This window comes from Thermobia domestica, chromosome 2, assembly GCF_964235325.1.
Source record: "Thermobia domestica chromosome 2, izTheDome1.hap1.1, whole genome shotgun sequence".
NCBI lineage: Eukaryota > Metazoa > Arthropoda > Insecta > Zygentoma > Lepismatidae > Thermobia > Thermobia domestica.
The window spans coordinates 144,856,772-144,928,860 of record NC_137455.1 but is presented as its reverse complement, the minus strand read 5'-3'; the positions used below and the strand labels follow the sequence as shown (position 1 = coordinate 144,928,860).

Sequence of the window (72,089 nt, the reverse complement as noted above, 5' to 3'; positions counted from 1 at the left end):
TAAGATCTACTTTAATTTTTTAAAACATTTACTTTTACTCGAAATAAATTATGAGCTTAAATATTATGGGATAAATGCACAGTAGAATCGTCAGAAGTAATAATTTTATGCGTAATGTCAAACTCGTGTTCAATATTAAACATGCCAATGCATATTTAACTGGAAACAAATCTTCTTTATACTAACTTAGCTACATATCAGTATCATTGCATTCATATTTGCTTCTGGAATGAAAAGTTTATTTTGCTTGTTTGTTTTTGTGCGTGTCTACACAAACTATTTCCACAGTAAAAGTTAAACTTGTGTTTCACATCAGTGACACATATCATGTAGAAAAATGCAATGTAAACTGTAAATTAGCACTTTTAAATGGTTACGGTTGCGCTACTTAGAACTATTATTACCTTGCCATTTACAGGTCTGAAGTTATTTTATTTAAAGTGAGGAACATATGTTGCGAAAATAAGTTCAAATGGAACTTGGAAGCTATTCTATAGTTAATATTTTCAGGGGAAAAGTGATAAGACTTGTATAAATATCCGGATGTAAATGTATTGCTATAGGCTATCCATAGAAGTAGTCTGTAAGTAAAGGATAAGATATAGAACGGATGGGACCCAGGTTTATCTCCCATCCCTCATCATTATCATCATCCATTACCATCCTCATCTCTCTTGCGTGGGGGCTCTAGTTCGACCCAAGGGTAGGTGAGTTTGTTCAGAACAACATTGTTTTTGTGGGTTTTATACGTCTGCTTCTGAAAATATAAAACCTAAACTAAAAGACAAAGATTGTCGGCTTAGAATTTATAGTCTTTCCGAGAAGCTCTAAGTGGTGTAGGTAGATATGTAGAAGTGGCATCAATTGTAAAAGAGACATTTGTTATTAGAAGAGACATTTGTTATTAGATGAGGTTATTGTGTGTTGGACATCAGTTGTCAAAAGGTGTTGGTTTAAGATACATTAGACGTCAGTTAGATAGCATAGTTGGGTGACATTTGTTGTCGAATGCTGCGAAAGTAATGTGGTGCTGCAAACGCTTGGTGTTCTTTGTTTAGTTATTACAAGAACTAAATGCGGGAAAGGAAAAAAATCTAAAAAGTGCAAGAAGGTGATGACATTAAGAAAAGATACAATTAAGTGCTTGCATTGGAACAAACATTGCAAAAAGGTGGGATCAAAGCATAATTAGGAGTGTTTGTTTTCTTTGTATTCTTTGCATGTTTTCTTTTGAAACAAGCTACAGTAACTTGGATATATTATTATTATTATTATTATTATTATTATTATTATTATTAATAATAATAATAATAATAATAATAATAATAATAATAATAATAATAATAAAAAGATGCAACAGCTAAACTTCCTAGCTCTAGACAGTAGTTGTAAGCAGAGATAAAGTGGGTCAGTGGGTAGTGGGTCAAGTGGGTCAGGTCGGTGAAGATTTCTGAGTGGGTCGGGGTCAACAGGATATGACCCACTACGACCCACCACCCACCGTGACCCACTGACCACTACGATTCATCGATCCACTTTGCTCAGTGTATTTAATACAGTATCTTCTGATCTTCTGAACAGAGATGAATTTGTCTACATTTATTTTAATGTCCCCGTTTGTCATGCTTTTTTATTTGTTTCTATTTACAGTACTTACTTGAGATGAGTTTATCTAAGTGAAAAAAGAACTTCGTGCACTTTTGGACATTAATGATTCTAATAATAGGAACAGGAATTTCTACTTGGCTTTCGAGACACAGTCGAATTTTACACTTTTTTCTTTACGTTTCCCTGCTTTACCTTATTTGAGACTTTCAAATTTCATCCTATTTCCCACAGAAAATTATCGGTAATTCAACAGAGAAATAATTATATGTAATAATTAAATTGAAACTCATCGTAATATGGCCCATCACAAACACTTTCCCATTTTATATCGTAAAAGTCAGATTCAATGATGGTGCTTCAGCGATTCACCGTAGCAATCTAAAGTCCGATTAGTGATAATTTCACAGCTTTGTCTTATTACAAATGTAAACTCTTTAGTCTGTGGTGAGGAGTTCCTGGATAATTTGTCAGAGTTGATGATGATGGATTTTGGTAGGTCAGAGTGGGTCATGGTGGGGGGATCAGAATGGTCGTAGTGGTTCAGACTTGGTCACAGTGAGTTTTGGGTCAGAGTAGGTCACAGTGGGTAGTGGGTCAGTGGGTCATGGGTCAAGTTTTCATTGACCCACGCCATCTCTGGTTGTAAGACCCAAAATTGTAGCTTATCAAAAATCACTGTTCACAATTTCTCAGTTTTTCTATATACTATACATGAAGGACATGATGGGACTAGGGATGGCCGGATCCGAAGATCCGTATCTGATTGGGTCCGGATCCTTTGGATCCGGACCAGCCATCCTGACTGAGGACTTTACAGGGTTGTTCCTCAGTTATACTGGGCAAATGTTAGGTTAGTACCTTGATCTAAGGCTCTGGAGACCTTCCTTTCATTCCTTTTCCAATATTTTCATCTGTTGATTAGTACCGTGATCTGCTGTGTAAAATGGCCTCTGAGGATGTATCTAATAGCTTATAGTAAATAAACAATAACGACATAATATATCTTCACGAAACGTGTGGGTTAATTTAACTACAGCCTTACAGTCCCAATATAGTTAAAGTTTTAATATCAATTTCCTGACTTTTATATACTATTTTCATATTGTTTCAACTTTCAATTTTCTCATGTATGTTCCCACCCAGAATTGAACTTGAGATCACATGAACAACAGCGAATATGTTAAATATTTTTGAACACTTTAATATACAAAACACAAAACGCTTCAATGATACGATGGATGGATATGTTTTGGTTACGTCCTGCAATGTATGATTAAAGAAGCCAGGAGGGTGAAATAAAAATAACAGAAATCTCTTTTATATTTACTCCTTCAACAAACTCCCGACCTCAGAAGGGCAAGCCATAAGTTAGGTAAGAAAGTCATACAACGAACACAACCATATCGCTCTCCTGAAATTCTCGTGTGTATGTTTAAAAATCTACTGCTGTTCCACGCCAACCAGTCTATATTTTTTTGTTGTATATACCTTCGAAGTGAAAGATATTCATTATTACATTTGTTGGTGGTTGTACTCGTGAGTCAGAAACTACTATTAATAAAGAGTTTGTTTTGTCTACTATCCCTGCGATTAGAAGGGCCTTTATCTAAAAGATATTTCATTTGTATATGAGAAAAGAAGAAAGTTTATTTTCTAAGAATAAAATATTTTCAATGTGAAACTAACATTAAGTTTCGAAGAGGAGCTAAACAGAAGAATTTGTTACCATTTATATCAGTTTTCAGACAATTCACTATACTCTGAAATGGGAAGAAATCAAACTGGGAAACATTTTACTAAAGAGACTTCGACAGAAAGTGCAACATGTAAATATTGCAAGGTTAAAATAAAATAAAGAACAAAGGTAACACAAACGTGTTATGGAAACATTTAAAAGCACAGCAACCTACTATATCAGTGAATCCTAAAAAAAAGTTTTAACGAATTTTAGATATTCAATTTTATCATCACAATTTCAGATGTAGGTTTGGATACGAATCAAGATCTGAGATCCGAATTTCGGATCCAGATCCGAGATCCGGATCCAGGTCCGAGATCCGGATCCGAGATCCGGATCTGAGATTCTGATCCGAGATCCGGATCTGAGATTCTGATCCGATATCCGGATCTGAGATTCGGATCCGAGATCCGGATCTAGGTCCGGATCCGGCAAGATCCGGATCCGGATCTCACTGGATCCGGGATATCCGGATCCGAAAATTTTTGGCCATCCCTAGATGGGACATGAATTAAATATGATTTGCTTCATTTCCCACTACAGTTCACAAGTTGTGTCATTGAAATTTTAGGAGAGGGAGTGAAAATGAACATTTGAACCAATTAATATTACGTAGAAATGTATAGTTTATACAAGAACAACAGGCTGTTGCTTGAAGGGCGGGGGAATAATTATAATAGAACATAAAACCACTAAAAAAATAAATAAAAGTAGATACCAGTTTAGATGGAATACATATCAGGAATATTTTGGACAAGTTGTTTCATGGACTTTAGATGGGGCATGGGTACCTCTGGTTTTTACATAAGCTCCTTGCATTCTATAAAAAGATTCACACTAATTTTAGTACAAGTTTGTAGGTTGTTTGCAAAAATTATTTTTCCACATAGAAGTTTTAGTTTAATTTTACGTAAGATATAGTGCTAGTTGTGCAGTTTGGAATCCAAACTCAAGATTCTGCATCTCAGCAGAATTAGGGTTGCCATTCTCATTCAGTTTTACTTACTGATTTTATTTGTAATTACTATACATACAACTGAACTTCTAATAGAATTTGGACAAATTTCTCTCTCACTTGGCAACAGAGAGACCAAAAGTTCGTTTCTCCAAACGGTAGAAGGCAAGAATATTACAAAAAAATTTTGAAGGTTGAAAAACTGGAAGTTTTCTATATTACTGTAACGATCTTATTGTTTTGCCAATTTCTATTTTCAATGATGCAATGCAATATAATGACACATATACAGGAAGAAATAACTTGTTCATACGTGATAATGCCAAAGATTACATACTATATTCAGTATACAGCCCATACACACACAAACACCTCGAGGTAGCTCATTATCTGGGAATTGCGGTTGTTAAAAAAGAATAAAAGGAGGAAAGTTCTCTATGGACACTTTCTACGTGGTCCACTGCGTGTTGCTGTTACGATTAATATTCGAGAAAGTGTATGTGGAAGGAGAATACCTTAAGGAGATCATAAATGATTGCAGGAGATGTCGGCATATGAGGAAACTCACAAAAGAAGAAATATTGGGAGAATACTTACACGTGTTGTGTTTCTTGTTTCTTTTTTATGGAGTTACTGAACTATTGTGGTCTTTACATTCCTTGCATATTGAATGTAATAAGGGGAAAGAAATGTAAATATCGCATGTATTATGTTACTTGTAGATAGAAGGATTTTCTGCTTCAGTCATACATTTTATTGTGATTTTTGAGATTCTCTTGTCCATATGCATGTTGTAACTGTTGATCTACAAAACTCTTATCCGAAATATAGATAAAGCAGAGCCGGAAGTAGTTACATTACGAAAGAAAGACGACAGTTTGCAAGCATGAATGAACTCTGAAGAAAATGGGCTCTACTATAATTTATGTTACGAAATAAAATGCCTGAACTGCTTTCTTTATCTCCTCTTTCTGTCTCGCATAGAAGACTTATTATAATATGGAAACTTCAGATGACCAGTTTCACTTTAACCGACAGTGACCTTAGGTCAGTTTCCAGAATGTACTTTCCGGAAGTGCTTGATAGCGCTGTTATATATTTTGTTAACGGACGCAATACCAAAGTTAATTGAATTTTTTAGTATGTAGTCATGGAATGTCAAGAATAAAGACTAAATAGACTGGCAATATTTTCGAACCAATGTTTGAATTTCTTACCAGTGAAAGTCCAGAACTTAACATCGAAGAATTATTAAATGGGAATTGTTCAACTGGCAATGCTTGGTCAGTGCATTGGGCCTCATCATCATTGTTTCTGATATTCTAGACTGGAGTTCGGTACTTCTTAATTCAATCTAACTTCCCAATTGCTTCACGATGATACAACACTCAAAATTTTTGTGTTCTTACTGAAGTCGAACATTAGAGGAAGTGTATCGCTAAACATTCAATACATGTATGCTATAATTGAATGTTAGGGAATACATATATTCCTTGTGATTGAAATCCAACAAAACAAAATTCCACCATAACGTCCGTAAATAAATGATTGGGTCTCTGAGTTTTAAGTTCCTTGTTTATGCGCTCTAGCCTACAGAAGACGGATGATTAATGGAAATGAATTAAGAACTGAGGGAATGTTAATGAGAGAGGGAATCACGGGAGATCCCAGAGAAAGCTCATGGGCAGGATGTTGTCCAACAAAAACTAATATGGCTTGGAATCGAACCACGGATAACTCGAGTATAAACTATTAGATTTTGATGCAATGTGACATAGTTTTCAGTGTTCAAATAGGCCTAGGATAAGGTAGTACAACAGAAAAAATTAACCCCAAATTAGGATTTTCACCTATACATAAATGCGATAAAACAATTCTCCAACACAATCTCTTTAACAATCATTCATTTTTGATATAATACTATACGTTTTGTTTAAGGTTTCCCGATACTTAAAATTGAAATATGTTTCAACATCAGTGAAATTTTCAGCGCCATTCGACACCTTTCAAGAAATAAAGGCTCTCATCCTAATTGCATTCCAACAGAAGTCTAATAAAGAATTCACACTGAACTTTATCCGCAATAGCAAACAAATGTTAAACAAATAAAGGGCCTTTGTTTCTCATCAAGGAACATCATACGATGACGACAAGAACAAGGATAGACTGCTGGCGTTCCTTTCACTCATGCATATTGTACTTTGAGCATAGGGATATAACTAGATAAAATTCCACTTACAGTGTGTTCAAAAATCTTGGCCATCTACCTGTCCTGAAAAATCTTAATCATACCAAATTGACATTTGTTTGTTTCTCTTAAGGAGAAGACTATAAAAAAAAGGTTGGCGGTCAATACGTTTTGAGTAAGATTGCTTCAGTAGTTTTGTATCCAAGTGTTACGAGTACGACCATCTGTCAATAACTTGCGATAAATGTAAATTCTTCTTGCAAGCCTCTGAACATTGACGTTTGGATACGAACAGGCCAATAAACTTACACACAATCTAACAATACGAGTAGTGTCCGAAAAACTAATTTCCCCCATGTAATTAACTGCATTAAACATAGTATCACATTTAGTTGCACCTGTAAAAAAACAAAATTGACTGTATACTACTAAATGCTTGTATTATCGAAAAATATAAAACATGGACCGCGCCATCTAAAGCCTAGTAACTGACGTCAAGCGTGGTTGTTTAGTGAGTGCTTGGTGATCAAAATATCTAAAATTGTCGTTCTTGTAAGTCATAACTACGGACGGAAGTTCATGAAATACAAAATATAGATATATATGACCTACAAGATACCCTTAAAACATGGGAAAATGACCTAAAAATTGAAAAATTGCCTAAACAATTGTAAAAATTACGATTAAATTTGTAACTAACTTTAAAAAAGTACAACAAACATACCAAATGATGGGCATCGTATCCGTGATACTATAAAAGTAAGGTAGCTTCTTCAGTAGAAGTATGTAAGTTTGATTTAAACTGAAAATAACCAAATAAAATATAAATGTAAGTGTAAATATTATATATTTATAGTTCGTTAAATATGAATATAAATATTCTATATTTAATGAAATAGGCACAGCAAATTATTCAGCGTAAAATGCACTTATTTCCTTGGCCTACTATGTAGCATGGTATGTTTCCATGTCCTGCGCGTTACTATAAACATAAAGGAGCAATGCCTTCAAGAAAATCGTGTAATTATTGTATAAAATTAACAAATTTTATATGAAAAATTGGAAAGTGAAAATCAAGAACACATTCGGAGAGGGGGACTTCCTAAGCATGGTGCCTCTCTCCGCTCGAATACAGACTGTCGGATAAGTAACAAATTTAAACATCAGAAATGATTTTTTAAATATTACACACAGAAATTAATTTTGGAAATATTTAATTAAAATAAAAATTCCAACTTTTTCCTCTTACCTTACATATGGTTTCAGTACGTCACCATTGTCTTGACAGCATAGAAACAAAGACTAATATCTGTAATTCAGACTGTCTTTTGCTTGTAAATTGTCATCTTATGAGAAAATATATTTACCTCAGTGCAAAGTCTCGAACATATTGTCATTTTTAAGAAAAATGACAAAAAAATAATGAAAAATTACCGAAAGAGGTAAATTGACGAAAAAATCACCAAAATTTAGAAAAAAATAGAAAGTAACCTAAAATCGGAAAAAGTTACCTAAAAGCTGAAAATTTGAAACATTTATGCAAAAATATGCAATTTAAAATTACCATTATTTGTTTCAAAGTGAAGTGTATTATGTGTATTTGCTCGGCATTGTGTCCGCATACCAGAAAAAATAATTAATGCCATAATTAATACCCAAAACATTAAAGAATGGATTGTTGGAGTCAGGTCTACAGTCTGTCGTTCTCTCGCACTATTACCCCTGCCACCTGTTCATCTCTGAGTACGTCTTCGAGACGGAGAAGAGATATTCAGCAATGAGAGCGTTTGTATCTCGTGTGCAATAACGGCTATATGTGTGTTCGTAAAGATTCAGTTGAACGCAAAAGCAAGCGTATTTTCGGACTCACCCTACAAAACCTACACCTGGCACTCTGTTGGGGGGAACAGTAAGCTTCATTTCCCACTCACCACTAGTTTTGATTCAGAAATTATCTTTTCCTGTCCTATACTCGTGATATCGCAAATCCTATCTACAGACCTTGTCTGGATATTATGTAGGACCACATCTTCCATCCGCATAACGCGAGTCTACATCCTGCCAGAGCATCCAAGCGTGCACTCTTTGGCATACATTCTACCTTGGTTTGCTCGGTCTCTGAAGCTAAGCCCTATTGAATACATCTGGGTCATGCTGGTCAACGCCTGGCCACCAGTCGGACTCTTGCAACGAGCATCTCTAGCTACGAAAAAATCTACAGCAAGCGAGGTATACTTAGCCGAGCATACATTCGCAGCATCTGTAACGCCGGCCATCTGCCTGAAATGCTGCTTTTGTGGCAGCTCCAGTTGGTTCTATTAGGGATAGGGTTTGAGCTATTAGGGATAAAATATTTTTTGAATACCCTATAACACATGTTCAAGAAGTCTCATGATCACCATATTGGGTTCACTACCTTCTGTCGTTATTTTCTTCTTGTGCGCCAATTCCGGGAGATCCATGAATTTCTATTGAATGTTCTTACATGCATTTTTACAAGTATAATAAATGAAAAACGAACTAGTAGTAAATGTTTTATAAGACTTCATTTACATTGAGGAAAATCTACATGTCTACAACTATACCATGACAATCTCCGCTTTGAGATTATTGAACTATTAAAGGATACAACTGAAGAACTTATTACCTGATTCACATTGTAGGAAGAAGGGCCCTAAGTTTCAAAATTACGACTTTTTTGTATTTTGTCTCAAAATCAAACCAGAAGTTTAGGGAGAAAAGTAAACTTCTGTGGGGGTTTGTTTAATGAGTTTCCTTCGGAAATGTGTAAAGGAGGTAAACGAAAGTGTTTGATCAACTATTTGCTATCAACGAGCAAGTGGGAACATTGTAGTTCATTGTTATAATGCTAATTTTTGCTACAAGGAGTTCCAGGTTCGATCCCCACACATATAAACATACAATGCACAATACCTTATCCTTGAATATTGTTTCGGATTTTATCATTTTCCTCTGTTTCTCAATCTAGTATTATCACTTATTAGAATCTCGCAGTGGGGCTTATAAGATTGTACTGTTAGTAAGTCCGTCCGGTACTCCACACGAGATCTCTTGAAAGCGATTTTTTAAAATGATGTTCCTTGCATTAGACAGCTTGAGTGATTATCTTGGACGAGATTGTTAATGAAGTCAATCAGCTAACATCTTGAGTAATGATGTCTTTAACGATGGCTATCCAAATCCCGTTTTAAATCATTTCCTAGCTTCTATGCAACCTGCACAGTGACAAAGAAATGTTGGTTGCCTATGATAAAAGGATATGTAGAAATGTGCCTGCCTATCCATATCCGATACATGAAATCACACGATTCTCTTCACTGTGTTTAGCAGAGTTTATTTAAACTCTATTATACTGCATTAGTCTACACTTCTTAATCGGGGATATTGAACTAAATATTTGTCATTACACAACCAGATAACTATAACTTCTTTTTTTCAAAATGTCGAAGGAAGTTCCTTTGAGAGGACAACTACTAGTACTTCCTTTTCCCACGATATTCAGTTGAAACAATGAAAAGGTTTAATATATAAAGTCACAGACCTTCTAGTAGCAACTACTTCCTAGAAGTACACTGCACAAAACGCCATTCACAATATTATATGAGCGAAGGGAAATAAACAAGTTGTTCAGTTAAAAGTAAAAAAGAAATCATTTTAATGATTCATCAGTTAGATATACGGTAGTTAGTATTTTTTAAAAAACAAGGGAAGCCACTTTATCTTCAATATTTCACCTAAAATGAGTGACTAGGTAACCTGACAAAAGAACTAGATTTTAAACATTTTACGTTGATCTTAATTTCTGATTTTGCAACTATAAATTTTTATCCTTGCTATTGTCAATACAAACCGGAGCAACTTTCACTATTAAATGACGTCATCTTATATGTATGTTATTTCTTGTAATGTGTTATATTACTTCAAATGCACTGATCAGTTCCCGTTGTGACTTTATGAAACAAGTTAAGTTTCCTCTCTAACAAAAGATATTATAAAGAAAAGCGATTGTTTAGAAACAACAAATGAGGCAGAACAAGTTTCTAGATTATTTAAGTAGTCTTGTTCAAAAAATCATAGCTACCTACCTTGTTTCAAAATACCATATTCTTTTAGAAAATTCTAATATTTGGGCTGTAAATGAACTCCTCAATTAGCCATAAAAAAAATCATATTTGATTGATTTAATTCCATCTGTATGAGCGCAGCGGTTTTGAAATAGGCCAGAATTTTTTTTTGAACAATCAAACTACAAACTACATCAATTAAACTAAATTTATTAAATTTAATTTTTTGTCGTTCAAATGTCATTTTAGTTTAAATAAATTAGGAATATGGAGGGAAAATAGTGGTAACGCACTTTGTGGTAATAAATTATCACTTTGTTCGGAATATTTGAAAGACTAACAATTCCATTTTACAGTAAAAGCTAGTTACATTTACTGTAGTTATGCATAGATCGGTTAGTTGATTTGGAGTTCAACGTTCTTTGCAGCATCCAGACTATATAAAACGTAGACCTAAAGCTTAACGTGCAATCCGAATCAGATGAGTTCACACTGGGAATCGAACCCGCATCCCGCACCCAAGGCCACGAATTATGTTATTATTATTAAGTCTGTTTTTGGAAGGTACTGGGACTAATGAGGTGTTTTTATTTGTTTATTTTTAAATTTTGGTTTGGGCCTGTAAATGTTTCTTCCACTTTTCTCGATCTTCAGCTTCTTCTTTTAACTCCGAGTATTTTATTATATTTTTCAAATCATCAATCACTTGTATTCTTCTTCCTGCTTCTCGCTTTCCTTCTATGGCGGTATGAAACAAACGATTTATTCGCAAGATATGCTCAATCCAATTGGCTTTCCACGAAGGATGCTGGCTTAAAGCTTCCTCTTCTCTTGTATCCGTTTTAAAACATCTTCGTTTGTTACTCTCTCTGTTCATTTTAACTTCTCCACGCTCCTCCAACACCACATTTCGAAGCACTCTAAATATTTCTTCTCTAACCTCTGTAATGTCCAAGTTTCTGAACCATTTAGTCTAATACTCCATACATAACACTTGACCAACGTCTTCCTTACTCCAATATTAAACCTGCTATTAAGAGTGATCTTTTCTTGTTGAATGCTTCTCTGGCTATAGCATTTCTAGTCGTCTTTTTGGTGCAGTACGCGTCGTGTCAAAATGTTTCCAAGATACTTGAAATTATCGACTTCTTCCAAGTTCTCTTTGTTCTACTCTGATCCATAAGGGCGCGTTTCCACGGGATATTCTCACGACTTTCGATTTTTCAATGTTGATTTCCATTCCATATAGTTTCTCACTGTTACCTATTTTGACTATTATCTCCTGTAGTCCTTCCTCGGTTCTAGTTACAATAACCCTATCATCTGCATACCTGATTTTCTTAATGCTCTACCCTCCAATCTTAAAATCTTCAATTCCCATTAATTCTTTCTTCATTAAACATTCACTGTAAATGTTGAATAATTGTGGCGGCATACTACATCTTTGTCTGTCTCTTCTCCCAGTCTCCATACCCTCGGCTTTTCTTTCATTCAAATGCAACTTCACTCTTTGTCTTACAACTTGACTGTTTGTCCTATGTACAGGTTGCGAATGAGTTGTCGGTATCTCCAGCTGACCGCGATTTCTTTAAGTATTTTCGGAAGTTGGGTCCCATTGACAAGGTCGAAAGCTCTTTGCCAGTCGATGAAGCACAAACACAATTCTTCCTTTACTTTAAGAACTCGTTTTGATATAATTCTCATCAATCCAATAGCATCTCTGGTGCTTTTTCCTAACCAGAATCCAAATTGATCTTCCTTCCACATCTCTTCCGTCTATCTTTCCAGCCCCCTCATCAGAATGCGCTCATTAATCTTTCCAGTGTGGGAAATAAGGCTAATGGTTCTGTGATCGTTGCACTTCTTTGCTTGCTTTTTCTTGGATAATGCAATTATTGTAACGTCCAGAAAATCCTTTGGTCATTCTCCACTCAGAGATATCTGGTTATGAAGTCAGTACTTTCACTGAATTGTCTCCTAATCCTTTAAGCATATCTGCTGATATGTCATCGTCTCCAGTGGTCTTCCTCCTTCGCATGTGTTTGATGGTTTGTACTACTTCACTTTTCAATATACTGGATATTTGTTCTTTATTATCCATCTCTTCTTCTGCTTCGATTGCAATATCTTTGAGGTGTTTCTTCTAATCATACAGATCTTTTATGAATTCTACCCAAATTCTAATGATTCTTTGATAGTCAGTGACTATATGAGCGTTTCGTATCTCCTGGACTTTTTCATATGTACAGCTTGGTTTTTATTTTCTTAAACCACGTATTTGTTACCATCATATCGTGTTACCTACAAAAGTCGATAAACATTTGGCCCCTGCGTTTCTTCTATCTAGTCCAAATGGAGCCACCACCTTATTAGCAGCTCTTCTCCCACTACGCTGTTGAAGTCTCCCATTACTATGGCATTGACCTCATCCCTCCCCTCCTGATGCAATATGTCACTAATCGCATCAAATATTAGTATACTTAATTGTTACCATGGTTGGTTGTTGGCATACACACTTATATAATCACTGCTTTTGCACTTAGTTTTACAAACACCAAGCGGTTACTACAGCATTCCACTTGGGTTACACTTCTTGCTTCTTCGTTCTTCGCTATCGCGATGCCATTCTCATCTTTAACGTCACACGAATAGAATATTGTGTGATTTCCCGATACTAAATATATAAGCTTTTCCTGCCCATTTCACTTCACTCAAGTCCACTATGTTCACTTTACATTTATCTTTTTCCATTTTTAAATTTTCAAGTTTACCCACATGTCCTAAACTTCGTACGGTCCAGGTTCCTATGCTGAAATAAATATTGTTATTAATTTCTCCTCTGATGTTTTCTTTTTGGAGTAGTTCCCAGAGATCTGATCGGGGGACATTTTACCTCCGGAATGTTTTAACTCAGTAAGAACCATTATTATATTTATTCTCCTATGTGTTTGTAGATTTATTTTGTGTTCAGTTCCTACATATGTATTACAAATTCTGATTTTATAGTTAGAACGCAACTTCTTAATTTCAATTTTTTTGTGATCATGAGATGAATTGGGCATCCTACTTTATTCTGCTAGCTAAGCAACTCCATCTAACTATGGTAGGGTAGATGATAAAACTTTGCATTGGACTGAACACTTAGACAAGACAAAATAATGTAACAGAATGGTCAGACAAGATAGGCCAATGCAACGGAACACTCAGTGATAAAACAGGACAATGCGACAGAACACTCAGATCTGACGCTTGAGATCGTTGGTTCAATTCCTGGCGGGAACTCATGTCGTTTGTATCCCACGTTAAGCTATAAGTCCACGTCTACTATAAGGGACGAAAAATTCCAAACTCAACTCAGGCCACTCAGATAAAACAAAACAAAACATAAGTGTACAGATTATCAATAACATATAATCTGAAACGTGTTTCTATCAAGCACTGTTTTCATCGTGAGTAAATAGATGCACTATAAAGAAATCATTTGATATAAATTTTAAATGTAATAGATAGGCCCTTCTTATCTTCTAAATGTATATACTTGAGTGTACTCAATATTTTAATTTTACGCAGATACTTTTCTGGAGTCAAAAAACGTATTATAAACTCAGTAATTTTGTTTGTTAATATTAATCTTTATAAATAGGACATGCTATTTAACATCTCAAATATCTCACAAGATGCACCAGAAATGCTGAGGAGAAAGTAATACGAAGATTTACATAGAGGAGAGACACAATGCAAAATAACATCCAAGAAAAGTTACATTAAACAAGGAGACGGAAATCTACATACAAAACAGTTGAAGCGTTAAGAATTGGTGGTGGTCTGTACATAAAAGGGAAGATCGAACAGTTGAAAGAAAAGACAAATTTAAGTAAATTTGTACAATACACTTGTATTTGTTATTCTTCTCAGTTGTATTTTTTATTTGAGAATAAAGGAAAAGCCATACCTACTTGATCCACAGTTAGCCCATTTTTTCTTTTCTGTTGCAATCCGTATGGAAGGAGGAAAGACACTTTCACTTCCTGAAAGCAAAAAACAAGTATTACTCTGATTGTCTGCTTTAGATGCAGGAACTTTCATCTATCCTTAGTTTGACCATGACGACCAAGATAGTTGCAATAATTGTAACAAAAACTGCAAGTACTCAGACAAACTTGTAGTTCTTTATAGGCGCTGTAACTGTAATTATGATGTTATCACAGCCAGTTTCACTAACAAACAGTCCAAAGTTCGCAAACGTGATTAGAACTCTTAATTTATTGAAGAAGATGTGCTAACAGCGTATTATTTGCTCTTTATTTATAAGTTAAGAGTTCGTGGGTTAATTCTATCTCTGTCATATTCGAGTCTTTTGTTTTTTAAAGTACAGTACATACATAGAACTATTAATACATTTATATTGAGGAAATAAAATCTCACTTTAATTTTTCTCAAAATGTAGTGAGAAAACATGTTAATATTGTAGTTTTTTAAGAGAAAATGATTTTAATATCACCTCTTTTGAAGCGTTCGATACAGGGGCGTCAGGGGGCAATTTCTTCCCTGAATTTGACATATATACATGTTGATCATATTATGAAATGAAAATGAAATGAAATCTTTGAGTTTTAAGTCCCACAGTTATGCCGGCTAGGCTAAAGGAGATGGTTGATCATATTATAGTAATTATAGTAATTTACTAATGGCTTTCTTCTTATATCGGTGAAAAGTGCACTCCCTCCCTTTCAAGTAAAATCTGAAATGATGTTATTGAATTTATATAAGTATATTATAAATATTGTGAACAATAGATGCTACTTTATTGACTCGTACTAATATATATTTTCATTAACTCTGCATTGTAACTACCGAGTAGCTAACATGCGTGCATTCTCTTCGCCTGGTCCCAGGTTTGATTCCCGGAGGAGATACTTGCCTCAGATACAAAGCGTACCAGTAGTTGGGGTCCCACATTAAACAGTAGGACAGCTTACGACGACAGTTTACAGTGAAATAGTAACAATGAATAATAACTGGAAAATATTAAGAAAAGAAATGGAAAGAAGTCGGCCAGAACCTATATGACTCTTGCATTCACTTATGTAGAGCTTCGAACAAATCCTGAAGAAACTTGTCAGCATGCCTGACCATTAGATTCGAACTTGGACCTAGGGATGGTATGGAGACAAGACGAGACAAGCTTGATACAGTCTCGGTCTATAACAATCTTAGGTATCGTCTCGTCTTGACTCGAAAAATCATCGTATTGGTCTCGGCCTCGTCTTGATCAACATAACGTTGTCTCAGTCTCGACTACTAAATCTCGATTTCATATCGGTTTTGTCTCAATAGTCTCGAAATAAATTGTGTGAAAATGTACAAGTAATATTTATTACAACGTAACGTTTCCTCTACTTACTTTTTAGTTCACTCTTTACTATAGAACTATTATAGGCCGAATACTCCTTCATAAATAGCTAAATTGTTAAGGGTCGTCGTGCTTTCTGTGCATGTGGTTTCAAGTTCAATTCCCAGTGGGTGTATCAAGCCTTGGGTGAAACCTGAATAATGAATCAGATACCGTACCATTTTAAGCAACAGATTTTGTATTAAATACCCTCGTTATTAGGATATTAAACTCTAATCAATTAACTATAGTACTTTACATATTTTATGGCATACTGGGCAGCGTGTGCGTCTCTGATGTACCGAGTTCAGGGTTCGATTCCCGGTGAGAGAACATTTAAAACCTTGTACAGTGATTCGGATTCCACTTTAAACTATAGGCCTATGTCACATATTTCTCGGTGCTGGAAAGAACGCCAAATTCCAATCAAACCATCCAATTTGTGTTACGTATTGATAATTTTAACCAATTTTAACCATTAATTCTATGTTTTTCCTCTTTAGCTGATCTTGTCCGCTCTTGCCCGGGAATTTCAGCTCCAACTTTCTTCCAATTTTAACATTTTATTATCAATTTCCGAATAAATTTTTTATACACCATTACTTACACGAGCAGATGCTGTAAAGTAACAAGATAACTTTAAATATGTCTTTTCCAGGAGAATTCCTAACCTGTGTGTAAAAATAACGTTGGGAATTTGAACCCTTTATGGTGGGTTCAGTGCACAAGAGAATCAAGTCAAATTTGATTATCTTGTATATATTTAATCTTTCAAATCTCCATTTGAAGCTCCTTTCAGACCGCAAATATTGTAATTCATGTCCAGATATTGTAAATATCTCTTACAACACACACACACACATACACACACAAAAAAAGCAAAAAAGCATTACTAACTTTGCCATGTAGTTAATCGTTCCGTAAGTTAAGTCACACGGTGGCTTAGGGGAAGAGCGCTTGCGCTTACCTCTGGTGTGTGGTGTCCTGGTTCTATAATCGGCTAAGCAAGTTGGTGGTGGACAATATCATGTCGGTGGGTTTTGTAGGGGTACTACCGTTTCCTCCCCCATTCTTATTCTAGTAATTTTTCCATTATCATTCACTTGCCTTTAAGTATCCTTCTCTCACAGCTTTGGTAAAGTGGCTTGTTTCCCTTGTATTCTGAACGCCCCAGATGCTTGTTTATTAAATTCAGTTTCGTTATATTTTAGCAACTTAGTCTCTGAATCAAATAAATGACTGGAAAGAGAATAAAATACATTGAATCCCAACTCAAAATTATGTGCTGTTTAAAACATTTTCTATGCCTAGGTACCAAGTGAATTATGATGGTATTTACCCCCACTTTGTCCTATATATGCGCGTACACTTCGACCATTCATGGACAATAGTTCCACTATTTTACATATAACACACATATAACGAATTTTAAATAGAAACTGTAATTACAATAATTTCTGTTAATATTTGAGACGAGACCGAGACTCTCGAGTTCGGTATCGTCTCCAAATAAAAGTTTATGTCTCGATCAAGTCTTGGTATGTTGAGTCTCAGTCTCGTCTCGATTTATAGGAATCAATCTCGGAATTATTCCTACTTGAGACTTCCCGCTTGTGAAGCAGGAAATCTCACTTTTAGCCTACACTGGCCAACATACTTCTTCTATCATATAATACTTTATGTTCATTCACTATAGCACGGCCAACAAGAGATGGTCTCTGACGTTTCTTACCACATGTGGTGGGACATTGCAGCCCCTACTTTGATACCAGTGTTACCAACCACGATCACTCTGTCTTATACCATTAATTAAATTGCCACTACAGTTGCACCGAAAAAAACCTTGACACGCGAGTAGTGGCAATGTCACTGCGAGCTGTCAGAGACGTTCTCTTACTGGACGCACTTATAGGCTAGTGGTTTCCAACCGGTGTGTCACACAATCTCAAAGGATGAGTCGAGAAATTTTAGAATTTAAAATCATGAAGCATTATTTAAAACAATTTTGAGGCAGAGTACCGGTCAACAGGGGCAGCAACAATACGCAGTGCTACGTAGAGTCTAATTTTACATTATTATAATTTATATTGTAGTTTAAAAAATCAAACAAGTGTGTCACGATATTGTGGCCGATTGAATAAATTGTGTCATCAATCAAGAAGGCTTGGGAATCACTGCAGATGGTTCTTGATACGAGTGAAATACGCGTAGTCGTAAAAAAATAGTCCATCATTAGATTTTCATTTTTGGCTGTTCAAGACTGGCTTTACCACAGTGCCAAGTTTCATCAGTTGTGGACTACAATGATCAATTACCCATGTTTCTTCAGCGTTGCGGATCTATCCTTGAAACTTCTGAGATAACTTACTGTATAGAATGAGGTTCAATAACTAGTTTCAGCTTCAGTCAACGTTGACTTTGTTTGACAGTCAACGTTGGAATGGATGAATGCATCTATTAGGAAATTTGTATAATTGTATTTTATTCTGATTATGAATAAATGAAAGTGAGAGAAACTTCGAAAACGAATATACTGAAAATTCGTAGAAATTTTCTGTAATTTTAAAAGAGGGTATTATTAACTTATAGAACGGTATGCTGCAATATATACTTTTAGCAGAATATATACTACCCCTCTCCTCTGATCTAGTAGTAAGCACAAGTGTTTTTGGTGCAGAAGTCGAGGGTTCGATTCCCAGTGGGAAGACATTGAAATTCGAAGCATTAAGATGGTTCGGTTCCACTTTAGACTGTAAGTCCACGTCTCATATAGTTTCGATGCTGAAAGGGATACTAAAGTCCAATCCAGCTATTTTTTATTTTTTTTAAACTTTTGGCTCTCTTTCATACCTCCCGTAAAGTAGAAATGTGACTTGATTATCAATAATATATACTAGCAAACCTGCACGTCCTGCGCAAGCGCAAGACACTATTGTTGCAAGTGTCATAGTGACTGAATGATTGAATATGAAACAAAATTAAAAAATATTTATGGCTAGCAAAGTAGTTTTAATAACATGTTAATAATATCTTTAATTAAGAATTTCTCGATAATTACTCGACGTCCTCGAGTCTAAGACGCATCCCGATTTCGCTGGGTTAAATTAAGGAAAAATAGTAATATGTTCCGTTTTTACTATTACTAAAGCGCTCTTTGATATTGATCATCTTCGGTGATTTGTATATATCCTTCTCTCCTCCCTATGTTGCGGGCACGGCATGATAAAAAATATCCCAGGCCCGAATGTCATGTATGTTGAAAATTTGATCGAGATCGGTTGGGTGGTTCAAGAGTTAAGTTCTATTTGTTTTTATATATTAATCTCCCCTTTCCCTAGGTTCTACTGTGAAAGTGAAACTATTTAAAAAAAAAAAAAAAAAAAACTTTCCAGGCTCGAACGTCATCTATGTTGAAAATTTGATCGAGATCGGTCAGATGGTTCAAAAGTTATTAAGTTTTTATTTATTTTTACATATATCTCCCCTTCCTCCTCCTACCCTAATTTGTACGTCAAAGGGATATGATAAACACCACCCCAGGTCCGAACCTCATGTATGTTGATAATTTGATTAAGATCAGTTCTGTGGTTTAAGCGTGATGAAGTCACAGACAGTCACTTTTATTTTTATTTTTTACATATCTGTCCCCCCTCCCCTCCCCTACATTGTGCCCTCAAAGTAAAATGATGAAAACATCCCAGGTCCGAACGTTATCTATGTTGAAAGTTTGGTTGAGATCGGTCGGGTGGTTCCAGAGCTATTAACTTTATTCATTTTCATATATTTACCCTCCTCTCCGCCCCACTCCTAAGTTCTACCATCAACATGAATTAATAAAAAAATAAAAACTTCTCAGGTTTGAACTTCATCTACGTTGAAAATTTGATTGAGATCGATAGGGTGGTTCAAGAGTTATTAACTCACGAACATGATCTCTTTTATTTTTATATTTGTTGATTTTTGTATATCTTCCCTTTCTCCCCATCCCCTACATTGTTCCGTCAAAGTGAAATAGTAAAATCCATCCCAGGCACGAACGTCATCTATGTTGAAAATTTGATCGAGATTGGTCATTTGATTGAAGAGTTATTAAGTTTTATTTATTTTTTATAATTCCCCTCCTCCCCTTCCCCTAAGTTCTACCGTCAAAGTGAATAGCTAAAAGACTTCCAGGCTAGAACTGCATCTACGTCAAAAATTTGATATAGATTGGTCGGATGTTCAAGAGATTAAGAGTCACAAACATATAATTTTCAATTTGAATCTGAAGTATTTTTGTCCACAGACACCGCTATTAATATATAGATGACCTCAATAAAAATTTTGCCAAAATAAATACTTTGATGATTTCCGTAATTTATGGGCTGTTGTAAGAAGAAGGCAATACATTTATCAGAGTTCTTTAACATTACTGAACAATATTTTCAGTTTATTCAATATTTTCATCTGCGGGAAAACAATTCCCGGATAAGATATTGGAGAACAAAATCGGAGAATGTGGTATATTTCTCAAGGCAATTATAGTAGTTTTCTACAAAGAAAAAAAAATAGGATACAGTAAAATCACTGATTTGAATACTGTATGATAAGTTTTAGCTCGGAGCAACGGTGACTCAGCTATGTTACGCTCACCTCTGGCACATGGGATCGCTGGTTCCGTGGTTCCCACCAAGTGGGTGTTGTGCTGGACAAATACGGTGTGCATAATTTTTCTCAAGGGTTCTCCCGTTTCCTCCCTCTTTCGTCGTTTCATCATTGTCACTCATCTTACATCACTGTCTCTCACTCTTAGTTTACAATTGTGGGAAGTTGATCTTTAAAGTGTTAGCAAACTGTATAACAAGGCTTTTATGATAAATGTTCTTTCATGATCGGACACACACCGTTGTATCCGCGGACGCCATCAGACAATTTCACTACTACGATCACATAATAATAATAATAATAATAATAATAATAATAATAATAATAATAATTATTATTATTATTATTATTATTATTATTATTATTATTATTATTATTATTATATAATGAACCTTATCACTTCAATTTCTGACGTCATCATCATTATTGAAAAAATTGAATGATATATTTTACGATAATTTTAATTTGAATAAAATACATTATGCGATATATAGCGATTGGTAGCGATATGTCAGGGACACTGCGTTATATAGGCAACTGAATAGCATAGTTTTGAGACTCACACTGCAAAATACAGTTGAAATTTAAATAGATCCCGAATTTCCTGCTTATTGATGTCTGAAGATGACAGTCACCATATTTGAGAAAAAGAGAGAAACATGTACTTGAAATAAATTAACCTTACTGTATCTTGTGTACTTTCTGAGTATTTGCTATTTGCTACTAGCATCTCTTCCTTATTGTCAGTACCCGACGCGTTAGCAAAAACAGCATCTTGCTTGTTAATATAGTATCTTTCTCCTTTCTACTCTTAGACCACTATATTTCGTTTACTTATTATTGACTTTGTACTAGACAATATATTTTTTTTATGGTGGAAACTGTTATTTAGATAAGTATCACATGTTTGCAAAAAATAAGAAATCTTTTGAATACAACATAGTTCAGCATGAATTGCTCATTTAGCTTTGAGGTATAGTCTTAAACACATAAAGAACTTTCTCTGGAGTTAAAAGTCGTGATATAGTAATAGAATAGCTCACTACAAAACCTTCACTTTTCACTATATGCGAATTATGTACAACTATATATATATATATATATATATATATATATATATATATATATATATATATATATATATATATATATATATATATATATATATATATATATTGTGTAGATATATATTTTTTCTGTTTGCTAAACGTTTGTTTAAAATGAGTTGGTTTACTTCTACCTGACCTTTATTTTCCTCTCAATTAAAAAAAAAAAAATAGACACGCCCTAACAGAGTGAATAAGTGTGGAAAACCACAAAACTCTTTCATCATCATTCTCTTCCTTTTCTTTTTCTTCTCATTCAATTGCAATGCACTTACATACTCATTCACTAAGCACAGATTACCATTTTCGCTTTTTACGTGCTCAATTCAGAGAAATTTTCGTAGTATTGTTGTACATAGTTCATATTTCTCGTTTGTTTTCTTCTTGCTCTGTTTTCTACTATTACTTTTATCTCCTTATGATTTATACAGGGCATCGCTTCTCTGATATTTTAAGTTTTCTCTTGTGGTTTTGTAATTTTATATAGAAAAAAAATAGGATATAACAACACTTACACTTTTACCTTTTTTTTTTTTTTTGGCTTACCTTTGGACTTAATCAAGATTAAATTAAACTTGTATCATTGAACAATTGTATATACATGCTATTTCATATTGTTATACTATTATTTACGAACACATTTGTTTGTTCAATATTTCGTTTTAATTTTAATTCCATACCGTATACGATAAATGTATGTAAAGAATATATATATGAAATACTTTTACTACAAAAAATATAATTTCTATTATTAGTAGAAATATATCAAAAGAGTTAAATCACTAATACAATAGGTATATCTAAAATTGAGATGTATATTTTTAAATATTTTTTCATGATGCTTATGAAACGTTTCTATGTCTACTTTATTTTTATTATTTATTTTGCAGATTAACACGTCTTTGTAGCAAAATAATGTGTTCTAGGTATTTTCTACCTAACAATTTACCTTCTCAACACATAATTATTATGTCTACAGATATTTTTTATTTGAATTTTCTGATATTCGCGATTACAACATAAGATCTTTTGTAGAGAGTACGAACAAAAAAACTTCAATAAGAGAAGCACGGTCACTTAGTGCTATAGCTCTTTCCTCTAATGCGAGGGTCCTTGGTTCGATTCCTGGCTATGCCAACTTGTGGTGGGAAAAATATGTCTTGATTTTCTCGTAGTTCTCCAGTTTCCTCCCACATTCTCATTTCACTAATTACTTAAATAATAATCTTTCACCATTCACCCGTCTGTTTTAGCCTAAAGGGCATAATCGTGAAGCGTGAAACTAGAAGTTTCATTCATTTTCGTACAACTTCAATGATCAATATTTTTTATTCTGAGAACGAAAGTGATATATCAATGTTAATTTATGACGCAACACCACGTCACTCATCATGAAATTAAAATATGATATGAAACAGTGTTATAACATATGACTTATATCGAGTTTTCAAGTCTCTAGATATGCACTTAATGTTCTGAATGTATGGGTAATAAGAAGATCCCGATCTTTTAAAATACCTACCAACCTTAGATATGTGACTTTATTTCATCGAAATATTATTTGAATGATTGTTCAAAAATTTATTCGAATTGTGAGCAATTGTTCAACCAATCCAATAAGCAAAATCAAATAATAAGAGAGAATTATTTGAAAAGCTACTCGAATAATAAATATTCGAAAAATCCAGATAACATTTGATTAGTATTTCCACATCTAACCCCTGATCTATTATTATTATTATTATTATTATTATTATTATTATTATTATTATTATTATTATTATTATTATTAGTAGTAGTAGTAGTAGTAGTAGTAGTAGTAGTAGTAGTAGTAGTATTTTGTAATACATCCGAATGTGTAGTGTATCAAATATCGAATGGAGGATTTCCCAATTTGAATCTGAGTTCGCTTCATTGGGAACCCACAGAAAAGTTTGATTTAAATCATCTCAGGGTAGAATAAACTTTTTTCTTAAAGCAAAACTCAGACTAACATGAATTTACTCTTCCAAAAATATGATAAGCATGTTTTAAAAATAAGTATCTTAATATTAATGATTTAGATATAATTTATTGTAATTCCTTCTCTATGCGTAACATTGTTCGCATTATTTTTATACTTCTCAACGCAGAGTGTACTATATCAAATTTAAGATAATTAAAAAAAATATATTGCTAAATATTGTCTTCGATCATATGTTCAAAGTTTTGAGCAGCTAAGAATTAGATACATGAATTAGCTAACACACTGAAGTTCTGTCTTCTTCTCTTTTAGTCACTGCTACTCGTTTATAAATTTAGACAAGAATAAGTAGTTATTTTCCTACTGTTTGAATTTAGCTTAACAGCTAGCTTCTCCAAATGGTTACGGCCCTTATATGGGAAGAGGTGCAATAGATTTAAATTTAGAGTACAGGTAGAATAGAGATGCCTTAATGATAGAGTGTTTACCTCTGTGCATAAGGTTCATGTTTCGCTCCCCGGCAAGTAAAATTGTGAGAGACAACATTGCGTCCGTAGGTTTCTCGGAGTACTCCCGTTTCTTCCTATATTCTCATTCCACCAATTCTTCCATCATCATTCATTTGTCTTAATTATCCGTCTCCCTTGGCCTAACGGGCATAATTGTGGGACGTTAAACTGAAAGATTTAATTTCATTTCATTTTTTAAATCATTGGACCGAACGAAGTAGCTCAAGTGGTAGAGCGTTGGCTTCGTATTCGGGAGGTCGTGGGTTCGATTCCCGCTGCCGACCATCCTGACTGGGGTTTTCCAGGGTTTTCCTCAGTCCTTCCAGGCAAATGCCGGGATGGTACCTACTAAACAGGCCCTGGCCGATACCTTCCCAAATCCTTTCCATTGTTGTTGTTGTTATTGTTAGATATCCAGTGTAAAATGGCCTCTGAGCTGTATCTGGTGATTGTTAAATAAATTAAATAAATAAAAGTAATATAATAATTATTTTATGTTCTCCAAGGCACATGTTTGTTGATTGTTAGTTGGTCTAAGAGTTTGTTCTTTATTTATTATTAATTCTAATAATATATAACAAAAACTATGTACGAATAGGTCTATATATAGAAAGAGCAAACATTATAGCATTCTGCTATTATCATAATGTTGGAAATGAAATGAAATTTTTGTGTTTTACGTCCCACGGTTATGCCGGTTAGGCTAAAGGAGACAGTGATAATGAGAGATGAATGAAATGGTGGAATGAAGAAAGTGGGAGGAAACGGGAGAACCCCGAGAAAACTCACGCACACGGTGTTTGTCCACCACAAAGTTCACTTGGCGGGAGCAGGGTTTGAACCTGGGACCCCAATATACATTAGGCAGAGTACTAAAATTTATTGAAATTTTGTTAATACGTTCAAAAAGTAACTATAATCATTTTGCAGTAAGTGGAATTAGAGATAAATTATGTACAAGATATTATACTTTTAATGCTATTATAATAAAATAAGAGAGAATTATTAAACGGAGGTAAGATTCACTGAAAAACACAACATCTGGGATATATTAAAGGACCAATCCGGTTATCTTCCGGTCCTGTAGTTCTTTACTTTCCTAACACATTTTAGAGACCATTAATTTCACTGAGAGCAGTTCTATAAATAAATGGAACAAAATCAATGTTGAAACATTTGCGTAAGAATAAAACAACCTAAACTTTATTACAGCAAGCGTTGTAATTATTAATGTTTTTATTTTTCTTAACCAAGTCATGGATAATGAGTTTGCAATATTTAATAGGAAACTGAAACCTTAACATATCAGTCTGAGTATTTTGCGTGCTTTATTGTAGTTTACACACCTGTTGAAGTAGCACAATAAAAACTTTTCTTCGTTTTCTTCTGCCTGTCTCGAAGGAATACTTATTTGGCTGTATACTGCAATAAATTTTTATGTTACTGGAAAACAAGTCTGTAATAAAATTATTTTGACATACTATTTAACACATGAAAGTAATAAAGTCCACCATCGATTGCACTTAAGCGGTAATCAATGTACTCCGCGAGCAGTTTACTACCAGCGATATTGCAGCGAAACCTGTTAAACCATGATTGATTTCCTTTCTAAACAAGCCAGAGTCTGATTGATAGTTAAAAATCAGAAATTAAATATTCATAAACTAATCATACATACATTTAGTGTGGACTGATGAACTTGTATTTTGAAATGTAATAGTGCAAACATTTGTATGAAAACAGATATATTTCAAAGATGCCATATGATGTTCTAGTATTTACTTATGTTTATTTTTTTCTGTGAAAACATTTTGACACAAATATTAAATATAAGAATATCAAATTAAATTCTTGATAAACCATTTCACCTTTAAGATTATAATTTGGTATATAATTATGAATAATCTTAAAATGTTTGTAGAAATTATCTCTCTCTTTCTCTCTCTCTCTCTCTCTCTCTCTCTCTCTATATATATATATATATATATATATATATATATATATATATATATATATATATATCAACATTATTTGTCCTTAACTTTCTTGCTAATAATCTTAGCCTCCGCACGAGACCGCATTCCATAGAGCTCTAAGAAATGTTGGGTCTTTCTGACCCATGTATATTTTTCATAACAAATTATGCTTATCCAGAATAAAATCTAGCACATGTCGTTGTTAAATGTTTTTCATAATTATGTTGACTGACTCGTCACATGCTATTTCATTTGACTATTAATATTTTTGAATGTCCGGATCATATTAACTCGATCTTGAGTGTTCCGGCGGTTTACTTTAATTGTTCTTTTCATTTTCTAATCGCTAACACAAGAACATGATATATTTTATAAATTAATAGGGAATAAAGGAGGAGCAGGGTAGGTGCAATGGCTTTTTGGTTTTGATTTCTAAACTGTTTTAAAACAATTTGTATTATTAATAGATTTTCATTGTTAAAGAAGAGTAACATAGCAAATATATAAAAAATAAAATAATAAAATGCGTACCATGATATTAAACTTTTAATACATATATTTGGTATTGATAAACACATTTTATTAATATAGTAATACGTTATTTAGCTAGAAAATCACACTCAAGTTTAAGGAGAAATTTTTAATAATTTTAAAAGGTTGCAAAAGGGTTCATACACATATAGCAATCATATTTCGAGATAAAATTTCAATTCTACAAAAAATGAAAGCAAAAGCTAATTTCATATACTTTTATATGGTTTATATATATATATAATACACTTGAAATATGATGTGTACGATGAAAAGTATTGAATTTACCTCGAGTGTTTCTGCTCGGCAACAGAAACCTGTTGATTTTTATTATTTCATAATAGCATTAAATCATATTTTTGGGTGAGCAGGGATATTGTCTTTAATAATTATGAATTCTAATGTTGACTTAAATGTTAAAAAATGTTGTAGCGTAGTTATTAATATTTTAAAGGACCCTCACACCAGTGAGATTAAATTCCAAAAATATTACCGTTACATAATGTATCAGATAAATTTAAATTTTAATTGAAATCCCCTGAATTTTAAATGACGTTTTAATCCTTATTTAAAAACGAGATCTGAAATAAATCTGAGAGTTATGATGAAGTAAATTTTGATGCTATAATCAAAATAAAGAAGATATTCTGGATAAACTATTGGCTGGTTAATCAATTGGGAGTTTCGGGATGTGTGAGCATATGTGTCACCGTCCAATCAATGAGGTCAATGACCACAATGCTTCTTATGTAAGAATTGTTAATTTTAAGAATTGATATTCAATGAATAAAAGAGTGTGAAAAATGTAAAATGATACAAAAGATGTAGGAAACAAAACAAACAATGAAGTGAAAGATTGTAATAAACCAACATCACAATATATAATAATATACAGCAGTATGTATAATAATAATAATAATAATAATAATAATAATAATAATAATAATAATAATAATAATAATAATAAAGTAATAGTAATATAATGAAAATGACACCTCGAAACTATAATGAATGGTAAATTTGACATAAGATATACAAGTTCAAGGAACGTTAGTAAAACGAAGGAGAACTAAGAAGAACTACGAATATTCGAAGGAAAAATAATAAAAAAGATTTTCGGGCCACTCAAAGAAAATAACAAATGAAGAAACAGAACCAACAAAGAAATTGAAGTCATTTTCAGGGAAGAACAATTTACAAAGACGCAACAGATGCAATGGACTGGTCATGTAGAGAGAATGGAAGATGGACGGATAGTAAAGAAGATACTACACGAAAAGATGTTTTCCACCAGAAGAACAAGTAGACTAAAACAAAGATGTTAAGAAAATGTAAATAGTGAGCTAAGAATAATGAAAGTGAAGAACTGGAAAGAAAAAGCGAAGAATATAGGGAACAATAAAGCGCTTGATGAATGAAACCCACTCAGTGCTGTAGAGTTGTATGGTAAGGAAGGTAAAGAACATTAATACTCGATATTACGAATAAACGTGAGATCATGCTTCATAAAAGCATACCAATCTACAATACATGACTAAGTTGTTAGACGATTCTAAAAATGTTCTCTGATGTCTGAGTATTCACGATATTCCAAAAGTATGCACCGGATACTCAATAACATTCTCCACAATATAGCGATCAACGAAATATTACTGTGTCCGCATCCGTCTGATGCAAGCTTTGAGTCCTGATTGTATTTGAACAAAGAAAAACTTAAGGAGAGACACTGGAATAACAGCATCTGAAATTGTCACTTTGAAAATGTCAATAATGTGTAATCGTAGTAATTGGTTACGTACGCCTTCTGTGAAAGCTCTAACTTCTTCTAAACCTTATAAAATATAGGTCATCGAACCTTGGGTGTGACATAATTATTCCGCCAACTCTGTCTGACTTGACTGTGTTAGTCACCTATTACAGGCGTTACCTACCATATTTTTTTCGCAATTACTTTCATCATGTGGGTGTGGTAAGTAAAACTAGAGTATTAACTAATATAACAATGTAAACACATTAGACATTTTACAGTGTTTGGTGAGAATTTATTTGATAGTATGTATCAGAGTAACACAATGAACATGTTATTTTCTCAGTTACTTAGAAATTAGATTTTATGTCACACAAAACGAAATAATTATTATACGACGAATTTTATTTTTAAAAAAATGAAAAATACCAAACACAATTTGTATTACCATGAGAAGAGTTCGAATTGAAACCAACGTAAAAGACATGCTTCTCCTTGCCCTTTTGATAAAAAGAGGAGGCGAAGAAAGAAGAAAGCTTTTTAATTACAAATAAAATCTTCAGTGTTCATTTTATTGTCTATTCCTTTAAAATTTCGGCTTTATTAAAAGGTAAATTATAGATTTTTAGTCAAGCGGCTACAGCATCTTCCCTATTTATCGTAGGATCATAGTTCATACCTCCTTTTTTTAATAATAGAGTAACTTTTTAAACGGTAGTATTCACATTTCCATATCATGTCCCTGAGGTGGGAAATTTTGAGAGAAATCGGGATTTTTCTCTGAAAAAAAAATCAAATTTTGAGCCCCTCTAGACTTCCCTGTTTTAACGCAGACATCTGAAAATCACCTTAAAAATACAAAGGTGTATACTAAATGTGTGTACAAAATCTTCAAGCTTCTATCTTGAATAGTAAGGGAGGAAAAAAATATTTACCAACGATCCGCACAATGGTCCAGGTTACCGCAAAAGACCCTGATCTCTGATTAAAAAAAAAAAAAAAAAAAACTTCGTGAGACATCCCTATTTATCCTAGGGTCATGTTTTGTACCTCATTCTCTTTAGATTAGAACAGCTTTTCAAACAATACCATTCATATGTCTCCATCATGTACCTGAGGCGGGAAAATCGCGAAAAACTGGAATTTTTGGTTAAAATAACCCGTTTCTTTACCTTTTTGCTCCTCTTGACCCTCCTGTGTTAACGCAGAGATCTAAAATATCCAATAAATGCTACCCGGTGCTGTCGGTTGGCTGAAAGTTTGTGGAAAATTTCACACACTAATAGTTAACAGCTGAATCTATAGCACTTTGCTGTCTTTACTCGTTACAACTTAGAGGGCAATAATACCCAAAAAGTACTCAAACTTATTGGTTACTGATGTAGATGATTCTTTAGACATGAAGCGGATGTTTTGGTGTAGATTAAGCCACTACAATTTATTTATTTATTTATTTATTTTACATATTATCAACCCTTGATTCTCTTTCCATCCATGAATTTTACGATTTTCCGCGCAGTTCACTATTCGATTATTTTATGACTGAGTGCTATTCTTTTCTTGCTAGTTTTAGGTAGAAGGACTGTGAATAAAGTGTGCAATTCGAATTTTCATAAAGTTATTTACAACAGTTATATATATATATATATATATATATATATATATATATATATATATATATATATATATATATATATATATATATACGATAGTGCGATATATAGTGTCAGCTGATTTCATGATAGAAAAACAATGTTAAAAGAATTCATAAAATTACGCTAAAATATTAAGTTCGGATAAACCCAGGGTTGGAAATTATCTTTCGGATTCATACAGCAACATGTATTCCCTTAAGTTTTCCATACATAGAATATATAATGTTAAAATATCAGTCTGCGACAATTATACAAATAAATTTGGTTTTTAAGTTAAACATAAATGGAATTGTGGACTTTAGTTTGACATTGATCTACTTCAGAAAAGAAATGAAATGAAATTTTTCAGAATAACGTCCCACGATTCTGTCCTTTACGAAAAGGGAGAGGATGATTAAGGCAAGCGAATAATAATGATAGAATTGGGGGTATGAGAATGTGGGAGTATACCCATGTACACGATATTGTCTACTACAAATTCACTTGATTGGGGAATGAACCAGGGACTCCACGCAGTAGAGGTAAGAACCCTACCACTGAACCACTGTGCCCCCTACCTCAGAAAAAAAATGGATTGAGAAGCAAAGGTGCAAAACTTCTTATTTGTTTTTATTGGCGCAAGTGGGATCGTAATTAAACACAAAGTGATATAAATATACATAAATATAAGATACTAAAATTCTAAGAAGGAATTCTTTTAGAATAATCCTATATTTATTTTAGTCATCGAGTACTATTAATTAAAATACGTAAAGGTTATTTTCACATATTTAACATAAACTTATTCTTGTATTTTAAGAATTCAAATTTCTCTTCCTGTCAAAAGATGGAATTGTTATGACATTTAGCTCAAAATAGTTCTTTAGGGGGGCCTAATTTAAAAATAGTGAAGAGATATTTGTTTAGTTTAATGTCTCGCGATTACGCACCGAGGTTAAAGGACAATGATAATGAGATGAATGATAATGGTGGAATGAAGAATGTGTGAAGAAACGAGAAAACTCCGAAAACACCCACAGTCACAGTATTTATTAATAACAAAGTTCAGGGACCCCACGCGCCAGAGGTACAAGTAACAAGCAGATTATTATCCTTTTTCTATATATTTAAAGATTCAACATTTTAAAAGTTCTTCTCATCCTGTTTGTATATTTATTCTGAATGCTAACTACAGAGTTACTTGCTGCAGAATTTACGGAAATAATACAGAAGTCTTTACCTGTTTTCTAGAGCCTAGATTTAAACAAAAAGAAAGAAAGAAAGAAAAAGTAACTCGCCTTATGAGCAGCAATAGTTATTCAAATTTTGGTTTATTTTCTGCTGTAGTGTGTTCTAACCCAAGGTAGCTTTACTGTGGCATGAATGTTGTAATAATGACATTCCAAGTAAATATGACTTTACTTTAGTTCTTGAAATATCCAACCCCTTTTAGAAACAAAAACCAGTTTCCACTCAACCTCCCATGCGAAAGACAGATCGGATGAATTACATGTTATACAAGAAAACAGCAGAATGTTGTCAAATATTTTTGCTTTTATCCTGCTGATTGATGCTTTTTCATAAATTTTTCCTAGTTTTGTCTCCAAGAAAGATAACTGGACAAAAACATGTTTTTGGAACTCTAGAATTGACAGTGAAACACATTAACAAATCGCGTAAAGCAATGATTAATCATTATAGTCTGTTTGTAGTTATCATATTTCCCCGCTTTAGAATAGAAGATAGGATATTCTAATGGTGAGTAACTAGTAGTCTATGCACAGTAGAAGCGAGCGAAGTTGGAAGAAGTAACTTCTCTTACCATAGACCGATTTTATTCGTCAGTAATTAATCTCATTCGGAAATCTTAAACAAAGATGTCATGTTTAATGCAATTCCAGTAATTTTAGGAAGTTTATCGTTATACAGGCTATTTTTTCTGACCAATTCAAAATTACAAAAGTTATTTTTTAAATAATAATAATAATAATAATAATAATAATAATAATAATAATAATAATAATAATAATAATAACATACTACGTTTCATAAAAAAATGTTTGCTATTGTGGAGCTTGCTTTATAAGATGGGAATTTATTTATTCAGATTTCCAAACCACGCTATGTATAAGTATCAGAAGTCGTAGGGAACGGCTACGTCCGTCCGTCCGTTTGTTCACTGGTAAAAGAGCAGAAACGGTAGGAGCAGTTGTGTCATTCAGACAGTTTGCACCGATTCGCCTTAACTGATTATTATTATTTTTTTTTTTTCAGATTTCCGGAACCGGTCGTTAAAATTCTCTTTACCTCTCGATCCAGCACTTGATGAAATAAAGGTGCTAGTAATTCTCTAGTACTATTTTCGAAAATCAATATAAAAAATATAAAAATACTATATGTTTTAATCATAGTCACCATTACTAATATTATTATAATTCCAATGTAATAATAATAATAATAATAATATCATACAGTAATACTATACTGATCTATAGTAATACTATACTATACAATAGAAATCAACTTAATATACTGATCATAGAATCGGTTTGCATGACACCATTGGGTAGGATATACCGAGAAATGGTTTTCCGCCAACCCTCTATACAAACCGGAAGTAGTGAAAATCAATCGTTTCCGGGTTCAACATTGGTCGCCATAGAACAAAAACAGTAATAGATAGTAGCAATTAGTTTTTTATTTTTTTATTTTATTTTATTTTTTTTTGTAATCAATTCAGAATCTTAAGAAAAGATAGCATCTCCACCAATATCTCTCTGATTAATCCAAAAGTTGTAAAAATTAACTAGATATACTGCTTCGTATTTTAATCTTGATTTCCACAAAGGAAAAAGGGTAAGAGCTAGCAACAAGCTGTTTTTTGAAGGCCATTAAGTGTTGCAAGAATTGATTCCATCTATTCCGTTAACCCTCTATTTACACCAGAAGTGGAAGAAATAAGCTATTCCACGTTTCAAGATTGAGGACTGTAGAACAAAACTTTAATAGATAGCAACAAGTGTTATTTAATCGATTCAGCATCCATCTGTATCTCCCTACTAAGAGCGAAATTAGTTTTATTTTTAAAATTGGTCTCCATAAAAATAAAAAGAAAATGGTAAATTATAGCAAAAAATTGCTTTCTGATCTGGGTAAATTTCATATCACCCCAGGAATAAATTTCATTTTGACCTTTGTCCATCGATAACTAGAAATGATGGAAATCTAAGGCTTCCAGTTGCAACAGTGATCATTACAGTGCAAAAATGATAATACATTCTGAAATGTAGAAATCTCTATGGCCTATGGAACCCAACATTCAATGTAGTATTCACAAAAGCTCTTCATTGACTTGTGCCCTTAGTCAATTGGATCCAGTTTCTACTTTGTATTCCTATTTCTACAACATCCATCCTAATATTGTCTTCCCGGTTCTAAGATTGATTCAGACAGAGAGAAAACTACAATAGGAGGTGACAAGTGGTCCTTGATATGGATTCTGAATTCCAAAAAATGATTTCTGAAACCGGAAGTGTTAAGAACTAATACAATTTCGAGTTTTAATACTGGATTCTGATAGTTTGGAAGACTACCGTGGTTTTACAATGTCAAACGAAACACATAATAATAATAATAATAATAATAATAATAATAATAATAATAATAATAATAATAATAATAATAATTATTATTATTATTATTATTATTATTATTATTATTATTATTATTATTATTATTATTATTATTACGTTAGTAAAGACGAACTGATCTTACTGTTTCTCTTTGAGAGAGCGTAAAGGAATCATATTACGTTAGATAAATTGCTTCATCCATATGTTGAAAACTGGAACACAATCTTATAGATTCATCACAACTCAGATGATAATAAAGGGAATATGATGACTCATGTTTCTGAGACATAAAACAAAAAGAAGCACATATCTAAATTTCTCCCTCAGGAATAACAAATCCTAATTTTTATTTTAGACATAAATATATTCTCTTTCTGGTAAGAAATAAAAAAATGCTCCCATATAAATTGATACAGATATGTTTCTCGCATAAATCATTTCGTTACGAAACAATTCTATGTCATTGTAGCATATCTTACAGCAAGAAAAAACCACATTCTTTTCAGTGGTATTTTTTGATATCCTTTTTAATGAATCTAACTAAACCTAACTTATTTCATTATTTTACGTCACTAAATAAGTTTACAAAAATAATACTTATTATTATGCTAACTAAAAACTCAAATATTTTGTTATAATTATTTAACATTATTTAGAATAGTAAATAGTAAGTATGATAACTATTTACTACAGAAAGATTTAGATATTATTAGTAGATATTGTAAAAATTACTTATTAAAAATAAACATTCTATCAGGCCTTCTTTCCATACTGTCAAACTAAACACAACGACACACTGAGCAATGCTATATGATAATATATATAAAACATATAATCACGTAACAATTTCAACACAATAACTGTGTCTTCATCAGACATCCACTCCTCTGGAAATAAATTGTGAGAAAGCTAAATAGGAGTGTTAACTTTGACAATATATTCAACATTGACAATATATTTATTTATAACTGATACAAAATAGATATATATTACAAAGGTTTATACTCCTTCAACGTAGTCTTCAGCATTGTGTATAACTCATCGTCAGTGAGGTAGAAGTCATTGTATACCTGTAGCAGCACCTGTTATACTGCTCTATTGGACCAGTTCACTGGCTGAAGAATATCTTGAGCAGTTCTGAAACGGATATCATGAAGAAGAATGAAATCAATGTCATAAGGACTTAAGTCCGGGGAGAAGGGTGGATGCTACAGCAGTTCCTACACACATCGATCGAATAAATTAGTTCCTCCCTGCGGTTTATGAGCCCGAGCCTTGCCCAGTAAAATGATAGGTGAATTCTATAAAAAGTGTCGCCGCTTCTTTCTCCAGGCAAGTTGTGGAACAAGAAAGGAACAAAAATGTTGCATTTTGACGGTCTGATGTGCAGGAATGGTATGCATTAGGATTACATCAAACTAGTTGTACACGAGAATCGTCATAACTTTCACATTACTGAAGTTCTGACGAACTTTAGATTTCCATGGTGACCCATAATGACGCCATTCGTTTGTTTGATTGTCGTTTCAATTGTGCCTCGTACGATTGGCTCATGTTACATCCAGCGGCATGCGTGCCTCTCCTTCCCGTACAGAGCGTTCCAAGTGAGTACGAACAGTGTCGTATAGTAGCCATTTCTGCATTTCCGTCGGTACTCATCGTGATGCAATATTACTCATATCTAAGCGTTTCATCGAAATGCGTTGCAGAAGAGTCGTATGCGCTAATCCTGTATCTTTGGCTAACTCACGAATAGTATGGCGTCAACCAATGTCCGGTAACACGGTAACAGCATTTACGTCTTCTTCACTGACACCGGAACGATCAGGTAGTTGCATATCTATCACATTTCGGCGTCCCTCCCTGAAAGCTTGTATTCACCTTACTACTGTTCTGTAAGGCAATGCAGGTTCTCCCCAAGAATCTCGAAGACCTTGATGACACTCTCGTGATGTGTGCCTTTTGGCACATTCATTTTTACCCAATTCTTTTGTAATTGTTTAGAAAACATTGTGACAACAATAATCTTGCCTTACACCGCCCCCATACGCGTGTGTGTTTAACATAGACCGCAAGCTACACGAGGCTCTCTTCTTCTCGTCTACTGTACTCCCCTTACATGTGACTCGGAAGAGAGAGTCCATCTGCGCTTAGGTAAGGTAGCTATGTAACTAACATGTGGTACGAGGGACACTATTTGATTTCCTTTCATAGCGTCTCCAAAGCAGTGTTGCCACTATTAAAGTTCCAACCCTCGTATATATATATATATATATATATATATATATATATATATATATATATATATATATATATATATATATAATAACAAAACCCAATGATACGTGAAGAAATACATAGTTCATGGAGTAGCTCTACATAAAGCTGAACAAATGAAAGGTTTCGGCATAGTATTTGACAGAAATATGAAATTTGACTATTATATTAATGACCAACTCAAGACACTGAAATAATAATAGAGTCAATTTTCAAACAATGGCCTGAGTTTACAAGTGCCAGATTATATATATATTTATATAAGATACTTGCAAGATCAACACTAAAGTTTGGTGCAGTTATTTCGAATAGTATATGTAGGACCTACAACATTGGCAAACAAAATTTAGACAGTCTAAAAATATTTTATTAGACCATTATGCTGTAAAATGAATGGAGAACACTATTTACGTACGGTAACTATGAATACTGGAATCAATTTTGGGGATTACAGGTATTGAGTGATAGGAGAAGACTTATTGAAAGATATTTTCTTCAGGAAATACTAGATAATAGATATCATATTGAATCCTGCCTACAAAATATAGGTACGAGAAAAGTGCGAATGCATAATATGAGAAATGGAACAATATTAGTTCCCTTGAATCCAAAATTTGTAATTTTAAGAAGAATGACCAATTCTATTAATCCAATTTGAAACGTTCATTTCTAGTCAGTACAAAAGTATAAATTCTTTTGCATTAGATGCCACATCAAGATAAGTTCCTCTACCTTCAAACCTGTAACCCTTAAATCTCTTTTGGTAATACAAAGTTTCAATTGACATTTCCTACATTTTCCGTCTTTAATTAACAGAAACATCCCCACTGGTGAGATGGAGAGAGGTCGAAGTTTCAAGAAGCGGAGCATGACTTTTACAGATATCCTTCTCCTTCCAGCTTCTGTGAAATTCGGTTAGTTTTCTCTCAATTATTGGAAATAAACCAGAAAATATTATAAGGAATAAGAGAACTGTCATTGTAATATTAGTGCTAATTCAGAAACTGATTAAAGTGAAATTGTATATGAAGAACATCATTGACTAATTCTTCATAGAAACTTGTCAGTTACTAATCATACTAAGGAAAGCATGTATTAGAAGGAGGAAATCTATCTTCATGTGTTATCTCATTGATCAACGATAGTGCTTCACTTATAGGATAATTAATTGCAAATTACACTGTCGCTTATTATACCAATTCCAATTGCTACACTAGGCACGTGGGTAGGATTTGATATGTTAACTGGTACCTGTTTTGGAATATTCAAGTCGATCAGCTGAGTACTTTTAAAGCTATAGATATATGTGTTCAGTACATCGAAAGTCCCATTTCCTTTATTGCTTATTCCCTTAACCAAAGGGAGTTACATCGTTCATTTAACTATTTTCTCAATTGTTCTCGCTACGCCTGGGGAAACCACACTGACAGCACCATCTGCTCTTTCTTTCCTTTTTCCTTTTGTTTTCAGCTGACACTCACCCATGTACTAATTAGGCCCAGTGCTATTTGACTACGGGAATCCGTAGACTAGTGCGGCTATATTGGTAGCATAAAGTCGAATATTTGCTTGCTTAAAAATGTATTATGCAATATGTATTCTAAATAGAAAATAGATCAAAATGAATTATCGTCACGCAATGCATAACGTGGGGTCCATTTTTTAATTAAGCAATTGCTAGTTGATTCCATTCTTTTTGTGTGATTTATTTGATTCATCCATTGAGATCGTAGAAATATTGTATAACCAAAACTAAGGCTCCTATTTACTCATTAGGCGAAGTCATAAGCTTCCTTAAAAAGAAAATTCTAATACACAGGGGGCGTTCAATACGTTTGGCACAGATTGTTATAATATTTTTATTAGTTCCAATATGATGATGAAATTTTAGGTGAATATACTCGATCCTTTGCCTACAAGACCATGTTACTCAATATAGCCTCTATCTCCTGTGACGCATCTTGTCCAACGTTCTTTCCGTGGATTGAATATACTTTGGTAAAATTCAGCTGGCTGATATTACATCATTGTTTCACACAAGAAATTAAGGCCTAGTCGCTCTAGAACGTTTTTCATCGCAGACGGGCCCTCAGACGACCAAACAGGAAGAAATTGGATGGAGCAAGGTCCGGACTATAGGGACGCTGAGGGACAACTTCCCATACCATTTTGATAATTTTCAGCTGTGTCATCATGACTTTGTGAAGTTTAGCATTGTCATGAAATAGTTTGATGACCTTACCCTGCTGTTTCTGCTGTTGCGGTCTCTTGGTCTGGAGAACGCGTCATACCTTATTCAGTGGCAAACAATAATTCTCTTTATTAATAATGGCTCTTTATTAATTGAGGAGCAATGTTCCAAGAAGTCTATGAAAATGACACCACACTGATCCCAGCGAAAGGAGATCATAAGGTTTTTTAAACCGCCGCAACTAACACTGGGTACTAGTGTGGTTCAATGTGTGATTCCCATAAACCGGAAGCAACTTCCTATGAATCGGTGGGGTTGATTTATCGCCGACTTTGAACAGGAATCCAATTACCGACCGTCGTGAGGTCCTGATGTCTACTTGAGTATCAATTGTGGTAACGCCCTTTGCATTTATATTTTGAATTAATCATAGAATAGAACAAGGGAGTCTATTTACAAATAAATATAGAAGAGACGAAAATTATCTTCAATGAAATAAGAATTGAAGCTGAAAATGAGGAATTAGAAGAAGTGAATACCACCAATGCATACCTGATCTACGCATATGGAAATAAAATATAAATAACAGGATGTTAAACTAGGTTGAAGTGCATTCGGAAGAAACAGCTGCATATTGAAAAGTAAAATGTGAGTATGTTTAAAAAGTAAACATTTCAATGAATGAATTCTACCTGTTTTGCATATGCATAGAAGACATAGTCACTAATAAAATGAGATTTAGACCTCTGCATAATACACAATGAAGTAAGGAAATAAGTATGCTAGGAATCACCCAGAAAAGTAGCACGGATCAGAAATATGAGAGGAGTGAAATATATTATCATGAAAACAAAGGCTTTGGAATGAAGGTAGACTGCACATATTGTAAGAAGAAGTGATGACCGATGGGCAAAAGCAATTCTTTACTGGATAAGAGACAATAAAAGGCATAGGAAATGTCCTGGTACAAAGTAGTGTCAGAACATCAAGAATCTCTGAGGAAAGGAGTAACATAGATGACTGGAGAAAAGTTGGAGAGACTTTTGTCCAGCAGTCGATTGGCATTAATTGACTTTAATGACAAACTTGGTTTGGCTTTAATACTATTCAAGATTGTTTGGTATTAATCGCCAAAATACTACTAAGTAAGGTGAGTTTAGATACTTTTCTCATTAAAGAAGATTTATGTTAGCTGATGTTATGATTATTTAGTTGTTAGTATAATTCCTCTCAGTGAATACATATCTCGAAAATACTAATTATGTTACTGTGTATTTTGTAAGCATGCTGCAGGAAGAAAATTCTACTTAATTCAGAAGCATATAATGGAAAGAAGTTCTGTTCACTCTTGTTTTCCTTCATTACCGTTAATTTCTGTCAGCAACGACACAAGTCATTAAGAACTACTACAACTGAAACATGTTGTGAAATGCCAATTAATTCGGTTCCGTTAGTTATATATATATATATATATATATATATATATATATATATATATATATATATATATATATATATATATATATATAGAATTTATGGGAGAAAGAGATTTATCCATATCCTTCAGATCTTCTCAGGCACTAATCCCTCACTGAGCATTTCTACTGAATTAGGTGAGCCTTCATGCACACATTTACGTAATAATTAAGACAAATTGCATCTTTTTTAAAATAATAATAATAATAAAAGGCAAAATTGTATATATATATATATATATATATATATATATATATATATATATATATATGATTGTATTTTTCTACACATATGTCGTTTGCAGTTTTTCGTCGCTCCAGTTGTATTTTAAGAGCACGAAGTTTTAAGTTGACTATAAGGACAAAAATGCAGTCTTACACAGGGTGGGTTATAAGTCACTTCAGAAAAATGAATTTGAATTAAATTATTTATCAACTTCGAAATGATAAAATAGTTACAAGTTGTATCATAATATTAAGCTAGTTTAGGAAGTTAGGTAACCACATCATAACGTATTGTTTACGTCAAACTGTTTCTGCTACTGTCGTCAATCGAAAAACGAATAACTGCTAGTGTAAAACGAGTTATACCCCACGCTGAACTGTAGGCCTACACTCTTCAAATTGCCAGAATGGTGTTCAAACGACAAATGAGTGGAGTGGTGTTCAATGAGTAGAGAGAATTTAAGGGTAGAGCTGATAAGCGTGCAGTGCATGTCTCTTTAAAGCAGCGTTTCCCAACCGGTGTGCCGCGGCACACTGGTGTGCCGTGAATGGGCCGCTAGTGTGCCGCGAGGAATCGAAACAAAATTATTGATTTTAGAGCAATCAAATTGCCAAACGTAGGGAAAAATATATATTTGTATATCACATTACTATGAACCTCTACTATGAATCTACATTTTTTTTTTAGTTTCATACCGGGTTACTGTTCTGCATTTCTAATGTTGAAAAAAGTATTTATTATCATTGTTATGACCATTATTGCTTCTTTATTGTTGCAGACTATTTCGTAAATTGAAAATTTAAAATATCATTCAATCCTCTCGACAAATTACCTAGTCTACATTCGTGTTTTAAAAGTAAAAGAGATTTGTTTGTTCGTTCGTTATTTAGTGATCTTCCTTCTTAGTAAAAGGTTGGATACAGTTTTTGAAAAGAAAGCGTATTTTTAAAAACCTGAGTCCAATATTTCATTGCAATTGTTTTCTATTTTAAAATTAGAATGAAAAATAAGCATAATGATTTACCACGAGGAAAAACAAGTGATAGAGCTTTCTTCTTTGCGAGGAGGAGATTAATAATCACAGAAAAAATACCACTGTGTTTTATATTTACAAATAATAATATCTATAAGTGTGCCGCGAGAATCCAAGTAACACCCGTAGTGTGCCGCAAGTTAAAAAAGGTTGGGAAACGCTGCTTTAAAGTTTACATTAAGCGAAAAGCATATCTTTTCTTCTCTCTTCAATCAAGAAAAATCAGTTTGTTTTTACAAAATTGCCAAATAGATTATTTCAGAATGCCTTGGAATATGTCTGTTAGTGATAGTAGAAAGAACTCATTTTGATGCATAATGTCAAATCAGTTAGATATTTACAACTTGAAGACGTAAAACTAGCTTAAAAGATAGCTATTTTGCACTCCAATGTCATGCCTTGAAACAATTGCGTGGGGGCATATCTTTCCAAAAACAAGAATCGTTATTAAAGGGACTTAAAAATTATTTAAAATGTCATTTAACCCCTCTTATGCCCAGAATTTTGAAGGGTTTTTGTTCTGTCTAGGTATAGACAATATCGAATAAATTGTTCCGATATCGCGACATCGGAACTTTTAAATTTCAGGTTTTATAAAATTCTCCTGAGTGTGAATTTTCTTTCTACTGCGAAAAATAATTGTAGTTTACTGGTATTCTGATCAAATAAAAGCAAATCAATATTTGCAAACAAATCAAAACAAAACAATTGTTTTATGTTTTAACAACCTTATAATAGAAGTACGTGTTTTCAATGTGATATTTCCGGAAAGGAGTTTACTCTTAACTTGAGGTATGTTTGTTCAAAAACGAATCAGGCATTTTTTTCATGTTTCATAACTAAATGTTTCATTAACAATCCTACATTTTAAAAATACGTTATTTCATTAGAAAAATCCATTAGGGAATTTATTATTGTGGCTTTTTGAGAAAATATTCTCAACAAAGACTTAATAAGCAATTTTGTCCATATTTAGTATTTAAATATTTAATTCACAATCTTACAGTATGGAAAAGTGATCTCTCTTGAAAAATCCATAACAGCAGTTTACTCAGTTTTATTTCCTTAAAAAAAGAAACGATTATTAATATTTCGTAAATATTTCATTAAAAACACTAACACTACTGGAATATAGTGTTTTTCTTCTCTTTTAAAGTCAGTACCTTTCTGCGCAACATGCAGGACCAATGGCAACAAAACAGGCAGCAACACCTGCCCAAAACGGCCAAAAACTGCAGCTCCAGAGAACATCATACGGATATACCCGAACGACAGGAACAAAACGCTCTTCAACAAGACTCCAGAGGCGAACACCGCAGTAAACAACGACCAACATCCACCAGCTCAAGGAAACACGGAACAGCAGCCCAAGCCACCTCATCCAACCGCCGACGCCACAGAAGCAATCAAAAACGCCATCGAAGAGATCACACATAATATAATCCAATGGGTAACTGCCGTACTCGCGCTAGCGATTAAATCCAACGAAACACAAACACTCCACGCCTCAATCAAGAAAGCGACAACGGCAATATTTCATGAGAAGATCAACATTCTAAATTCCAGCCAAGGATACGCTTACATCAACGTACCAAAATCGACAAGACAAGATGTGCAGAAACCAAACTAAGCAGGACAGACCCAATCGCGCCACCACAAATATAATGTTCATCAACATCCAGGGCATTCGCTCCAAACTATATGAAACTCTAACTTACCTACAGGACTTTGATGTCGACATCGCCATCATTAACGAAACACATCTCACAAAAACTTACCCAACACACCTGAGAGAATACAACATCGTCAGACATGACCGGGACATACCAGCCGAAGGAACGGCCATCATTCTGAAGAAGGGGATCAAATACGCCGAATACCATTCCAACCACGCACTACAAGAAGATGACCACGCCAATACTGCTGAAAGTACAACTAGAAACACCCGTCCACATAGCCACTTTCTATAACAACCCTGGGTCATCCATAGAAGACTCGTTCAAACTGCTCGATCACCTGTCATAGTTTCGTTTTCCGGCTGGATCTCATGTAGTTCGGAGCCGACCTTAAGCTGTAAGCCCACAAGTTATAAAGTTAACCAAGAAAGTTCTGTCGCTTTTTCTCCCATCGCCTTTGAACATCGATATGACACCTAAGACGTACCTGGAAGATCAAAAATAGTCCCCATCAGCATTGACAACCTTCTGTCAACGTTCTGGAAGGCCATGAATTCCACTGCGGTAGAACTTGGTGGGCCATGAAGCGAAGAAGGTATCAAGTACATTTTGCATCTCTACTAGGGATTTGAACTGGCGTCGTCTTAGGTGATTGTCCAAGGAATCGGACGGTGCAACGCCCTGGGAGTATGGAAGATGCAATAACATTTCCCATCCAAGTCTTAGAATGGTGTTCCGGGTCACTCTAGCCGCGTGAGGCTTAGCGTTGTCCTGTAACAGGAGGACCCCATTACGATTCAGAAGTTCTAGCTACAAAGTTTCGCGTTTTTCTTGAACACGGCTCAACTGCTGACAGTACACAGTAGTATTGATGCTCTGACCAACTGGTAGCAGTTCCCGATGCACGATGTCACAAGCAATGCACCAAACACACAGGACGACCTTCTTCTTGTGCAGTGCTGGTTTCGACTATTTTGAAACCATTTCATGGGATGCTAACCAATGATGACGGCGCCGTGGAGCTTGCTACAGGATCCACTTCTCATCACATGTCAACACTCTACCAGAAATGGCTTCTTCCTCAGAGGAGACAGCAAAGAAACACAGATGTCCGCTCGCGTTGCCTTCTGTCCCGGAGTCAAATCATGAGGGACCCATCGACTCAACTTGTAGTGCTTCCCAAGTTGATGGAGGGTGCTGCCGAATGGTTTTTCTACTCACACTGAATTGTAGTCTCAGTTCCTCACAAGTCTCGCCACTGTCCGTCTCAATGAAAATATTCATTTTGAACGTGTGTTGGTCTTCCGGCGTATGCTGCATCTTCGAGTGTTTTGTTACTGTCCTTAAGCTTGTTAAACCACCGCTGCACTGTTCGAGTAGTCACGACACTATCCAAAGGCCTGGCAAATCTTCCGCCCCGTTGCAGCGGTGTTTAACCCCAGTTTGAACTCATACGGCATACACGCCCTTATGACGCTCTGTGGAAGTACAATGTTCACTCTGTCCTTAACCAAGTTCACGGTGTAACGGAACTACCATAACCAGGTAGTATGTTGTATATACCAACACCAAGAACTGTCCTTCGCCTTATCTTCATTCGCATTCAACTCACGGTGTGATGGCCAATTGAACACAGATCTCCACAAAAAGCGGCAGAACTTTCTTGGTTACCTTTATAAATATAAAGTAGCTGAAAGGGACGCTAAACCCGAATTCAATCAAATGCATTTTTTTCACGTATAAAATATAGGTCTATTTCTTCCGATAATGATTAACGTAGTCAGAATTTCAAGCAAATAAATTTCCTACATTATTACTACTATTATATTTGTAAGTAGCCTCAATTACCCGCTTTGCAATGTTAAAACAAGAAAAATTAATAATGTGTTAGTCAGTCACTTTTTACTATTCTGAAGCGCTCCTCTGATAGACGATATTTTTTGTCTTGGGCTATTATTTTTATATATCTTTCCTCCCCCTCCCCAAGTTGTGGTGCTGAATTTGTATTTAAATGGCATCGAAAGTGTCACTGTTCATCTCAACCACCTCGAAAACTATGGATTCGACACCAATATAGGTTATTTTCTATTATATATATATATATATATATATATATATATATATATATATATATATATATATATATATATATATATATATATATATATATCACCTTCTCTCCTCCCCTAAGTTGCACCGTCAAAGTGAAATGATTAAGAAAAAAACATTTAAGGCTCAAACCTTATCTATATTGAAATTTTGATCGAGATCGGTGGAGTGGTTCAAGTTATTAAGCCATAAACATAGTCACTTTAATTTTTATATGTATATCGATTTATTATATTAATAATTGAGAACCCCATAAGAAACCGATTATCAATATAAAAAAATTACAACTTGAATATACCAATGAAGCTTCCATTTACAGCTACATTAACACGTATATATCGTTACTAAAGTGCTAGTAAAGAAAAATAAAGACCCCGAAAAATAAAATGAGAAGTGTTTATGGTTCATGCTAAATTTAATCTCTTAATCCATACTAGTATACTCACTCTTCCTCCCTCTTAAGAAGTCATAACAATTGACTTAAACTATAACACAATTTTTAGCATGAAGATAAATTGACCAACATTAACCAGCAACATGAATTTATTGATACTACTTTGCACTTTTTAATTTTCATCTGACTCCTCCACTAAAGAATATTTTGTAATAAAAATGAATGAACTTCTATAATTATCTCTTTTTCTATGGTAAACGGATTACGTACTCGCATTAATTGCGTACGTTATTACCAACGAACTCTCAAAACAAACCCATGGCATATGTGATTATATTAAGCACTTAAAGTCAGAACCATGGGCTGCTTAAAGACGTTTCCATGTATTGAGACTCATACGCAATTATATACGCTTACATATTTGCCTCAACACTGAGAGAGCTAATTTATTTTTATTTCTTCGTATCAAATCTCATTTAGAGCACAATATTTAACAATTTACCTGCGGTTGAAACTCTTGAGAAATTGTGTTTTGTTTCTAATTGAGAAAGAAAGTGCATTATAAAACGCGCTTTACACTCCTGATTTATTTAATGTTGCATAAATTCTTATTTTATTTAAAAAATGAATTGAAACATGATTTTATGGCCCCATTCACAGGGCGGAAGAACTGGAACGACAAAGTCGCTTGCAGTTTGTTCCTCCATTGCGTAATAGCTATCTCCCGTGCCAGCAAAATGTAATGGAGGAAAACTGTCTCTTATGTTCTCACCATTACAATGGATAAATCTGTAATGTTCTTCTTTTTTATTATTTAGGAGCAAAGTAGATGATCTTAATTCCCATAAGAATAATAGAAGAAGCACATGTTGCATCTCCTGCATACTTTCAATTCAATGTCTTTCTCTTCACTTATGCTTTATCATTTTTTAACTGAAGAAAAGAAGTTTTTTTCAGCCATAAACGTCAAGGCTGGTTTTAATAAGTAGAGCATTCAAGTACTTTTTACACAGAACTAAAAATCAAAAATGAATGATTCAGTACTCCGAGTAAATTTTCTCAATTTCCATATAGTATTCATTACTTAGAAACCAAAGTACATATGTAGATTTGATAGACATATAACCATTTATATTAAGTCAATAGTTACCTATTTAGTTTAAAATAGGGAATTTTTTTCCTTTCTATTTTGAGTGCACTAATACGGTTTATTTCAATAAAATTGAGAAATAGGGTAATATATATATATATACTAGGTGTATCATGAATTTTTGTTCTTTGAATTTATAGAGATAATAAATACCACGTTAGCTTTACATTGTACGTGTATCTTCAAGTTTGATTCTTGGTAAGTGTTTAATTCCTATCAGCCTACGAGAAATACTTAAACTTGGGATCTTAACTTTAAAGAATATGTATAGGTTTTACATTGAAATTCCTGATAAATCCATGTAGATATACTATAAACAACATTTTATGACTGTTTCAGATCGATTGATCCTTATGTTGCAGAAATTACGAGTTTGTAACATCCTCCTCTTAACTGGTCTGTAAAATAGTCTATTTTCACCGGTCCCAATAATTTTTAACTAAACCGATGAGATCACACAATTCAGAAGGGGCAAGACACAAAATATAATTGTTAAACATCTATAAGGCATTTGTTCCTTTTCCTCATCCGAAATGATTGTATCTGAAAAAGACCAGCCACCAGCTAGTTATCACAAACTTTATCAATAAAAATTACGACGAAGCTATAAAATAAATTTAAAACCAAAATTCTTAGATTGAGATACACTCATACATGCCTGGGGGTATTCGAGACTTATCCGTGATCATTCGCAACAATTTATGAAAATAGTATAGAGGCACGAATGTCCGCGAGACAGGTGTGGTATTCAGTGTTATTTGCACTCGCTTCTGTTATTATTTCACATTGCTTTAAACCATTATACACTTTTAAGAATTTCTTTTCAAAAACTACTACACTTAAAGTGACTTTAATGTGGGTACAGCGAAAGAAAAATAATTAAAGAAAAGAAACCAGTATTGAAATCATAACGAAAGAAAAATATATTTAAAAATTTGAGAGCAAGAAGCAGAAAGGAATTAAACAACAAAAAAGTATAGTTGGTTGACTTCGTTTGGAATTTTGCACTTTTAAACACCGAGGCTATATGAAACTCGGACCTACAGCAAGGGATGTAATGGGGTGATACTTGAGTATATTCACCTAACATTTTTATAGTCCAGCGTATACTCACCTTAAATTTACGAGAGTGAGCGTATATTGGGGTGCGTATACGCCAAGTAGTCATGCATATACGCTTTAATTTTTAAAACGATCGAGCGTATACCTACCAAAAATTCTAGCATTACACCACAGCCTACAGCTTAGTTTGGTATTCGAACCTAGGTCTCCCATGCCGAATCTGCATATGCTAAGAGTATACAGCCACAATGGATAAAAATTGCAATGAATGAGAGAACATGTGAGGGACCTTCTTATTCTATACGATTGAAAATATATAAGAATTATGTATTTCTACTCGTTTTTTTACTCAGCGACATTAGGATTTGTCTGACCATTCTGAACTATCTTCTTGTATTGCCAATAATAATTTTATCCATTTATTTCTTGTTGTCTTTCTAGTTTCCTTTTCTTTTATTTTCTAGCATATTTTCTTTAACATATTTTGTCTGAATTTATTGAATTTAATGATTAAATGGTATTATTATAAGTACCTCAGTGGAATTATTTCAAAAACCTACTTTGCTTGGCTTCATTTTACATTGGAAAAGAAGATGTTCTTTTCGAATTCAAACTTCTATGTATAATTTTTATGACTAATAATAATTGTTATTACTATTACTATTACTATTACTATTATTATTTATTGTAGTAGTAGTAGTAGTAGTAGTAGTAGTAGTAGTAGTAGTAGTAGTAGTAGTAGTAATATACAAAGGTAAATTGTATCCCCGTGAAGTTTATTTCTGTTGAAAATGTACTTTTTTTTATATAGGTAAAATATATTTTCTGTGATATATTTCCTGATAAACTGTACTTTAAGGTCTCAGCTGATCTGAAATGACAAAGGGACAATAAACGACATTCGAAAAAGCGAAAATTCCTTGAAAAATATCTAAATGAATGTTTTCACGAATCGAAGTCAGAACTCCATAAGCTAATATTGATACTGCATCCCGTTTACTTAAAAGAAAGCGGCACTTTTAATATTATGAATGAATTTTTTCAGCTGTACGCATTTTGCATTGATAAAATTTTAATTTTAAATTTTGTGAATTGTTTCCCTTTCTCTCTCCCATACAGTGTCCGACTGGCCAAGTTGAAGGCCCTTGGCGCAGGTCCTTAAAGGTCCCCCATATATATAGGGTCGGATTTAGGGGGATGCACCCCTCATTATCTAAAATATACATTATCTAAAATGAGAAGCTAGTAGAGAAAATAGCAACACTTTCCGAAACTTTCTGACAGCAGAGGATCTTATTAGAAGAAGCATGTGTGTCACTGTCAGGAGAAGTCTAAATACTTACAAACTATATACTACTTAACAGTATATTTTTTCGTATACAGCAACGGTACTTCGGTTTTAGTCAAACGTCCCTCGAATAACGTTAACCGAACGCTTTCCCACTGAGTCATAACTGTCCCCATTAACAGTTGTTTCTGCCTACTTAACGTCCCACGAATGTCTGTTAGACTAAGGAAGACGGATGATTAAGGCAAATAGATGATGACGATGGAAGAATTGGTGCAATGAAAATGTAGAAGGAAACAGAGGGAAAAACCAATGAACACGATATTGTCCATCACAAACTTAATTGGCCGGGGATCGAACCAGCGACCCCTACACCTCAGAGGTAAGCGCTTTTCAGTGAGCCACCGTGCTTCCCTTGATAGTTCTTAAATAAATGAATGATCCATTTCAGATTAACAAAGACTAAAAGCTTCATCAGACTGATAACGAACCTAATACATTTTAATTCCATAAAAATTAGTTTTTCTCGATTTTCTAAAAAAAAAAAAAAATACTTTTGAGAATTGATCCTTAAGAATGACATTTTGTTAAGATCAATATGATCTATGCCTTGATAAATGTCATATCTTTAGACAAGATTTATCTAGTAGTTTAGTAAAAATTAAACTTTAACTATTAATCATAATTTTATGCTATATCTCATTAACCATTGTGCATAATGTTCTCCTATCGTCTTAATAAAATGGTTAGTTAGTATATACATCAGTGGATCAGTATCATGTTAGTAACTGGCGTGTTTATCACAAATTATCAATTTTTTATGTTTACAAAATACGTAATTAACTACTTTTTCCTCTATTTTCTTGAAAATACTCACGGGAATTTATATCCACCCGTAGCACTGTGTTCAGTTCAATGAGATTAGTCAATTAATACAGTATATGTATCATTTTTCACATTTTTTCGATAAAGGTTAATAATGTTGTAAAGTTTTGCAGCATAAATTACAAAAAAAAAAAAATCATCTTCAATAGTTAGAGAATATTTATCTGACAATACAACTCATAATAGGAATATTTTCTTCCTTAAATTAACACTGTTGAATGATTTGTATAAGATATTGGTTATTGTTTTCTTGAAGAATTTCTTCATATGTAGCTTCATAAGTTCCTGTTCATCATTTCATGTTGTATCAATTACAGAAAGGTATGAACAGCATGCAAGTACATTGAGAACTTTTTCCAGAGTGGCCATTAAGAAGTTGTTCCTGCTTTTCTTATTAACTCGATTTCTGTCATGACAAAAAGAAGTAAAGTATATCGCCTTCCTTTTGGTGAAAGTGTATGCAGTTATGGAGAAGTTACGGTAGCTGAACTAAAAGAAAAAGGTATGTTAATTGATTTAACTAATAAAAAGTATGTTAGACATAGGAACAACTAGTTCTTTTGTTATTCATTAACACTTACACCACGAGCCAGATGCGTTTCTTAGTTTATTTGTAGGGGATGTAAACATCTAACAAATACTTTCACTATGTAGCAAATAATATAGGAATTTGTTTAGAGAATATTTTTCATGATTTTAGTTCATAATCGTTTGATTCGTTACTCATGAACGAAACTGCACATTCCAAAAATAAATTTCGTCATTCTCTTTCACAGGGAAATTTTGTTACAAACAGGAAAATACAATGTCATAACAAAATACAATCTTTTGGCTATTTTTGTCTTATAGTCACCATCAATTGTCGCACCGTGAAATCAACTTCAACAAATTCTCCTGAAAATAAAAACTGTGCAGAAATATTTGAGGAATTCCTTTATAGCCTCTTGCACTTCTTCGTTGTTTCGTAAGTGATGTTCCGATTTTGCTGACTTCAACACAGAAACAAGGTAAAAGTCTGATGTGGAAACATTGGGGCTATGCACCGAGTTATTCAATCTTTCCCATTCTATACTACGAATGTGTTCCGAAGTGTCTCTTGCTGTGTGGAGCCTTGCATTGTCGTCCAAGAACAAAACCCTAGATTCAAGAACCCTGATCTCTTGTGTCGAATGGGAGATTTCATTTTGTTTAGTGTATGGCAATAGTGTGCCACATTGACTATCACTACAGTGAAAAAAATCAAGCAATATGATACCCTTCACGTTCCAAAACACTATCAGCATAATTGTCCCTCGCTGATTGCGACACTTTGAATTTTTTCGTAAAGAATCAGCTTAGATGTTTCTATGTCATTGAGGTGACCCTGGTCTCTGGAATAAGTTGTGCAGCCAGGTCTTATCGACTGTGATGATTCTGAATATAAAGTCATTGCCCCCGCGCTCATACTGCATCAGGTGTTCGAGGTTTCTTCCCAGGTGAGGTCTCTCGACACCTACCTTGGTGACACTTTTGAATGACTTAACAAATCGTAAATAATGTCATGGACTTGAGGATGTCCAACATCCAATATGCATGTTACATCAGCCATGGTTACATGCTTATTGGCTAATACCATTTCCTGTACTCTATTGAGGTTTATTGAGGTGGAGGAACGCCCAGATTGGTCTTCATCTTGCATACTTTGCCTACCTTCATTGCACGTTGTACACGAGCGCCCAACCACTAGATGGATATGTCGTCGCCTCCATAGATGCTCTGTAAGTGTCGTTAAATCTCTGAAACACTAGTCCCACGCACCCATTCATAGCGCTCGAAAGAACGTACTTCTATTTGTGACCACGTTTCTATTACACGTCTTTTTGTCATACATTGCACTTGATTGAGTTCAGAGGCTCAGGCACGCCGGCTTCCCGCTTATTCTATTCTTTGGCACTCTATGCATGCGTCATTGCTCCTCTACTCTCGCTTCCCTCGTCATGATTTAAGGAAAGATTGTATTTTGTTGTGGCAATGTAATTTGTACACTTTGTAATAAAGCTTCCCTGTGATTTAAAAAAAAATAACAAAACATATTTTCAGTATGTCCTTCGTACGTTAACATACCTTTAAAGATTTTGAGTGTTTACATAAAACTATAAAAAATAATTGAACTTTGTTCATTGTACATGTACAAAAGCTCCAATTTTCCGAAAAGTAACCATGTACAACATTTAACCATGGAACTCTTGCTTAGTCAAAGCCCTTCGTGTGCTCCAGCGCCATGATATAAAAAGACCAAATCGAAAAATATCTTACTTAATGAAATTTTAAAAAAATGAAGTTGGACAAATACCAGCAATCTTATATATGTGTCAGAACTATAGAAACAAACTTCTGGAGGTGATCCTACAAATTAGAACAATACAAAAAGTCTCTATCAACCCACGTACGGCAATACATATTTCAAGAGACACAGGCTTTCGACAATCCTGGGATATTGCCAAAATATGTACCCATCATAAACTCGTAACCTGATCTATCCAAAGAAAAACATTTGGAAAATAAGAAGTTAAAGCGTTAGCTATGTAAGATATCAACATATCTCAAACGAATAACTGTTTGTTATAATAGTAATCAGTGGTTCCATTCATGCTCATTTACGCCCATGTTTATTTTCCAGAGTTGACAGGAACTGCCACTGTAAATTTCATATGTTTGTTTTTGACTATATCAGGTTACGAATCCCTAATGGGTACATATTTTGGTAATAATCAACACTAAAGTTCATTATGTCATGATTTTTGGAAACTTGTATTGTCGGAAATGGATTTATACGGATAAAAGTTAGTCCCCATAGTTCTGAAGCATCCTTTATACTCGTACCTTAACAAGGGAAGAGAGGGAGATTATATATCGAAGTGGAAGATGGCTTATACACTAATTGAAAGCAAATTTCCGAATGCATATACTGTGCGAGTTACATGAATATACAGGGTGTCCAGAAAATCCGTTTCCACCTCTAGAAATCGCAAACAGTGAGACAGATGCCAAAACAGGAAAACACTTGTTTGATCATATTAAAAGTAGAACATATTAAAACAAAAAATGTTGTTCCAGGGCCACCCGCAGGGTCCCAGGCGGGCTTCAACTCAAAAATTGCAAATGAAAAGGGGGTCAAGTAGCATATCGTTTGAAACCTGTTTGGAAATGAAAGATGACGAAACAAATATCTACTTTCTAAAATTACTCTGTGCAAAATGAAGGCCGGTTAAAATGTAAGCTGCAAAAATATTTGTCCCAGGGTCCTCCCCAGAGTCCCAGACGGGGTCCTACTCAAAATTTTCCAATTGCAAGAGAGATCAAGTAGTAAGCATATCGTTGGAAACCTGTTGGGAAATGTAACAAGACGGAACAAGTCTCGACTCTAAAATTATCGTGTGCAAAATGACGGCTGGTCAAAATGTTCGTCCTCATTTCGATTCTCCGAGCGCATTCGCTTTCCATTTTGCAATCGGCACTTGTTGTCATTTTGAGACACTTGTACATATTCGCTGTTCCTGGTGCAAGAAAAGTTTTTGTTTGAATCATTTTATTCTTGATAATCCAGACAACGGACATACGTACCACTATTGTACATTATATGTTAACTAGTCAGTTCTCTACTCAAAGATGTTAAATGTTCTCTCTTTTCTTTTCTTTATTTCTTAATTTAATTTAATTTTATTATATTTCTTTATTTCATAGACATACTGGGCCCAAAGAACAGAATCTCACATTAGGGACATTTCGTTTCTTTACGTTGAGTACAAGAATTAAAATGAAAACAAACTAAAACCGGACCAGAGAAAGAGGAACTAAAATATAAGATGTTTGCCCAGTGTTATCGTAGAGCGTCCAGACTTGTTCCATCTACTTTCATTAACAGCTTTCAAATGATGTGCTACTTGAAACCCCTTGCCATTTGAAAATTTTGAGTAGGACCCCGTCTGGGACCCTGCGGAGTATCCTGGAACAAATATTTTTACTTTTAATCATTGCACTTTTGAAATGATGACATGTGTATTACTGTTTTGACACCTGTCTCACCGTTTAAGTTTTTTTTCTTTTGGGTGGCCATAGACTGTACAATGACGTTTTTGCTCACATATTAACCGGCCGCCATTTTGCACAGGGTAATTTTAGAGATCGATATTTGTTCCGTCTTCTTTCATTTCTAAACAGGTTTCCAACGATATGCTACTTGATTCCCTCACCATTTACAATTTTTGTATTGAACCCAGCCTGGGACCCTACAGATGGCCCTGGGACAAAGCTTTTTGCTTTAATACGTTGTACTTTTAATATGATCAAACACGTGTTTTCCTGTTTTGGAATCTGTCTCACAGTTTGCGATTTCTAGGGGTGGAAACGGATTTTCCGGACACCCTGTATATTCATATAACTCGGACAGTATATGCATTCAGAAATTTTTTATTACAGTTTCATAATAGGCGTCATTAGTGCTTTCGATTGGTATATAAACCATCTTCCACTTTGATATATAATATCCCTCTCTTCCCTTGTAAGTAGTGCTGACTGGAACCTACCTCTCCACGGTGAACCTTACAGGTTCAGTAATTATAGGAGGACAAGAGGGAGAAGAGATGACCAATATTATTGGCTAGAATGGTGATGTTAGTAAAACACTTCCAATTTCTTTCATCAATCATGACAGACCAAAATCCATTAACCTAATCCTCTGGGAAAAACAATGTTCGGAATCACATGCAGGCAGAAGGTACCTGGAATACCTGGAATTAGGGAGTTGATTGCTATTTAATATTCATCCTTACTAGTATAATGTGAGATTTCTCTAATCAGAATCAAGATTCCAGGAGATGGAAGACGACCTTCAGAAGATAAACTGTATCGAAATAAGCAAAGTAAAGAGAAAACAAGACAAGGTAATCGAATTGGGGAGCAAAGTTAAAATCAAAATTTGGAAGCTTGCGAGGATTTCTTATAAACGACAAGCCAAAGAGCAATGGTTGAGCAATAGTAGAGTAGTAAGATTTGTAATCAAACTCTCCTAAGGAGACAAACTACAAGTGCTTCAAAAACATGAGATGAAGTGGAAGAATTCTAGGAATTAACTATACCTTAATTATCTAAAAATTATCAAGGGAACCTTAAACGTCAGAGTTGGGCAACAACAGCCAAGAGAAAAATCAATAGCAAATTTCGGCTATGGTATACTTGATGAATGTGGAAATCTTTTAGTAGAATTCGCCTAAGTCGATAAGATGTAAATTTCTTCTACAAGAAATAAAAAGACAATAGAAAAATAGTATTGTGACCATCAATTGGACGAACAAGAGAAATTAACTACTTCATGTCTAGCAGAAAATTTGGGATTCAAAACTGAATGGTTATGAACATATTCAACACAGGAATGATCATAGAAAGATCTAAACTGCGTCTAAAGATGGAAATAGGAAGAAGAAATCTTGTAAGATGAAAGGAACGTTTAAAAATAAAGATTCTTCAAGAGCAGCGTGATATATTTCAATTGGAATTGTCGACTTGATGAAGTTAAGGTTATTGCAGAAGCTAACAAGATACAGAAATTCTGATGGATACAGTTGTGGAGGTAGACAGTACTACAACAATAAAGAGAAAGAAGTATCTTCGGAGGAACATTCCGTCTAATGAAACAAAGAAGAGAATATTAATAGTGACAATCAACATCCCAAATAGAATACGAGAAACTACAACACAATACGGAAATGGTATACAGAAGATATTAGAAAATTCGATCTAATGGTTTCAACGTAAAGAGCTGAGACAAGACTTTAAATTCTTATCATAGACAACCAATGACGGAGCCAGAAAGAAATATACTAATTTAGATTGGCAACGGAGCTCAAGGTAAAGTTTCCGAACCAACATGAGAAATGGAAGCGACCAAATATTATATACGTTATAACTGAGAATAAATCATAAAATCTGAACCGAGCATTTCTACTTAGGTATATTGAAAGTACCTTGTATTACAGGTACGGCAATTTAGCATTCGTTACTGTACTCAGTTACATTTTAGGGTATATATTCTAAGGATACAAAGGATACAATTTAAATGTCGCTTAAAATAAATAGCCGTGGTCCTCTTTCGCTTTGAGGTATTTTTGAAGACATATGATTCGAATATGCCTCTTGGTGTCTGATGAAGGCAATGAGAATTCGTCGAAGCTTCGGCCATATTATATTGCTAATTTTCAGTTATAAACACATCTAAAGCTACTTTCAGCAATATACACATAGCAAATTCTGGGGAAAGTTAATACTAAAACTAAGCAAGATTTTAATAGAGCTAGTGGCATGTTTTCCTTCCGTACTGTAATACTACTTTGTTAACGAATCATTTAATCTAATTAGAGGTATCTCAGTTGTAATTGATATTTAGATATAATCTTAATAGGGAATTTCACAATACATTACCATACTTCATTAATGTCAATCTGTTGTGTTGACTTAGATTTTATGCTGTTAGAATGCGGTATTCTAATGAAAAAGGAAATATCTCCTATAAACTTTCGTTGTTATAATATGTTTAACTTTCGCTCACGCATTTTTATCAGCGAGCTGTGAACATATATTTTATTTTTCGGCATGATCTATTTACTCATACTAAGAAACGCATGCAATAATAACGATTCGCTCTTTTAGCCGTGTAATTTTTTTCACTAATATCCGATCATTATCATTGGAACTTTATTTATCAACGCTTTCATGATTATGGAAATATTCAAAGATTAATTCGTCATTTTGTTGACACTATTTTATCATAAAGAAAATAACAGATAAAAATACAAGTAAAATTTTCTTTACTCGCAAATCTTGCTTTTCTAAAATATTTTTACAGTATCAATGCAGATCGTCACAGACAATGGGTTTCGAAAAGAAAACAACTTACGTACGCGAACACATACAGTGTAGATATTCACAGAAGTATAAACGTGTTATTTGTAAGTGATGGGGTATACGATTATAGCTAATGCATGCAATAATAACTATAATTCACTTACGTACATTAGGTGTTCGATATTCGCTTTCGTCGTCTAGATCTAGATTTTATGAAATTTTACTTTCCTTTCTTCGTTTCCTTCCCCCACTGATTATTATTATTATTATTATTATTATTATTATTATTATTATTATTATTATTATTATTATTATTATTATTATTATTATTATTATTATTATTATTATTATTATTATTATTTCTTACAATTTAATCTGAGCTAGATTTTCCAAATATATAATTTAAAAGCTATCACTAGTAGAGATGCAAAAAAGCCGGCTTTTTTGAATCGATGGTTTTTTTCACATAAAAAGCCGGCTTTTTTGGGAAAAAACGAGAATTTTGGAAATTTTGGCTTTTTTCATTTTCACGATTTTTCTATCTAAATAGCTTTCTTATAGTATATTCTATAGTTAGATAAGAATTCCATGACCTAACTGCGATATTTCGCTCTGAAATTCACCATCAAGATGGATGGAGCACATGTTTTACGAATTAAAGCTAACATGAAAAATGTAGTATTTGAGGGCAATTTTAGAGGCTATTTAACTTTATTTTGAGCTTTCTACATTTTTTTCTTCTCTAGATCATTTCAATTTGTCATCCGTGTTTCATTTGTAAGAACTTAGTACTCTAGCTTCTAGCGCAAAAGTTAAACTTACGTTTTTCTATATATTCGTCAAAGCGTACGTTTTCAATATATCCGTCAAACCGTACTTCCACATTTCTGTTATAATGTAGCTGTGCAGTGATTTAGCAATAATTTTCCAGACACAACCTTGAATACCAATTTATACAAATAATCAGTAGCGGATTTAGAAAAGTACTTTAGGAGGGGTTTCTCTGATTGTTTCGTTTTCTAAAAAGTCCTAATTTTATTTGGGACGTGCTTGAAGTTTATGAGTACAGGCATAACTACTATTTCGTTTCATTTATATGTTTAGCAATAATCTTCCGGATCATTTTATACTGAGAATCAGTGGCGGATTTAGAAAAGTATTTTGGGAGGGGTTTTTCTTACTAATTTTTAGTTTTTCTAAACATTCATAATTTTTATTTGACGGGAGCTTAAAGTTTATGAGTAAAGGCATAACTAATAAATATTTCGTTTGTTGCAGACATTTCGTAACTTTGGGGAACAGGCTTCAGTCCAAAAGACCGCCCCCTAACCTTCACAAAACCGTCACTGCTGGTAATTAGTAATAATAACAATTTAAAAACAATAAGAAAGGAAGTTGGCCAACTCACAGTACACGCACTATTTCTACATTCACAGATGGAATGAAGAAAAGCTTTGTCAGAATGGTCGAATGCTGGGTTGAATCCCGGACTTCCCGATAGAAGCGCAAAAGCTAACCACTCAGTCATGTTTGTTGTGCAGTTGTATTTAGCTTAACTTAAATATATTCCGTAGTCCTTTTTTTTGGGGGGGGGAGTTCCGTAATGATATGTTAAATCCCTCTTGTTAAAAGTTAAGAAAACTTGAGGATTGGATAAACCATGATGGTGGTTATAGGGGAAGTGCGCACACTACCGGACACCTAAGGTTTTTTCGAATCCACGAGATAAGTAAGAGGTACATCATGAAAGTAATGCAATCATATTAAAGTTGGACATGTATTATAAGAGCTGACATAAAAGAAACTACAACAATGGAGAGCATATATTTTTAAAATGAAAATGAAAATCAGGTTCAAATTCACACACACACAAAAACGTCAACCAGTACCAGACACAACATAAAATACATTTGTTTCCTTTTATGTGCAATGAATAGAATGATATATAGTATGAACGTAAAAAATATCTGAAGACACTTCTATAAATATTTAAGTAAATAAAACACATCTCGTGTTATCGTTGGAGAAACAATAATAATACAAGCAAAGAAATGTCAAGCCGATATCTCAGTACTGAACAAGGAGTGTGAAAATGTGAATATTAGTCTTACCTCACCTGAACATAAACAAGCACTAAAAAATTTGCACCGATCACATATGTAATAGTCAAGATTCTCTTGACTTGTGCATGCAACATGAGCCCATTTGTGATACAAAATACAATGCACCCACTCTTCGTCGGCTTCACGCGAGCAACAAACATTTCAAGATATTTCCGGAAACCTACAGCTGTCATCCATCCACTTTCTTCAGCAATGAAAACACTATTCGTTGGCGCATCTTTCTTCAGTTCCTCAGATATCCTTTTCCGCGGAAAGACAAACAACGGGGGCAGAAACTGATCACCAGTTGCATTAATCGTGAGTAGTACTGTGATGTTTCTGCCTCTTTCTCCTGAAGTAATTTTTCCGACCTGTTTCTTTCCTTTCTGCGACAAAACTTTAGTTGCATTATCGTGAACCACCGACACTCCAGTCTCACCACAGTTAAATATAATAGAAGGTTTAAAGTCGTACTTTGCAAGTAACTCTTCATTTTTGTCAAAAAATAAATCAGCGTGCTTTTTACTAAACCCCACAGCTCTCTGCATGCTCGTCGACTGAGAAATACGCAAACTGTAGTAGAAGTTCTGTCCTGCACATTTTTTCTTTATTAAACTGATGATTAATTTTGAGGTGCTCTGCTAAATCGAAAACAAATTTCAAAAACTCCTTTTTGTTTATTGGCAGCAATTGGTTGTTCAAGTCCTTATATGATTAACAAGCTGCGAATGCATTTCTTCTGAAAAAGTTGTATCAAAACGGCCCATTTGAGGAGTCATTTCTATTGTGTTTCCAATTTTCAAGTCTTTCACTCTATCCCCTGAAGTGCTCTTAGGTACCAGAAAGTTACGTGCTGCTACCCTCAAACTCATTTGCCCTTCCATGGCTGCTTGCGTTGCCTTCTTCATATCCTATCCCAACCACTTCCCCTTTTTCTTGTTTCCCATCTGGAAAAAACAAGAACGATAAACGCTACTATTATAAAGTTTCCGTAAGGACGACATTGTGTCCTTGTCCGATACTGGGAACATACATACTGTCCGGTACTGGGAAATTAACATGTTAGCATATAATGTCCAATCACGTAGTAACACTTTTCGTAATTCAATATTTATTATCATAGTTAGGTACATTATACAATAAGAGAAGTCATATATGTAACAAAATGTTCACGTACTTACCCGTACAGTCGACACAGTAGACAAAACTTAACACACAGCACCAACATACACAGGAATTCAGCTACACACGCCAATATTTCGCTCCACACTGGCGTGACACAAGTCACAACTTGCTCACCTACACCTTGGACTTACACAATGGTGATGATAACCAGCAAACGTCTGTCATCTATCAGATACGGACTCTACTACTACTGTCCGGTACTGTGCGCACTTCCCCTATAAAACTTAACCCGATATGGACGAAGAAAACAAATTTGTAACGTTTCAACGCATTGTTGTATTGCAAGCCCGAGCATTTTTTTTATTCGAAACGACGAACGTTTCATATCCGTTACGTTTCGAGGATTATATTTGACAAGTAGCGAAGCCTGGCGTCTTCAGTGTGGATCATAGCTTGATACCGAAAACAATTTTTTTTCTTCAACAGGAAAATAATTCCGTCCATAAAGGGTTAACTGTAGAATTTCAAGAATATACAGAACCAAACGCTCTAGATGTGCAGCCTAATATTTCTCTTATGTTTTATTTTAATTTTATTTTGTTTCAAAAAGAGGGTATGGAATATTTTGAAGTAAAAATACTACATGCAATTTTGCTAGTTATTTATGTATTTTTTTAAAAGAAGTGTTAACCTTTAGGGTTGGCTGGTTTACACCGCCTTTTCTTTAATAACTGGTTTAAACCAAAAATAAAAAAATAAAAAGAACGAAAAATGCGAATCGTGTGAACTTCATGGTGACGTTTCCACATATCAAACCACCTGCATTAGTTTTATTTCCCTTTCACCTTTTAATCAAGGTGTCCCATGTTCAATTCTCGGTCGAACCACAACCCTTCTTTCATGCGTAAACCAAGTAGCGGTTCGGATGTAACTTTAAGCGAAAGTCTTCTCCTTGATAACCTCGGTATTACGTACGGATGTTAAGCCTAAACATACGAAACGAAACCAAATTGTATATTTCTGCATGCCTAAATGCCTGTTGTTATATAAAGAAGCCAAGATTGCTTAAATATATTGATAGATTGGCAAAATTTATCGATTGCCTACGTAGCTTCCAACATTAGCTTGGATTGGACTTTCAACGATATCTACGTACTAAATTTGTAATTAAATACCTCAGTTTTAGCGTACTGATTATGATACGTTGACCTTTAAATTTTACATGCAAAGCAATAAGAGGATTTTCCCGTTATTGTTTTACATTTCAAGTAATGACGGGATTTTCCCGATGGCTAGGGCGGGAGCTTCTCAATTTAAGACATTTACTGACCGGACTTCTTTAAGCTTATGGGACTTCTTCCAACATAACCCCGCTGTTGCATAACAACACCAAGGCCAAACAAACTTATTTCTGTGAATATGTAATATAAACACATAAAGAAAAATATCTAAATCAAAAAACCTGGTTTAAACCAAAAAAGCCTGCTTTAAACCAAAAAAGCCTGTTTTAAACATCCCCCCAAAAACGGGTTTTTGGCATTTTCAAAAACAACCATGGTTCTTGCCAACTCTGCTTACTTTTGTATATAGAAAGTTAAAACCTTCTTATTATATACATTGGTTAATCCTTTGGAATTCATAATGTAAATATGTTGAAGTAAAATTGTTTGAAATATATTTTCGAAATTCATGGTTTATTTTCGAGGTTTTATATTATTATCAGCATTAACCACTAATTAAATGACTTTTTGTGTTATAGAGAAGCGAAAGAAAGTCTGTTTTATCAATTTAAAGCAGAATTTTGAAAAAAGACCAAAATTTCCCAAGCAAAAAAGCGAAGCAGAAAAAACAGTTTTTTTTTAAAAAAAAAAGCCGGTTTTTTCCCGAGCCCTTGCATCTCTAATCAATAGCTTAATGAGACGTTGAATTTTTGGATTTGGATTTTGAGTTTAACGTCCCGTTCAGCAGCGAGGCTATATGAGACGTGGACCTACTGATTAACGTGGAATCCGAACCACATGAGCTCTCGCCGGGAATCGAACCCGGGCCTCCCACGTTGAATTTTTATTAAAGTTTGTGTTACCATAATAAGATTTTAGTGTCGTTTGTACTAGAAGTTAAAGCGACATCTTACTAGAAAGAAAAAGGACGAACGGAAAGAATAATGTACGGAAACGGTACAAAAACATTTAGAAGAAAGAAGAAAGAAAGAATTTGGTAAATTTTGGGAAAAGACAGATTTTAGAAGGATAGGTTTTGTAATAGTATAAAAATGAAATCTTTAAGTTTTACGGCCCACGGTTATGCCTATTAGGCTAAAGGAGACGGTGATGATGAGAAATGAATGAAATGGTGGAATGAAGAAAGTGGGAGGAAGTGGAGAACCCCGAGAAAACCCATGAGCACGGTGTTTGTCCACCACAAAGTTCATACGGCGCGAGCTGGAATCGAACCAGGGACCCCAAGTACCGGAGGTGAACGCTCTACCACTTTTTATTTTTAAATACTTCCTGACTTATTTTCTACTTCAACCACTTTTCAGGACTACTAGACACGACAGGGACACGAACACAGAAACATCGAGAACAGTTAAAATTCCACCCTTGCTAGTACAGAAGGACTCGAACCCCCAATGGGCTTCACCTCACGATCATTAGCCTAACGCCTCGGACCGCTCGGCTACACCCACCGGCCCACTGAGCCACCGCGCCCCCGGTTTTGGAATAGAGTTGCAAATGAAAAGTATTAATATTTGGTAGCATGTGGGACGTTGTTAACTATCAAAAATTATTGGCAACGAACTGCAATACTTTTTAGTGCCATAAAAAAGTTTTCGCGATTTTCTCGAACACTGCGCGAGAATTTACACTCACCCAGGGGGACACCCACGGGGCGTCCACCCGGTCTGGACTCCTCCAAACGTCTTCCTAACATCATTTGTACACTTTCTCAATAAAACTAAACTTGTTTAAGAGAGAAATGATGTAGCATGAAAATTTGATCTTACACTTCATCTGTACTCTTTCTCTTATAGAAACAATCTATCATTTTCTCTGAAAATATAGGTGGAAGTATAATTTACAATTACTTATAGTATTTTGGAGTGCAGAATAATACCCGTCCAATACTACATAGACGTAGTGGCTTGTAGTACTGGACCTTCTTCCAAAGCTTATACCTCTCGCAACAAAAATTTCTGGATTCGCGCCTCCACTTGCCCGTATGAGTTCGCTTAGCACAATGAGGTCTATCCATTGGTATAAAGGTCTATCCATACATATACGTTAGTATGAGAATATAGATGTTAATATCAGAAGTGAGACATAAACATTTAACATGTCCATCATTTTATTTTATTTATTTATGCATATTTATGGGCATTACTGGCATCTATGTTCTTAAACTCGTCACGAATGAGGACGAAAACACTACCAAGGGAAGGGAGAAAGAAGAAAATACCTGGACTTACATATTAGGTACCATTCTTGGATTTACTAAGTGTGAATTAAAAAAAAAAAAAAACAGGAAAAATCTCACTCAAGATGGCTGGCATGAAAAAGTTAATACACTTTTTCTACTGATGTCCCATTGGAAATAGAACCCAGAATCGCTAGCACCAAAGATGAGTGTATTAGTGACTACGCTGCACGAGCCTGGAACATGTCCATCAAATAGTGATATAATTAGTCTAAAAATGCACTTCTATCTGCTTTTTTTACTTCAAAATATTGCAAATCCGTAGAACCATATTTATAGAATTACGAGTAAAAATGCAGAAAACGTAAATAACGGATTTATTATGTCATATATCATAGATAATTTCGAATATGAACGTCTCTGTGTCACAAATGTACAAAATGTTTATTGTTTTATTATTGTAAATGAAAAGTAAATAAAATCCACATTGAAAACATTTCTGTTTCAGTTATCTCTAAGGTATAATTCCTTTTGTCTCTCTTCTAATCGATGGATTATTAGAAGTTTCTTCTTCACACTCCTACAACATTACAATTTTTCTTAGTTTTCCTAATACACAATGTTCCAAAAGTCTCTGTGCGGTTAAAACAGTCATACAGATCGGCAGTGTGGTTAAAATCAGATTCATAATTATAATATGTGTAAAGTAACAGCGGATTCTTTGGAAATACATTGCATAGAATTCTCCGAACGCAACTGTACATTCATCCATACAAGGTATCCGTTGTTCACGAGTTCTGAGAAAGATACTATGAATAATGTGTACTATATTGCCTCTGGTTTCAAAGTGTTCTTGTCATAGAAGATAAGAGTATTCTGGATGTGATATTCTTTACTAATAAGGCATGAGGTTCTCTGGCTATGTGAACAGCCGGAACACAAGGCAGTAGTATACACATAAACCGCATGCATTTCAAGGACAAACCCTTCATGATTAGAAAGTTGGCTTGTGGTGTACCATGGTTCATCAACGAATTGTAAGGCCTATTTTTTTCGACATCATAAACACGGAATGTGTTTACGTATATATTTCAAGGGACGTCTTTATGAGTACAACCCAAAGACACTTGATGAGTTGCAATACGGAACCTCCACCACAATCCAGAATATCGTCTCGTAAACTCAATAATATCTTCAGGAACACACAGTAACGTGTTCAGAGAAGGTGGACTCTAGACCTGCTTTGGAGATCGATAGTCGTATTCCATCTTCTCTAATATCTGCACTAGGGTGGGCCGAAAAAACTAATTTTTTTTTTATTTCGAAGTTGTAATAGCGCGGAAAAGTTGCGAATTACATAGACAAAGAAAAATTTTAAAAATTATCAAAATTGGTTAACATCTTCCGGTCGCGCATAGACCCTAAAGTTTGACAAAATATGAAAAAAAATTGCTATTATTTTTTTAAATTTTTCAATTAAATATTTTCGTAATGTAATAGTTTTTAACGTCTTCAAATAGAGCCTAAAAACATTGTATTTTAATTTGGTTTAGATCAGTTGATATCTTCCGGTCGCGCATAGGGCCTAAAATTTGTCAAAATATTGAAAATGTTACAGTTTTGCGAGTTTTTTAAAATATCTTTAATAAACTGTTTTTAAACATAATACTTACAGTATTTTTATTTTTGAACATAAGAACATTGTGATTTATTAAGATGCGAATAAATTAACAACTTCCCATTGCGCAATGATCCCAATGCTATAGAAAAACAGTACCTAAAAAAAGATAGACCTGTAACATGATGGGTGATAACAGTAACAACGTGCATGATACTTTTTGACTTGCTCTTTATTTAAAAAGCTTAAATATTTATTTAAGTTACAATGTAGTTTTTAACAATAAACTTACTTTTATATATAAAAGAAGGGGAAGAAACAGAGTTCTGAATACATAGACCATGTTAGTTGAACCTGTCGAGTGTCCATTAGTACTCTTCTCTATTTTGTAGCCGAAGGTACTTTGAAGACTGATTTGCTGGTGAATTTAGGCATAGATGATCTGGACAGCAGAGTGGTTCTTATAAATGCATCTCGTGATTCAGCTCCACAAACTTTTCCTGAGGCTTCCGTGACGAGTTTTACACAGCGTTCAACAGCCTGCGTGTGAACTTGGAATTGCTTGAAAGTAATATTCCAGTCAGGGATTGAATCACTGCCGATGTGCAATTTGATCTCGTCGTCACTGATTTCTGCCAACAGTGGGGTAGAAAATAATTCATAGTCCATCCAGTTGATAATTTCTGAGTATTCTTGCGCATTAAAGTTGATTTTTGGTGGCATGAATGTTCTCCTTGCATCTCTCTGCCTTGCCTTCAGAATTCTTCGCAGTCCGAGCTCTCTTATGTGTTTCCTGTCATCTTGAGTCATGGCTAACATTCCGTTCGATCACAGGGTCGACAACATCAAGCAAAGGTTTTGGCAAATACCTGGTAGACTGTACTGCTTGGTAAACAAGTTTCGGGCCGTCTGTAAAGTGTTTACTTGTTTTGATAGTAAACCACATTGGCATGTATGATTTGAATATAAACAAAACTAGTTCTTGAAGTTCAGGTGAGGGGATTTCTTCACTAATGTACAATCTGAGAGTTCTGTTTGCTTTTGTCAACACCTCGAATGTGATAAGTGCCCAGGATCTCGTACAGCCAAATCTTCATTACAGGTTCCAGATTTTATTGCCTTTGATATATGAAGTAGGTATTGCTGATCTTTTCTGTCTATCTCTGGGATCTGACAATCAATACTCTGGAAGTTAACCACCGGTAGTTTTTGGCAGCCTACGAACTTTTCACCGATTGGCCCTTTAGAACAACTAGGCCCATCCAGGTGCTCAAACATGTGGCGAAATGGTAACTCATTAAAATGAAGTAGGCAAATTGCCCATTGTACAGGTTTCCTCAAATGAAGTTCAACTCGGCGAACCAGATCAGTTTTCCAACCTGTGTTCACAGCAGTACCATCACATCCGATGACAATTAGATTTTCAAGAGAGATACCACGCTCAGACAGGTAAGAAATTACAGACTTGACAATATCTTCAGAGTTTCCAGAATTTGGAGTAGCATGGCCAACGTACAGTGAGCCGGGTTCTTGAATCAGCGAGTAATGCTCTTCCTTAATAATTCTACGAACCCTTTTTGAATGAGCTTAATAAATATTTAAGCTTTTTAAATATAGAGCAAGTCAAAAAGTACCATGTACGTTGTTACTGTTATCACCCATCATGTCACAGGACTATCTTTTTTAGGTACTGTTTTTCTATAGCATTGGGATCATTGCGCAATGGGAAGTTGTTAATTTATTCGCATCTTAATAAATCACAATGTTCTTATGTTCAAAAATAAAAATACTGTAAGTATTATGTTTAAAAACAGTATATTAAAGATATTTTTTTTAAAAAACTCGTAAAAATGTAACATTTTAAATATTTTGACAAATTTTAGGCCCTATGCGCGACCAAAAGATATCAACTGATCTAAACCAAATTAAAATACAATGTCTTTAGGCTCTATTTGAAGACGTTAAAAACTATTACATTACGAAAATATTTAATTCAAAAATTAAAAAAAAAAAATAATCGCATTTTTTTTCATATTTTGTCAAACTTTAGGGTCTATGCGCGACCGGAAGATGTCAACCGATTTTGATATTTTTTTAAATTTTTCTTTGTCTATATAATTCGCAACTTTTCCGCGCTATTACAACTTCGAAATAAAAAAAAATGAGTTTTTTCGGCCCACCCTAATCTGCACCCCTCAAGTTAACACGATATCTTGACATTTACTGAATTCTATAGATATTTCAGGACACTATCTTTATAGTGAGACATGAACGCATTATTGTGGGTACTATGTAGTTGATTCCTATATTTCAGCAGTTGAGAACATGTTTTTTCACCTTTTGTGGATTAACCCATAACCTGAGACTACAATTGTTTTCACAATTTTCATTTTCAACAGTTGTCTTATGTTCTACTAGCTGAAATACTCTTCTTTGCTCGAGGATTACAAAATTATGCAAAATCTCAAAATGAAAATAAATGAATGAAATACAAAGAGGAACATCTGTATCATCTCCTGTTATGTAAGCTCTCAAAACGAATATACATTGTTGGTTACATACATGCAATTCTTTCTTAGAAACAGAAACGAAACATGCATAAATTTTGACTACCCCTTGCCAACCTCCCTTTGAGCCGAAAATAGGAAAAATGGCTTCGTAAGCGATCAAATCTGGTAAATATATCTCTGTGTACACAATTTGGTGGTTCTACTGACTGACACACACACACACACACACACACACACACACACACACACACACACACACACACACACACACACAAAGGCATTATTTTATTTTTATGAAAGAGGTTGTTAATATAATTATAATGACTCCCGACACCGTAGTCTCTCATTTCATATGTCAGTGAAACTTTCTACCCAAAAATTTTTATTTATAGAGAAAGGCTATACAGTTTCGGACCAAACTATGCATGAAGGTAATTGCAGGCCTACGTACATAATCTATGAAATTTGGTTCAAACTTGTCAAGATTAAAGACACAAATGCACCTAAACTCCTAAAGTGAGGTCCTAATATAATCAAGGAACAAACTTTGAACATTAAATAATAATAATAATAAATAATAATAATAATAAATATATTAATAACTGCGATTTTACAGCAAATGAATACGACTCTTGATCTTGACAAGTTTGACACATAATTCGGTTGTCGCTAATATTGCCTCCAACTTGTCTCTTCCGATTCGATGTTGCTGGCTGAATTTTGTTCATTAATTTCAAGCTCCTATCATTTTGAGACACTCTCGTTTGTGCTCGTATATCTGCGCTAACGCGTCCTCTTTTACTGAAAGCAACTTAATATCATCAATGAATATGATGTGGCTTCCCTCTAATTCCTCATTCTTTCTAATAATGATCTCGTAGATCTTGTTGAGCTCTCGACTAAGAGGTTCCATAGCTAGCAGAAAGTGTTTTGGCGAGAGCGCAACTCCTTTCATAGTGCTTCTCTCTAGTTTAGCATGATCTATAATTTTTCTTCGGCTGATGAGGTTTGTTCTCTCGTGTTGGAGTATCCTCCTCACAAATTCGATGACATTAATGCGAATGTTCAGTCGTCAAGATACTCTCTAAGATGGGCATGTTGTACAGAGTCGTGCGCTTTCCGAATGTCGATCCGAGATTTAAATAACTGTCATACTTCTCTTTTAGATGATTGTTGAAGAGGGCTTGCTCTTTTGCTCCTTGATAGTGGCGGTGCATATTCATCTGGTTGCTTAAATATGCTTTGCTGGCATTACAAAAATTTCCCAAATATGGTGATGATTTTATTGATTAGCTTTTGTATGTTGGATAGGCAATTTTTCAGTAGCATTTCCTGTTGCTTTGTGGTGAGTGCCACCTTAAAGGTCATATACATTTTTTCAAGTATAGTCCTGCGTCAATTGTCTCGGTTCATTGATTGCCTTACAAATCACCTCCATCAACTTATTATGTAGCGAGTCAATTCGCTTTATGAAGAAGTTGTAGACCAAGTCCAATCCAATTTGGGAGGAGTCTGATGCACTTCTTCGTTCGTTCCTTGACTTCGTCATCATTAAACTCAATCTTCGTCAATGATGCTCTACATTATCAGCATCATTGAGATCATGGCTCCCTTCGGCTTGCTCGTCTTCGAGAACAAGATAGAACGTTTTAAACTTGAACCATTTGTTCCCTTTGTTAACTCTTTCCCATTATATGCAATCTTGATCTTTTTGCTATAGATCATAGTCTCATTCTTGGTGTCTTCTCGCAGTCGAGCAATGCTCTTGTTTGAGTGGATTAGGTCCTCCTTGTACATATTGAGTACTCGTCAATCGTCTCTAGCTTATGCTTGAGCATTATCGCATCTCGCAAGTTCTATGTTTTTTTCTGCTTCTTGGTTGTCTCGAAATATTAAGTTCTTTCCTTAAAAAAAAGATAAATGATCATATTCATATAATTTATGTAAGGCCTATTGTTTTACTTAGTTTTTGTTAAAATTTCTTCAATTAATCAAAGAGAATCTACAAAATTTCACAATATTTTCCATGGAACATTCACAATTCAAATGCAAACGTTATATATGGACTATTCCTTAATATAATTAGAACTCGTCCGTAAGCTTTAAACACCGCTTGGCAAGGCTTAACCACAATTTATCACAAAACTATCGAGGAAGTCATCCTCACATAAACACCCAAATTTGAAACATTTAAATGTAAATAACAATAATGATAAGTTTTTTTCATAAGAAAGAAAAGGAAAGCAACAGAATCAATTCAAAAGTAATGAGAAGCTAAAGGCCACATATTAAAATGACCATGTCGGAAGAAAATTTGTTTTTATTATTATTATTATTATTATTATTATTATTATTATTATTATTATTATTATTATTATTATTATTATTATTATTATTGCTGTCTTCATCCTGTCTGCAGTTTTACGGTATGATGCTTTCTACAACACGATCACGGAAATATATACGAAAGGAAACAAGCAAGGTAATATTCTTTACTATACGATTAAAAAAAACATCATTGAAGATGGTTTCGTATGAAGAAGATTATAGATGTCTCCACTTTTCCTTTGCATATCTTCGATAGCTCCACAATAAAACGGTGTCAAAAGCGTTTTATTATTGTTGTTATTACTCTATTAGCATGAACATGTTAGTTCTTCAAAACTGAATAAATATACAGTATATCTGATTCGACCAAATTCAGCTTAAATAAGAGAAGGTACAGAAGCCCCACACCACAAAGGAATGACATACTTGAAATATTAAGAAAATGTGTTCAATTTCATTTCTAGAATATGTACCATTTATTTTAAGCTGAACAGTTGTGTATTCATAATTTCCCAGTTGATATCGTTTTAGTTTATATGTACACTTGTGTCCAAAATTATTGTCGCATGTCTATAAATATGTTGTTGTAGGAATATAATTTGATAACAAATTCGTCCGGTATTTCTTATAATGTTAGTATGAGTGTAATCGGAAAAGACACATATTGTATCAGTATTAAAAGTACAATGCAAAATCATTATCAAATTATATTCTTACAAGAAGACAGTTATAGATATGCAACAATCATTTTGGACACGAGTGCAGATGGAAATGTTTATTTTTTCACATCTTGTTCAAGCGTGGTTACAATCCAGAGACTCCTGCCTTTGCGTACGGCAAAGAAGTGGAGTTATGTGGCAACAAAAATTGATTTTTTCTGCTATTTTCAATAAGTCTATGTCTATTGAATAAAGGAAATAGTTAGGCTTCTAAAAGTCCCGGGTGCGAATCCGCTGGTCGGCCATCTTAAGTGAGTTTTTTTCATTCTCAGTTTCACTAGGAGAATATCAGGATGATGCCTTTAAAATTAAGCCTGGGCTACTTTCTTCCACTTTCATTGCCACTGTCGTTTTGTTGATGATAAATTGTTAAGATTCGAGTGTAAAGTGTTGTCTGAAAATTTGTTAAATAAATTTTAATACCGCAATATTTAAACAGTTTTTTCCTTAGAATTTTTTTAGAAAAATCTAGAGTATAAACTCTGGAATACCCTTCAATTATCTACAAGGTTCTTTTCAATAACTTCTTGACAAAAAAATTGTTTCAGTACTTTTTTTTGCGTAATTTAAAGAAAATATTGTATTAATGTAAATGGAAAACTTAAATTACTGAAAATTAAACCTAAACTACGAGTAATGAAACTCAGATTTCGCTCATTGAATATGAAATCGGTCCTTGTTACTTCATACGTGTTCATGATTGTAATATAAATAGTAATTGCTTTTTTCAAGTTTCAGGATGCTACCATTAACTCCTTACGAAGAAACGTAATGGGGTACACCCATTAGCGTTATGGGCCGAAACTCATCTAATTGTTGTAGATACTGGTGGATGAATTCCTGTACAGGCATATCCACTCCAAAACCTTAAATCAAACTATTCCTTTTTTGATGCCAGGAGGCATCCTGGCATCGCAAGATACCGAATCCCTTAGTATTACTACAATGCGGTACAGTCCAAACCTTTCCGGAGCTCCCTGGAACCCAAATTCCGATTTTGTCTACCTCAGATTAAGGCTGAAGTACCACATGCATTGTTGGAGCCAATGAGAAGCACAAATTGATGAATCTAGGAGGGCAATACATAATGACATGCCACGATCATATCACGGACCAAGAGGATAGTTTTTTTGCTTTGTTTTGTTTTGTTTTTTTCGCATGGCTATGGCTAATCAGAGAGCCACATCCAAAACACTGCTGAACGATTTGAAACTACTACACAGAAACCAGTATTACTATCAACATTTCAAAGTCATCGGTCAGTACGGGTCACATTTGCACAGCATCCATTATTGTTGGTTTCTTTTGCTGCTCAACATAAGGTGTGAAGCTTCAATGATACAGCAAACGTAGCTCAACTGGCTCGACTTCCTCCTCTCAGATGAATTCTCCTTCTGTCTTCAGCATCCAGATGGTCGTATCCGTGTCTTGAGCTACTGTGAGCTGGCTGACATCTGCATTATATATCATCATAACGGTTCTGCACTGGGAGTTATAGTGTGGGGGATGCCACTGAACTCTGTGGTCACTCGTGTCTATTAACAGTTTTTTTACAAGCTAACCGTATATCGATGATATGTTGAACTCGGTTGTGGTTGTTTTACTGCAGGTCGTATATGTAGATACTTTCCAACATAATAACGTACTACCGCATGAAGCATGCAACATTTTATATACTTCTTGAATATGTACGATGTTAAACTGTTTCCTCAAGTGACGTTATCATCTGATCTTTTGCCGACTGAATACGGCTAGTCCTTGATTGTACACTACAGATCGCTCTCAGCTACAGTTGATGAGTTATGGCAATATGATACAGGCATTATGGCTTGCCATACCCGGAAGACATTATCCCTGCTTTTTTCGTCGTTGTCAATCCGTTCCGGACACCCATAGTGGACCCAGACGCTACTGATC

At 34.2% G+C, this 72,089-nt stretch overlaps 1 long non-coding RNA gene across 1 annotated transcript; it reads left to right on the top strand.

Annotated features, from left to right (window-relative positions):
- The first annotated feature begins 31,761 nt into the window (after nucleotides 1–31,761).
- LOC145679744 (uncharacterized) lies at nucleotides 31,762–69,622 on the top strand. Its single transcript, XR_014130520.1, has 3 exons — nucleotides 31,762–31,834; nucleotides 49,792–49,976; nucleotides 69,545–69,622. It is a non-coding gene; the product is annotated as an uncharacterized LOC145679744 (long non-coding RNA).
- The last annotated feature ends 2,467 nt before the right edge of the window (nucleotides 69,623–72,089 follow it).